A 72089-nucleotide genomic window follows, 5' to 3' on the forward strand; every position below is an offset into this window, starting at 1 on the left:
ATCAATGCTGCATGCTGATCCACATGGAGGACATGGCAGCAGGAGCCTCCTCTCAAACACTAATGCTGTTCAATCAGGGAGAGTGCTCCTGACGCTTCTAGGCCGTCATACATTACCGTAGGGGATTTGTCCTCAACTCTGGTGACCAGGTTTTAATTCCACAACTCATCAGAGATATTGTCTGTGAGTGGGCGTTTTTTTGTGAACATAGAAAACAGCAAAAGAGAAAACAGCAACAGAGAAAACAGCATGTCTAATTTATGCTACTGTCACATGATCCAATTCAAGAAACATAATACAAGTATATACATAATTTAACTCTCTACGCTGTGCGAGATAAGACACATTTTTAAATGGAGCAGCTTGTGTATTGCACGCTTTTAGCTACAACTGTTTCATTTATTTTGCTTACATTAAAGATAATCCATATATTCTATTGATTGCTAAAAGCATTTTGCTCCATTTCATGCTACGTTGCTGAACACGATCACACTGGCAGCAGAGGCACTGCTGGATTATGTGCACATGTCGATGCGAGTATGGTAAAACCATTTTCACATTAATCAACACCTCCGGATTTCTTTTCAGAAACACCTAAAGCCCTTCAGTCATGCATATTATTATGACTTTGATAATTAGAATTACAGGCAGTTTTAAGGTATGATATTTAGAGGAAAGGTAAGAGCAGTGTTTGGAGTGTAGCTTTCAAGTCAGTGTTATAAATTCAGTATCAGCAACAAGATGAGTTTCATTCATTGCTGTCTTCCCACTTTTACTGCAATGTTCCGAATATTTCCGGGCCCTTTTATAGTGTCCAAATACAAAATCTCGGTCAAGAGCTGAGAGTGTTAGAAAAACATCCTCTTATTGTGTCAAGCTTTTTGCCAATTACCATTACGTAGGCTACAACCAACATTTCTATTTGTTATTGTTTCCCAGACGATAGCAAGACCGTAATGAAAAAATGCTTTCACTGCAAGATTGTTGTAAGCAATATCTAAATACATCAGCCCAAATCTTTGAACTTCAAATAAGATGAAGACAAACGTAGAGGAGAGATCAAGCATATAAATCAAAGTAGCAGCACTTCAAACACTGGCTGCAGGGACAAGTGAATCATAAATAACACTTACATATTTTCCTGTTTTCTATTTTATTTTTTGCTAGAATTGCGATCAAGTTCTTTTGGCTTCTCAAAAATCATGTTGTAGCATACTTTACTGATGCTGGGCTCTGAATAAAAATTACTTTCCACATTTAGATTATGTATTTAAGGAGATCATGCTTCATTCAAAGCAATCAATCAGTTTCAATACTTGACTCCCACACATATTTGGTCAAAAGGCTATATTTACCTTGAGCTTAAAGGTTCAGCATCTCTGTTACAGAGGAACAGAAAGGCCTATTTTAAATCTAAATGTGAAAAGAGGAGCATCTGGATTTCTAAATGTTTCAAGCAAATCGGAGAAATGTGATGAGTAAATGTTCAATGGATTTGCATTTATACAGCGCCTTTCTAGTCTTCCAACCACTCAAAGTGCATGACATACCTGCAACATTTACCCTTTCACACACGCTGCCAAACTGCTCATCGGGATGTAAATGCTCATCTTCTGGAGTCATTTGGGGTTCAATATCTAAAGCAAAGCAAAGTCTGGGTTCTGATTGAAAGCGAACTAAACCGAAGCTGATGGGCAACAGTGGTAGATGACATTGAGTCACTACAGGTTTCCTTAAACAGAAAGGCACACTGATACCTAGCAGATGAAAAAAAAGAAAAAAAGGAAAAATACAGAATTTAAGTTGAATAGTTAGAGATGTTACAGGAGAGCATTGAGCCCGAGACTGAGCCTGCAGTCGAAGGACAGAGAGGTCAAACCTCTGTTTCCTGACGGTAATTACTTCCCGGGTTTAACTCTTGGCCAGAATCTCCTTCACAGCCAACTAATGCTCACCACTCGGTGCTGTATGTTCCTGTGATGAGAGATTGCCTGTAAAGAGTTGTGCTTTACTTTTTCACAATCCAAGCCAGTGGGGCACACTTCTTAAAGATGACTGGACAGCTAATTTAATCCTCAGAAGGGTGAGTGAAGCTTAGAATTATGTGCCATATCTCACCAGCCAATTGGAGGATTTAAGCACGTCTGGGTCCGATGTCTTGGCCAATCACGACCGGAGGCAGAAGATCAAAAGCACATGGGAGAAAGCAGCGGCGAAGAAATGGTGATATCCATGGTGTGAGGGAGTGGGTCTATATACTGATCTGCAAAACCCCCAAATGAACCTTCAGAAAATATTATGTTAGTTATGTATTTATTTAACCATGTCATCGTAAAATAAGTGTATTGTATTTCATTGAAACACCCAGCAATAATTGTTATGTAGTTGTGTATACCACAGACGTTTTGAAAGCTGTTCATTTGAATTTTAATCGAATATTGATTTACATTTTATCATATTGAGAATATCTTGTGCTTGTTAAGATTCACTTCATCAGCGTGACACCATCTATCAAATCAATGGATGTATAAGGGCTTGTTCTAACACTAAATAAATGATACACTACAGAGTGCTTCAGTAACCACAAAAAAACATTTTCCCGTTTCTTTCTTTTCTTTTCTCATTTAGCAGAGCATCCTCATTTTCTACAATCTCTGCACCTGCATTACTCTAATTTGCATTGCAGCACACCAAAATATCCAAACGTTGGAAACAAAAATGCCAAGGTTGGTTGAGCATGGTGATGGCCACAAATTGTTTAGTGTAGTAGACAAACAAGATACTTTAAAACCTGAACACATAATAGTCGTAGTCAAGCTACAGCACCCCGAACAAGCCGACACCAACACACACGAACGAGCACAACAATACAAACAATACACACATGCTATGGCAAATTAGTGTGCAGACTCTGGCCTCTCATGAAGCTCTAGTTGTGTGTGTGTGTGTGTGTGCGTGTGTGTGTGTGTGTGTGTGTGTGTGTGTGTGTGTGTGTGTGTGTGTGTGTGTGTGTGTGTGTGTGTGTGTGTGTGTGTGTGTGTAGGATATTGATGTGTAAGGATCTTCTGTTTGCATAGACTGCCCTCTAGTGGCAATACATTTGTGTTACTCAAACAAAGCAAAAATCCACTGAACGTGGATCATTGTACGTCATTATACCTTCCTGAATGCCGTTTACAGACGTCTCATGTATATGTTTCTATGTGTACTGATATGTCATCTGTTCTTCGGACCCCATGCCTTCATATCCTCCCGCCTTGATTATTGCAACTTGTAGTATTTTGGTTTCATATGGTCTTTGTTTATTGTTCTGCAACTAGTTCAAAATGCAGCAGCAAGAGTTTTATTAAATGGGTTTACATACCTCTTATATTTCAGACCTCCTGTCTCCATCCCATGCTGTCAGAGAACTGAGACCTTCTGACCTTCTGACGTCTGTCTGTCCCAGGATCCAGGACTGAGCTGTGGGCACAAGGCCTTCCCTATTGCAAATCTTCCGGCCACCGTTTGATTATCTCCCACTATTGAGCTCTTCATTTTAAAACACACTCATACTCATTAGCTGTGAACTTATCCAGCTCCGGTATGTCTGTCTCTGTCGGTCTGTGTTGTCACTATGTGCCTATACTATTATTATTATTGTTGTTGTTATTATTATTATTATTATTTGCAATAGTAGTATGACACAGGGTCAACAAAACAAACCTTTGCACATCTCTATGAAATCCAAACCTTCTGACAGCACCTACATGGACATAGATCATTAATGTTGTTTCAATGGCTTGCCAAAGAGGGGCAGTATAAGAGATATGTCAGAAACTTGGGCTCGTAGATTGGTGTACAATCATAATTGCTGTAGTGATAAAGGAGCTAATGTGTATTGCCTGTGAGAAGATAACATTAATAGAAACAAATCAAGGTTCAGTTTTACATATTTGAAGATACTCTGTCCTGGAGCACTTTAATACATATACATATATATATATATATATATAATAGTAAGCTCCCTTTCAGCACAAAATAGTTGTAGCCACCAAACGTTGTGTATCGCATTTCAGCGACAGATAAAATACACATCATCATACACCTACGGGACGCACATACGGGACTATAAAACTGACTGCCTGGTCAGTAAATCTGTGATTTACTGATTTACTGACCAGGCCGGTTGAAAGCAGGGTGGAGGATTACACTCAGCCACCGATGTAAAGAAGTGCTCTTGCTGCTTCTTTATGTCTTTTCTCCTTCATTTTTCTCCTCCATGAACAGATTGATTTGATCTACCCGTACATAAATATACAGGTATACAGGTAATATTCCAAAACAAATGCACTTTGAAGGAAGAACTTTCTGTTGTTGCTATATATAGCAACAACAGAAACAAATCAGTTATAATAAAGTTAAAAACACATTATATATAGCAACAACAGAAAGTTCTTCTTTCAAAGTGCATTTGTTTTGGAATATTACCTGTATTGTGCACGGATGACTAAAAGATCTGATTAAAAATATATATCTTTTTTGAATTTGTCAGGAAAATGCTGGAACATTTCCAACAGGAGAAACTAATCTTTTGAAAACCTTCTTATCTATATTTTGCAGTGCGGCCTCGGTGTGGCTGAGGAGAGACAATGACCCGGTCCAGGAGATCGTCTGGGGTTTTTGAGATCAACTCTGTGAGAGCATTTACGGCAAATGACCCATTAGCACTGGCATCAAGATATTCCCACCTGGTCGCACAAGACTCAGCTCCATCAACGTGTCTTTCAGTGACAGACAGACTTGATTGGTTCGCACAGTCTTGTTGAAGGTATAACAGCAACGTGTGAGAATTACAATCCCTGTACTTCTTATAGCAGTGATTATTGAATATGTCTCTTTTTTTGCCCGAAGTTGGCCAGCCACAGCACTGTTTTCTTTGCAAATCTCAGTATAATCCAACTGGCCTTCCCGTCCCCCGAAGCGCTTATATTTGTGTCACCTAAACTAGGACACTACTTGTGTGCCCTGAAACTTTCCCACAAACTGGCTGGAAATGGGGATATATTATTTGCCTCGTCTTCTGAAAGGCAGCAGTTTCAAAGGCTGGAAAGTGTTGTGTTGTGGCAAAGAATATGCTGGAGAAGAATCTGTCATATTCAGCTGAAGACATTAAATTGGCTTGGACTCACCCCGATGATGACTTTATAACCGACAGCCTATAAAAACTCATTCCAATAAACAATCCACCAATAAGTCCACTTCTCAGAAGTTATTGGGCACTGGGAAATGATGAACTGAATACAACTTTGATCCCACAGCTGCAGACTGAAGGTGTGAGTTCACCTGTACTACATCAGAGCCAACCCATACACATTCAAGTTGCCCTTTTCAAACTCAGCTCTCTGGCAGAGCTTAATGAGGTTCCTGTAAGAACTTTAAGCAGAGGAAACAACATCCTGAAGTTTGGCTAGGCGGTGTAAAAGGACTTTGACATAATACATTAAGACTTTCAGTAAATAGCCCAATAGTTCATTTTTAGTGCGCTTTAAAAGTCTGAAAAATAAACTCTCCTCATAGGTACAGTCTGTATTTCTGCTAGCCTTCATTGAGCTACAGTTAAGCTTCAGTAAGGATACTTTACAGTCATTTAAATGCTCATGTTGTTGAATTTGCAATTATAGTGATAATAATTGTATATGCTGCAGCCATTCATCATTGTTATTATTATTATTATTATTATTATTATTATTATATTGTTTCATAAATAGATGTGTATTATTACCAGCAACACATGGCCCCTATCACTTGTTTGCTAAACTGCACATGAGAGCAAAACGTGGCCATGTGTCGTGTGGCCTGCCTGAACTTATCAGTGTTATTTGGACAGATTTGAGGAATGTGCCACCGATACTGAAGCAATGAGCTTTCACTGTCCTGGTTTCACTGACCTACTTTAGACAGCTGGGGGAGTCCGTCTGGTTATGTCATGTCCACATGTTCAAGTTCACATCATTTAGCTGAGTGCTGTCTGCATTTTTTGGAGACAAACAGAAGAAAAAAAGCTTCCAGAGAACCAGGATCAATATGCATGACAAACGTTTGCAGCTGCCAGCAGGTTTACAATTTAAATTTCAATGATAAGGCCACACAGAATCACACATTGTGAAAATGATGCTGCTACACAGTTCTCTGTAGTGTGTAACCTTCAAACGTTTTGCACCTCAGCAAACCCCATGAATGGTGTCAAAGCAGGTGTTTCCATCAGCTGTCAAAACACCTGCAGTGATGTCACCGATTGGTTCAGCCCAATTTATTCAGTGCAGATTAACCCCTTAAATGTAGTTGTTGTGCTTGAGTAATTATTGTGTTGTAATTCTTAATTTAAAAGAATGATGGCCAAAATCACAAAAATAACAGGTTTCTCAGGTTAAATAAAATGCTTGACTTCTTAGATAAAACACAAATTAATACAAATAGTAGTCATGGACAGCTTTATAAATATTTAATGCAGTAATTCCATCCCTTTCAAATGAGATGAGACAACCACCTTTTACCCGACCAAGTCTCTTATTTGTCATTTCCTCTCTCCTCTCTCCTCACATGGTTTTCTTGCCTCTCTCCATGCATCCCTGGTGGGAGGGACTAAGACGCAAGTGAGGGAAACGGGGATGTAATTAAGAGACTTGGGATGTACCCGTGTTTGCCCTATGGGCTAATAATGCTCACAGAAGGGGCTTCCACTTCCATCAGTGGCTGTTCTACCAGATTCCCACTAGAGGGCAGTCTCTACCCAAATCAGTCCTCAGCCCTGTCCTTTCAAATGCAGCACTCACACTGCCCGAGGAAATCATTACACACTCAATAAAGCAATAGTCAGTCATTTTCTCTGCCTAATTGATCCCACTGCTTCCCAATAATGCGTGGTGTGACATCTTTTACTGCAGCAGCGTGCCTCAGAGTGCAAATTGCTATATTGTAATTATCTTGTTGTTTTGTTCTTGCAGGACCAACCATCTGTAGGCAGCAGGCAGTAGACTTGTTGGTCAGCGGCTGAGGTCATGGGCTCAGCGGTGCATTCCTCCCAGAGCTGTCTGAAGGGCTGTAATGACATTGTCCCGGTATTTATCAGGGCTTGTGAAACACTCGTCAGGAGGACAAGAACACTGCATGCTCTTACACAACAACAAACGGTTGGGAACAGATATAGAAAATGACAAAATCGTGAACAAACACAAGGGCAGGCCTGATAAGGTAATGTTTATGTTTACTATGAAAGTGGAACACAGCGTCACACTCTGAGTGTCACACAAACACACACACACACACACACACACACACACACACACACACACACACACACACACACACACACACACACACACTGATACTTATGACACTAATGTGCATTACACCCTACATACTTACTGTGACAATAACTGGAATTGGTACAAAAAACACATTCTAGTAAAGTATAGAGCATTAATCCACAAACATTGCCATCTATAGTGATGAATCTAGTAATCTAAATCTGTATAGGGTTGCAGGGGGCTGGTCACAAGACTCACAGTCACATCAACATCAACTACAACTACAATCCTACAATTTGGCTAACCAGAGCACCCAAAGGAAACCCAGAGACGGGGAGAACATTCAAGGTCACGCAACCCACAACCCTCTAGCTGCAAGGTGGCAGTGCCAACCTGTGCACTACCAACAAGTTATTTATGGGAACTCTTTGACTTTCTTAATTTGCTGTGACTCTTCATACCTATTCAGAGTCAATACTGAAGCAAAAGCATCTTGAACTTTATTTATTTGCATAATTAATCAGCCTATGCTCAATCACAAATCAGAATTCTGATTATAATGCTACTGTTGAATATATAAAACATATTCAATAGAGGCAGTAAAAATGGATAAAAGCACACAGGCTCAACAAAAAACTATTTTCCTTTATTTTCGAAAGCATGTCAAATGCAATGCTGTCCACTCCCATCACACATTTTCACAAATTAGCAAGACAGACATGTAATCGTGTCTTGGTGTGTGTTCCTGCAGCCTCTCTCACTCAGCCACTCATTGTGCTGTCAGCATGGTAGGGTGGAGTCGACGGAGCTGCACATGTTTCAAGTATGCTCTGAAGCTTCACTCCCTCTCCGTCTATCTGCCTTCCCCTAAATGTGTGCATGGCTAAGCTGAAACCGAAAAGAGGAGGGCCCAGTGTATGTAACAGCTCTGCTTTATACCAATCAAAGGGGTTTCCCCTCCCTCTCTGACTCCCTCCCTCCCATTTTGTTCAGCCCCATCGGTCTCTAGGCACACAAACCAAAGAAAGAAAAAAAAGTGCAGGGAAAAAAAGTGATAAGCAGCTTCTGGGTTTTGCTTTCAAGCTCACTCCTGCTGAATCAGCGTGAGTGAGTGAGTGTGTATGTGTGAGTGTGTGTGTGTGTGTGTGTGAGGCGTTCACTCTTTCTCCTGCTACAGTAGCAACACATTGCAGCAGCGTCTGCCCCGAACAAAAGGCTAAACGCAGCAGAGCCACAGGAGGAGCAACTCAGGGATAGAAGCAGGCAGAGTAGCCCAGCGTGACTGCACCTCTCAGCGGGGAACTCAACCTGCCATTTAGCCTTCCTGGTGCCGGAGTGGAGACACTAGACCAGCCCAGGCTGCCTGTCTGTCTCTCTGAGCTGAGGAAAACACCTTGTTGGTGTGTTGCCAGTTACTTTGGCTTCATTTTATACACCTTAGTCTCTGTAATCCTTTACTGAGACTCCTGCACCTGCCCTTCATCACCTTTTCCTCCACCTGTCCTAAGAGATGTCAGACGATGACTGCCGCTCGCCCATCGGCCTGGACTGTTGCAGTTGCTGCTTGGACCTGGCCAATGGCTGTGATGACTCCATGGCCAACAGCCTGCCAGGAAGCCCTACAAGCCCCAGTGTCCATCACTTCCGCCAGCTCCGCAGCCAGCTGATGTACCAGAATCTGAACACGGACAAGCTGAACAACATCATGAGGCAAGACTCCCTAGAATCTGTGGTGAGGGACCCCTGCTTCCTGCTGAACGAGGGCGTCTGCAACAGCAACATTGACCAGACGATGCTGTCCATACTGCTCTTCTTTCACAGGTATGTCTGATGTTTGCTTAGCTGACAGGATCATGCTTATCTGATAAGATCACAACTGAATATAGAGGCTTATGTCATTCGCACATGGACTTTGAACTTGTCCTGAAAGTTGTTCTTTTTCTTTGTAACATTGAATACAAAGTCCACCTTTTCACTTCTGCATCTGCATGTATCAGGTCACAATAGAAGTGCTGCTTAAGAATCATGTTTGCGGAAATGTACCAGATGGCTAAGGGTGGCTAATCAGGGTTCTCTGATAAGCATTTCTTCTAAAAAAGGCTGACATAAGTGTTTACAGTCATGGATTAAGGATAGGATAGGACAAGGGCGTTCAATTTGATTGCGTTCCAAAATGAACTTCTGACATTATTACTTCACAAGAAAGTGTAGAGCAACATTGTGAGATTTAAATGTTGATAGTCAGGTGGAATTTGGCTATCTATGTCAAAAGCTCTTCATGTTTTTCTTACTTTTCCTTACTTCACATCGAACGCAAATTGAAAATGGATTCAAAACATACAACAATGTCCAGATATTTATGCAGCATACTGTCTTTTGACATCTACGCGATCCACATCTTTTCATGCAGCATAGTTAATGTTACACAACAAGACACTGACAATGATACAGATATATTACAGATATATTAATGTCCTTTAGCTGAATAGCCTCACTAAAGCAAAACCCATTACAGTGTTAATACTTATAAGACATATTTTAACTCCGAAGAAGACATGTTAAAGTAGTAGTAAAGGAACTTTAAACAACAAATGAGAGAACAGAGCCGGACAAAAACACAAAGTTATTCTAAATAGTTTGTTGTCATATTCATTCAAATGATCTTTTTATGCAAGAGGTCAATTAAAACTAGCATGACACTTCATCCGTCATGTTTATGAAACAGCGTTTGCAGCTCAGCTCGCTCTGTTTCTGAGGAAGAGAACGTCTCTGCCAGTCGAACAGTTTGTTGAGCAGCTTCTGTTCAATGATCACAGCCTCAAATTACAGTTTCCATCTTCCCTGTCAGCTACAGTTTTGAACTCCTGAACCCGAGCAGGAAGTTATTGTCCAGTGTTTACTTTGAGAAGCTGTGATTATTATGGTCTGTCTAGTTATCGGAGCAGTACAATGCAGAGATCTATAGGGACATAGCAAACTTGTTATCATCGTAAGAGACCTCTTTGAATGTCATATACCCCGAAGTTGTTGTCATTTGTGTCAGTAAAACAGAGATATGTGTTAAAGAATCATAGTGTATATCTCAGACATAATGTTGGATGATAATCTAGCAATAAAAGAGCAGTTTTCTTTTTGGTTTATGAAGGTGTACAGAAGGAATCTTATTACCAGAAGTGACTGACAGACTTTTATTTTCCTCATTATAAAAAGCATATACCGTACAACTAAGTTATTGTTCCATTAGGATTTTATGGGAAACATTTCATTGTTGTTTTGGTTTTAAAACATGTTCTAACAAAAATTGGCTGCTATGTGAAGCCTTCTAAAAATAATCTACATTTACAGCCAATAAGTAACCCATCTCAGGTAAAATCACATATTTGGTCAGAAAGAAAATCTGTGATGGTGTTTATCCTGATAAGATGTGCCTGGAATGAACATGATAATGATATTTGTTATTATGGATTCAGTTACTTGCAGATGTTATCATATCAGCAATGTTCTGTGGCGAGAGTCATTATCAGGGTTTTATCAAAGTTATCCAGGAGCCAAGCTGCCATAGAAAATACAAATAAGTTAAAGTTTAACCCGCCTTAACTTTGCTTTATACTTGACAGACTGTTCATATATCCTACAGTGACCATTGATGCTGCATGATTAGAAGACCGTACAATGGAAGTAAAAACATTGACTGTGAACAGCACTGATGGGGCTGATGGCAGCAATGATTAGACCTGAACTAGGCTCAACTTAATTCTGCAGCTTTTAGCGATACATACTTATCAGTGCAATATTAGGCAGTTAGAAAAAAGCAATTGTTTCTACCCAACACATTGCAGTATACAGCAGGGTTTAACTCTGTCTGATTAAAGTATCACATACAAGCTATATGGAGAACTTCCACGCAAGCACTCACTTTATTTTTCCATCTTACAAAACAGCTCATTAAATTCTCTTTAATTTGACACCGTTTAGGTGATATTGTTGTTGCTTTGGAGCTGCTTTATTCAATGAAGGAACAGAATGTTCTTGATCTATTTACACTAGCAAGGGTGTGTCATGATACTGAATGTGAAGAACAAGGGGCTGAAGAAACTTTGGATTTGGACTGCAGATCCATACTTGAACATGTCCTTAGACCTGAAGTTATACTTTTTTTATGTTCAGGTGAGTTATTAATCACTGCATTTGGTGTATTCAGTTGCTGTCAGGGCGTATTTAAAAGTGTAATAGTGTTCTTTTCTGCTCTGCTATTCAGACTTTCTCATAATGACACAGCAATACTTTTTTGCTTCATGCTTTTCTTCACTAACCACAGAGAGAATTAAACAAATATTCAGTATTTAAAATCTTGATCTCCTTATTGTGTGAACAATGTATCTTCAGTTCAAATGTAGAAGTATACACAGGGCTGGCATTTCCTAGGGCGGGAGAAAAGTCAGGATGTAAGTGCCAATTTTTTTGACATTACTGGCCCAGAGGCAGTGTTCACTCACGCCATGCACCTGTCTGTGCCAGCTCCACTGTTTGCCTGACAAACAGAGTCTTTAGTCTGAACACTTTGTTCATGAACCTGCCCTTCTCAAGAGGGAATCACAGATACGGATCATGTGGCTTTCGTGGATAGGCTTTTCTCGCAGGATTTAAACATTGATGTGTACCCTTTACGTTTTTTCATGCAGAAACACAAATGCACTCATTCATTCACACATGTGCTTGCAGTCTAATCCTGTCAGTTGAAGCAAAACCAAGCTGCCTTGCTAAGCTGAGGTTTGCACAAGTTCATCGATTTTTCTACTACATGCTTCGTTTGGGCCTGGCTCCCGATGAAAACCTGGCTGAGGTTTATTTTGTGACTCACCCTGGGTGGTCAATCTGCCGAGCAGCCATCATTCTCAGTTGCCACTTGTTAACAGAATGAGAGGTTCAGCATAGGCCGAGGAAACATGCCAGGACATCATTTGGGCTTGTTGAATATCAGTAAGAGGCAGTGGCAGCGGCCAGCAAACTTGTTATGCAAATGATTCGAGGGTCACAGACAACATGTGCTGAGAGAGTCCTGTTTGGTGTCCGAGTCCGGTACGAGATCTGTGATAAAACCAGAGAAAATATGTTGATTTACTTTGAGGCTTGGAGAGCTACAATTGCAAAGAGAGAGGCACTCATCCACACCTTCACCCCAGGCAGTCAGTCAGTACTTAGCAGCCACTAAACACCATCGCATGGCAGAGTGCAGAGGGGTGAAGAGCCTGCAGTCAGTCAGTAAATAAGCAGTTAAAATACAAATGGGAAGAAAAAAAAGTTAGCGGCAGCACAAACGATGTCGCAAAGTGTCAAAAACCTCATAAAAGAGTTTTTCTCTTCAGCAGCAACCGATGTGACCACATGACAGGGCTGAGGAAAAATGTTCACCCTTCAGCCTGAAGAGCTCCCTCCAGGTTCATGGACAAGACTAGAAACATGCATTTAGTCGAGTGCAGATCTTTGGGTGTATTCGCAACAGCCACTGTTGTAATGTTTAATCGAATGAATACAAACCACAAACACGTCTAGACCGCACACGTGTCATCTATGTTTTTCACTCGCATGTCTTACACAACAGATTGTAATCTATACACAAACCTGCACCGGCTCTGTGCAGGTTTGCGTGCCAACTGCGTCTCATGGGTGTAACCACCAAGTAAGGTGTTTTATCCGTCAAGTCTTTTTTTTTCAATATTTGTTTCCGTCTACACAAGAACAGTCAGCGCTCGGTCCAGTTTGTCATTGGCTAAGTGCTAGTTATACACACATACATACACACATGTAATTGTGTAATTTAAAGGCCCATCGGCTGGTTAAGATTTATGAGTCAGCAGTCAGTGACGGGGTACAACAGTCCATAAAATATGTAGACAATAAAATGTGTTTTCAAAAAGTGTGACTCTCTGCAATCAAGAGAGGTCCTTGAACATACATTTATAAATTAACAAAAAAAACGGGTCGGTCTAGCAGTATGCAAGATTATCTGTGGACAGACAGACAGAAACAGAGATGGACAAGCACAGCATACAGAGTCTCCTGGAGGAAATAATAACAAGTGTAGGTAAGAAGTTGCATGGCATGCGTGAGGATGACATTATTTCCAGGATTGTCCCTTAGTGTGTGCTCTGTATGTTGAATTGTTGGTGAAAGGATTCTGATCGGGAAGTTTCAACCTCTGACTAGGTTTGATCTTCTGTTGTTACATTCTCCTTTGTTGCCAAGGCCTCTTAAAGTGGTAAAAGTTCCTCACTTTGGCCTGAGATGATCTTTGGCTTCGGTCTAGTTGACTACTGAACATGACCTGGCCCTCCCACAACGGAGTGGAGACAGGATCCAGCTGTGTCAGAAACTCCAGTGAACTTTAAAGCTTCACTCAAGTATAAAACACAAAATAGCTTTGCGAAAGTCTAAGACCTACATTTAGTCATCCACTGCGGTTATGGAAAGTGTATTTTCCATGTGTAAATCATCCAGGAATCCATGTGCATTAAATAATCCTAACATTTCCCAAAAGAAAAATGAAGTCTGTGAAATGACTGGAGAAGCTTTGTTACCCAGGAAAAGAACTTCCATCTCAGTCTGCGTCATTGCGTGATGAGAACATTACAGTCGATCAGTTCTCTCCAATAGAATATGATAACAAGGTTATACATTCTTTATCTTGTCGACTGTCGAGTGACATGTTGAAATAATTTACATGCAGTTCACACTTATTCGAGTATCACCTATCAGTCAAGATACAGGGTAGTTCTGCCTGCACAGTTTTCGATGGAAGACATTTGCATAAAAGGCTTGTTAGAAAAGTGAGACAGACTTTTGGAGAAGGTGCAGCGGTCATAGTGCACCCAGTTTCATATCCCGCCTCTGGATGTGTGTATTGTGTACAAATGCTTTATAGGCTTTCAGCGTTATTGAAAATCCGGTGTAAAGAATGTGTATTTAGGCTTGTTCTGCAGATAGCATTGTGGCTGTATGGAAACACACAAATCAGTCAGAGAAGGAAAGATGTAAGGATAAGGCAAACAAAACACTGCTTCCTCTGTATTCTCTGCTGCTGTAAAATTGGCAGACAAATGCTGTATAATGAAAAGCTTCTCCAGAGTATCGGCCGCACTCATCAAAAACATACAACACAATTACGGCGCCATTGCCTGTGAATTATCATATGTAAGATACTACAAGCTGGAACAGTCAAAGGGATCAGAGTGAATCTGCACCAGTGTGGAAAAACTACGTGTCCCACAGAAGTTCGCAGAGAGTTACACAACTTCATGGGTTGCAGGTGGCAGGAGACGTGAATGTAAACAAAAAAACAGGGATTACTGGTGAGAAGGCAGAGGGAAGGATGTCGGGGTGGAAGAACAGATTCATGGCCAGGCAAGTCTTTAGGAGTCAATCCAGAACAAACAGAGGCCACAAAGGCGAGGTCTAAGCAATGTCAGAACAGGGAGTGGGAGCGCTACAGGAGGAGAGAGAGAGGGAGACAAACAGCCAGCAAAGACAAAACATAGACAGGACTTGCTAAGAATAGTGTGTTGACGTTAGGTGGAACTGTAATATACAGTATATATAGACGGCAGACGTTTGTGGTCAAAGTCACAACGTTGTTCTATAGCTAAAGGAAGTCATTCTTTAGGGAGCAGCAGGAAGCAAAAAGCTATAATAAGTGTTTGTTTAACAGATGTTTTTATGGGTTTCCTCAATAACACAGGCTTTGAACACGTGTGTTGAAAAGAGACAGCACAGGTTGGTATTAGGTGTGTTTGCCCCGCAAAGCAGTTCTGTGCTTGATTTTATCACTGAGGGAACAATTTAAAGAGGGATGTACAATAATGACTTTTTAATGGACCTCTTGAGTTACAGCCTTGTTGTGTTGAGCTTGTGTGAATAGGCGGCTCTTGGTGCCGTGCCAGGAGATGCCTGAAACCACTGTTGGATGGTTTGTGTGCGGGTGTATGTGTACTTGTGTGTATGTGTGGGTTCTCTACAGTGCTCCACGACTGGACTCAACAAAGTCTTCTGTCTGTAAAGTGGCGATCAAGTTCTTGGTGAATGCACACAGTTTATCATGTGTCCGTTAACGTCCAAACCAACTCTCTGACAAAATGACATTCCCATACAACTAAACTGCACTCTCAATTCCGTTTCAAGGGGAATGTATTTGAATGGTTGCAGTTTTAAAACCGCTTCAAACACCAACAAATTTTTAGTAAAAAAACAAACATGCTTTGGCTTAAAAATACTACAAAATCAAAACAAACAAATCAAAAACGCAACTTGATTATCTTAATGAAAAAGTATTTTGTTCACACGGGGCACGTCCAGCCGTTTCCTGATCGGAAACCCTGTGCTGTGGCACCAAATGTATTTGTAATATATCAAAAGCAAATGTAATCCACAACAACACGCATTTCCCCCGATAGTAATTCACAATGCGATTGTGTTGCTTGGGAACGTAATCTTTTGGAGGCAGGTTTGTCCAAACACACAGCCACCACTTCAGCAGACAGATCAGTGTGTCAACTGGGAACTCCACGACACGCCCTGGACCGCCGGTCGATGCAACCTCCTGTGCACAGCCCCGCATATCTTAACCAACACTGCTATGGTTCAACACAATTAACATCATTTGCTCATCAGATTGCAGTCACTATCATTATCTCTTTCTGCATGTGCACTTTACTTTGATTGCTGCAAAAGTTTCTCTCCATGTAAATCACCTTTGATATGATGTTTGTAAGAATCAGAAACCCCCCGCTTTAATAGAGTTATGTTACTTTGTTGTTTTACACAATACAACAGACCCATCAGATCTCTAGCAAGTTGCATAAAGTGTTTTGACAGATAATCTAATACTAGTATAATACTAGTATATTAAATATTTGTTTTGTCAACTAATCCCATGAAAAAACAACAAGAATGAAGTGATCCTATTACAAGTATTATTTGTGTTACTAAAACCTGATATAGCTAATCCTCCGTGCCATAGGGCTCCACTGTAGTTTATTTGGAAATTATCACATACATTTTTCTACTGCTGTAAATCCTTGCCTGAAAATAGTCCCCAAAAATACACCACATACTCTTGTTTGAGAAACATTTTTGCTAAGAACTACATTGCCCACCTGTATAAAGGAAATACTTCAAACATTTATAAATGTTTTATACATTTTTAAGTGATTAAGTACTTTGTAATGTACCTGAATATTCATCAGCTGTTTTTAAATGTTTTCCATATGAACAAATGGGCATTATGCTGACAGCACAGTGAAATATGGACTAATGGATTTGTTGGTTTTGGGCTTTTCATGGAAATGGTTGACAGTGACTATTTAGATCCACTCTATAGTTAGAAAGACCATAGAGACAGTGATAGCAATTATCCTTTAATCCTTTAATCAAACAATACTGTTCCCCATTGACACTCTGCAAGGGTCAGGAATGAGTAACTTATCTGTCCATCTGGAGGACATGAGCAACACACATACACACACACACACACACACACACACACACACACACACACACACACACACACACACACACACACACACACACAAAGGTGACCCACAGATTCATGCTGTTGTTGACACGTCACCACAGCAGAATCCAGCTAAGCTCTTTTGTCCTGGGAGACGGAGTAGAGATGCAGTACTGTACTTACCAGAGGTGGATTAGAAATCCATAAGTAACTCATACCGTTTGCCATCTCAAGTCGGGTCAAATCTTCAACATGTGATATGAAATGAAGTACAGAAAGGATTTACCTCTATACAATATGTCACAATTTAATCATAGCAAAAAGAGTCAAGAAGTAATGTTGACAAAAACACAGGAAACATGTTGGATCAGGTGCTTTGATCAGCAAGAATGAACTCATTGCTTACTGTAGGAATCTAATACACACTTAAAACATCTTAAAAACCTAAAACAAACTTGAAACAACAATAATTAAATGTGAGGGAAAAATAAAAGGGTCATGTTATTGCTTAATGCCTATTTCATGATTGTTATCATGCTGTAGTTCTAAATCATAAATGTCCAACTGCCAAGTGCCAAGGTAATACTGGGTTCTTTGTGTTGTGGTCATGGAGCAAAATGTGTCCAGAATAATGTTGTGGTTTATGTAAAAATGTATTTGTACCGAAGCCCTTGAGGCTCATAAGGCCTGGCCACATAAACATGACTTAAAAAAAAATAACGACGAATTCTTGATGCAAGTCCATGCAAAATAAGTATGAAGACTAAATAACAGCACAGTTGAGTGCAGACATCTTTAGAAAGTGCAAATTGGGCAATATTTCAGAACAATGAAAAGTAGGAAGGATTATTTTCTTTTTAATTCCACAAATACTTCAAAAGAGTGAAGCAGTACCACCCATCCATTAAACCCTTTCTTCTCCTTCCATGCTTCATGCTTGTGCAACGCTCTAAGTCTTTTCCACATCTCTTGCTTCTGTCCTTATGTTTTCCTCCCTCTCTCTGTCTTTCTTCCTCTTCAGTCTTTCTCCATCTCAGTTGTTCTATTGGACTTATATAAGTCTGAGGGATGGGCGGGGAGTTGGAGTGACCATGGCTTGTGCTAGCGGCCTTATCTCTTTGGACCATGGCTACGGCGCCTATCTAGATAATAAGGCAGCCTGTCAACACTTGCATCACACACACTCCAACACAAACACACACAGCCCTGAGTTATAGTGCCAAACAGCAATATGTGATAATTACACAAGGCAATAGACAGTAGTACAGCTTGCATAACACTTATTATTAGGAGTTAGTGCACTGATGTTTGCTCTTTTTATCAGACTGCAGCTCGCACTCGACAACCTGCACCTTCAGAGAGGCAATGGACAATATGTGTATCTCTCGTATAGTTCATGGGGTAGATGCAGGGAAGCTGAAATAATGGAGAGTTGCACGCTCTTTACCACCCAGGCTGAGCGCTACAAGCTACTGGTTGGAGGGCACTAACATTTTCATTCTGTGCTATTTTCAATGGGAAGGTTTGGGTTTCCCACTCTGACATTTTCTTACTCTCAAGTGAGAACGCGGTAACCCACCTGGCTGAGGGCCAAGTTAAAGTTTGTCTGAGGTGAGGAACAGTAGATCTGGAGTGGAAACAAATGTTTCTCATGTCCAGATTTGCAGGGAAGAAGCCATTCATCCACCATCTGCACAATATAAAGTGAGATAGTTTTTGCTAAAACTCAACAATATATTTTCCTTCTTTTCTAGTAAGTACAGGCAGACTTCATTTCAGATTAATTCTGATGCTTATTCCATATGTTTCTCTCTGGATGCCTGTTTTTTAATCCCAAATGCTGTTGTCAGTCTTTCTTTTCCCACAATAGTCTGCTACACAATGCAGCCAGACAGTGCTTTTGTGGAGTGGGACTGAGCCAGGCCTATCATTAGCCTATCTTATTCACCCTGGGCACTATTCACACGCAGGTTGGGTACATTATGTACCCTGGGTGTACACACACACACACACACACACACACACACACACACACACACACACACACACACACACACACACACACACACACACACACACACACACACACACATAGTTACACACATGCACAATAGAAAGGGACTAAACTCCATGGAAATTAGAAAGCCCGTCAGAAATCATCTTTTCTCAGTTTGAAGCAGCCTTATCAAATATCCATGAGTGTGCACACACACACAGCCACACAAACACGGATGTGTTTTCCCCTGCAGGGCACATAGCTACTATTAGACATACTTTAGCTACGGTGTTGCCACAGTCCATTCCTGGGAAGGGCTCATTGTGTCTGGCAAAGAAAACAATTACTTCTCAGAGCGTCTGCAGGTCATGAGGACATGCTTTCCAGAACACAGGAAAGGTTACAGCACTAAGACACTCGCAAGTTACTGAACATCTGCAGTTTGGCAACATGCTGTGCTTCTGTGGGCAGTAAACACTTCTGAGCTCTTTGGGTGGATGTGTAATCTAACAGAGAAGAAGAGACATTAAAGTTCCCCAGACATGACTCTCTCATTCTGCAATGGGCAAAGGGTAATGCGTTTGGTCCTAAGGAGCATTAACACAGGGAGCATATGTCAAACTCACTTAAGCAGCATTATGTTCTTTCGGCCAGTTAAACAATTATGTAACGTGGGTGTCTAAAAGTAAATGTGTAATTGGATTTATAATGGAGTTTCTGACATCTGCTTCCCATCACACGGTCATATCCCTAATTTAATCTCCAGCACCTGCCTGGTGTTTCAACACATGTCACCTCAACTACCCCCTGCCATGCCTGTGAACTCCTGTGCTGTACTGTCATCCATAATTGCATCATTAAATTGGGCTTTTGCACAACATTGAGAGGATAAGAAAAAACAAACAAGCGAGAGACTTCACACAGCTGTCTAGCTGGGAGCAGAACATTTTAGGCAACCTGCTCACGCCCTGGTGCAATGAGTTCATTTCATCAGATGAATCAAGGTATGCAATAACCACCCTTGCCAAATCCAAAAAATGTAATATAACTGCCAGTCTGAGTTACAGTTAACATTATACATGCTTTTAAAAAACAAACAAATGACAGGCACATCCAAATGAACCATAATCAAACTCTGACTTGTGTAATGAATATGGTTTGTTATGGTTGCGTCAACATTTCCAAACTCTCATTGGCTTCAAGCGTTTCTGCAAAACTGGAGAAGGGCTCAGAAAAAAAGAACAACAATTGGAAAATGCAATGCAGCAGAGAGTTCCAAATGTAACAATTTTCTTCCGGGATGGCAATGCAGTTATCATGGTAGATCACCATGAACAAATTACAAATATGGCTCTTAACATCAAATCAGTTCTGCGCCCTATGACCTCAAAAGAAAAAGGGAGAGGTTTGCTGGTTTAAGGACCAGTTTGGTCCCAGTGGCAGGCTGAAAAGGTGGAGCTGTTCTGCAAAGCTCTTCTCTCTCTTTCTCTCTGTGGACGCCTTTCTGGCAGACAAAAGCCTGCGAGACAGAGAAGAGAAAAATAAACGCATGTTCCAAGTTTCAGTGATTTTTTTTTCTCTGGCTGTTCCCCAGCAGAGAGACTAGCAGAATCAAATGAGCTAAAATAACAAGATGCATCCTGTCCATGAGCTCACTTCTGCCTTCTGTGTTGTTGTGTTTAAAAGAAGCACTTGTGCCACAAAGAGCGCCGGGCCGGTCGTATCTGATCCCCTGCCATTTTCCCCTGCCATCCCCTGTGCCATCACTAGGAGCAATTCACAGTGACATTAAATGACCTCTTTCTGCATTCCTTCCAGTATGGTGTCATGGAGAGCAGTCACAGATCATCATTATGTTTGCATGCTGTGGTGTTTACACAGTCTGGGTTTAGGCTAAACAACGACCCTCTGAAAGCGTGTAGATGTTTCTGCAGTAGAGTAATAGATGCTGGGCTTAGGAACCAGCAAGGCAAATGCCAAGAAACTCTGGGTCTCTGGGAGGAATGTTGACGAATGCTGAAACTCTTTTCCCCTCCCTTTCTTTGTGTATTCCTCCCAACTGTTTCTCGCCGACTCTTGTGAATATACTCGCCAACACACACACGCACACGCACACACAGATTCCATCCAGGCCTCCATCCATGTCCCTGACAAGTCTTTCAGGGGCCTGCAATGCACACAAAGGTGTCATATAAGGGGAAGTGCAGCCTGCACCGCGAGAGAGAAAGAAAAAAGGGGAATTTATGTAATACTCAACATTACAACCTTTCAGTACTTGCGAGCCAAAGATGTGGAAGTTATGTGGGGTCAGGAGGTTTTCTCACTTTAGGAGAAGAGCTTGAGCTGTGGAGCAAGACAGTTGACACCCCTATTGAACTAAAACGTTACAGCTCGGTGCTCAGGTCACCCTTAACAAGTCAAGAAAATAGAGTTTCTAGAGGCGCAGATTCAATTTCAAAGAACACAATAAGCAACAAGTGAGTTATATCCACAAAAGAAACCACCTTTTTAATTTGGAGCGCTATTTAAGGAGCAGTTCCCATATGAATCATTTCCACGGTGCTAAAGTGCTAGTTCACATCTGCAGGAATTTGACACAAAATTATAATCATCTGTGAGGAACATGACTACTTCTAAATATTTCCATCTGTCAGCTCCACACACTTGCTCTGCATGACCCCAGTGTTTTAACTGATGCATCATCCCCAGGCTTGTTTAGCATAATTTAAACGCAGCTTTGTCTTAGGCTTCTCTAAAATATGCTGGGTCCCGGTGCGAAGGAGGGAAACAGTGCACATACTGGATAATGCTGTTGCACAACTTTGCCTCTTTTGAATATGGTTGTAAGGATCGCTGGGCTAGAATGTTAAGTTTAAACAACTGTTGTATCTTATTTAGCATATAGCTGCTTCGAGATTGAGGTTGTAACACATCTGATATAAATTGCCTAACTGCAAGCAAAAAAGTCAAGAAAAGCATATCAATCAAAGTAAACCTAATTTAGAGAAAATGTAGGGCTGGTATTTAAAAACCACTTTCCTACATGTATAAATTAAACAAGCAATGGCAGGCAAAGTTATGAAAGTACATCCCACATGATGCATTGGTTTAGAATGCTCATGCAGTCTCGCACATAGGTGCCTGCGCCAAGTAACATAGTGATGAGGACCCTCTTTGGAGCGATCAATAGGCGAATGTTCTGAACATCCAACCATGAATAATGTGTGGGTCTGCTGGCTGAGAGTCCTTTTCTCACCCGAGGTTGCATAAGACACAGACAGTCGCAACAGTGTGGAAGTGTTGGCAAAACCCTGACTTCAATGCTTTTTCCATGATTTTATCATCAGTCCCTTGCGGTTATTTTTTTACAGCTAGCAAGGGGTATGAAAGAATAAAAACTGAAAGACAAGCCGGATACCTCCTCCTTGATATTCAAATACTTAGAAGGACATATCAGATTCAGACAAGGCAGCACTTCTCCCTTTGAGTGCATTAATATCTAGGCCATTGCATTGACAGCAGCCTCGCTAAGCGCCTCTCCCGGGGCCTGTCTTTTGAGGTGAGACTCTCATTTTCCCCCATGTCACCATCTTAACTGACATTTAAATGTCATTCAAGCAGATAAGTTTAGCCAAGGCCTGAACATATTGGTGAAATGTTCACATAGTAACTTTATGTGATGTATTTTACATTGCCCTGCAGTCCAAACAGTCAGTGGCACCTGCTGTCACCAACACAAAGAGACGTGCAGTGGGACAGATTAAAGACTTAGATTCAGCTTATAATGTCGAACCATGATAAGAGGCTAACACGTTTTGCAGATGTCTGCACTGTTGCTCCTGAACACCATCCCACGGGAGCAGCTCTGAGATGTGTCGTCGTATAAACACAGGTGCTTTTTATATCTGGCATGTCTAACAGTGACTCATCTTTAGAGCACAATGCTTAATGATAGTGTCCATGATATTGTTGCTTCCAAGTAAAATGCTGAACCTTCTAATTTGGTGTTTTAACATAACAGTGTTTTTCTGAGGTTTTCACCACATCATGTGCGGCAGCATTTTCCTCACACACGAGATGGAATGGGCCAAAGCGTTTTGCGGATTGAGTAAACCCAAAGCCAACAGTGAGTCCTTTTGGCATTTAGATTTGAGGTCTTTGCCATATTAAGACTCTATCGCTCTTTCTCTTTGCAAACAAACCTGCATGACCCCACCCGCGTATCTCAAGGTAACCATGTTTTTTGACAGTTTACCTAAAGTACTGGGAGTACAGCCAAATGCTCCTATCAGAGGAAACACTGCCCAACAACAGCTGTGAAAGCCCTCTCCTCCCTCCCCTTTTATCCTCCTCCTCCTCCTCTCCATTTCTCTTCCTCATTTTTGCATTTTCCTGTTTTGGTGTTTGGTGGCTCTCTGCTCAGTCACTGATACAAAGCAAAGGGCTGTCCTCAGGCTGCAGACCGCAGACACACAGTATCTGATGAACTAAGGAGAGGCGATACACATGTCTATGTGCTTATACATGGGCTATGTTACACAAAATTCCATCTTTTGCGGTTTAATTTAGCAGACTAAATACGTAAACATGTTACATGGTGTGTCATGTATATTTTGTACTTTGCTTTTAGCACTGAAACAGATAGAATATGTTCTGTTCCTGGATGCATGTTTCATAATTTCTTTCAATAACAAGATGGAAGGGCATGATCGGGCAGCACCACTGTGTGTTCACCCTTTCTGCGGGATTACAGCGCAGACACTTGCAGAGTAAACACAAGGATACATTGTGTGCGTGGCTGATGTGTCCCTGTGACCCCTCCTACCTTGCATCCATATGCAGTATCACGTGCCCATGTCCGTCACATGGCCAGAAAGTTACCAGACAACAGCTATGACGTGACAGGTCTGAGACAGGATAATTACCTGGAGTCAGGGTTAGGTATGCCAGTAAAATAGGATTTACTTCTCAGAGACGGTGTGAAAGGACAGGAATAACAATAACTGTCAGAGGAGGAGGCGTGCAGAGCAGACAGAGAAGAACAGAGAGGGTGTGAGGGAACCGAAAACAAACGAGGCTGACGGCACAGACAGCAGGACAAACGTCTGTGCACAAGGTGGCAGGCAAGATACAAAAGCTACACGGTCAAATTTGGTCATTCAGAAATTTGCCACTCCTATAGACAATATTTAAAAACTTAAGGGGCACATATTGTTACTATTACTATTTTGATTTGTACATACTACATTGTGAAGGCTGCCAGCTACTTTGCAGGCGCCACAGCGAGCTACTTACTTACGGACTATAATTACAGTCTCACCAAGAAAACACGATACAGTCATTAAACTGGTGTGAAGAAGACAATCAGTCACATAGGCTGGAAAGCACAGATAATGACTTGCCATTTCTAAACGGGTGCATGCTTGTGTATGTGTGTGCGGGTCAGGAGTTATCCAGAGGGTGTGGGAACCTGTGAAATACCCGATTTTGTTTCAGTTCTGCAAATCCTGACATGGTTCCTCAAAACAGCTTGAATAGCGTAACTGACATTTGTTTCATTTATAATTCACAGGTTAATTTACTGTAATAACAAAGAGGGCCAGAGGCTTTACATTACTTAAAAATAAAAAAATCTATTACCTTCATTAGAATCTATAGAGATAACAACACATCTTACACCGGAACCAAAACACTGAAAGGTCAAAGATCTGTGCCGTATGACGTCGATCCCCAGAAATTATGCAATTTAAGTTTAATTGGGCAAATACTGATTGTTAGTAGAGTCACTGTATGATTGGATAGATCTTTGATCACAGTTGGAACTCTGTCTTGATATATCATCTGCCCGTCTACGACAAACACCGTGGCGCATGCATACCTGCACTTGTGTGCAATACCTCTGCAACAATAAAGTTGAGCCTGGTATATTTCTCACATTTCACAATCCGCTGCAGCGTGCTGGGGTGTTATTACAATGTTGGCGCCAAAGACAACCCTGGATCGGTCTGCTGCTCTGGGGTGCAGTGCCTGAGTGCTTGACCTCCCCGACCCCTCCCAGTCACTTGCTCTTTATATACGTTTCTCTGGATCTTTTAATTGCTTTCCAGGGAACACATTTTGAATGCTTTGTACTTTATACTCCTTCACTCCGTCACAAAGTAAAGTCAATCCCAAGCTGATAGGAACCTTGTCCCTCAATGCTTAGACTTTGTGAACTGGGTATAGGTCAGACACTGCTTACGTGAGCAAATCTGCCCATCTCCAAAACAATAGAGCTCTTGCGTAATTCTCTATGTCAATAAGTCTGATCTAATTAGACATTTTATTGTAGCCTCAGCGATCATTCCAAAAAGAATCCAGCATCATTTTCTCACACACGTTCGAACGGGCTGTTTTGATTGATAATAGAGAATGACATTTGCAGAATTGAGTTTTCTTCTTTTCATCGATCTCACCTCCTAGCAGTGTTAATCCTTAAATCTCCAAGAACATTTATTTCTTAAATGTATTTAATCCAACATAAAAGAGCTCAGTCCTAAGAAAGGTGTCAAACTGGTGAAGAATCTCTCTGTATCAGTGTCTTAAGCCATCTGCCAAACGCTGGAAATCTACACGCCCAGACAGAGACCAAAACAGAGTGTGTATGCTTTTGTGCGTGTGTGTGTGTGTGTGTGTGTGTGTGTCTGTGTGTGTGTTTGTGCTTTGTCTTTATATGACAAAGATCTCTGATTTGTGTGCATATCAAGTGCATTACCATCTCTGCGTGTCTTGGTGCACGTTGGCCCACTAGTCCTGAATCTCTCAGTGTTGTTATCGTTCATGCTTGAACGCTCACCTTAACTTGCACAGGAGTGTGACTGTGTACCTGTGTGGTACGTGCGTGCGTGCAAAACAGATATGAATGTTCTTTGGTTTTATAAGTGAACTTTGGACCTCTCGGCTACACCCAGGAGGGAGGCCAATTTAGCCTACATTGTTTACCCGAGCCTTTAAACAATGACTCGGATGGCAAATCGTGTTTACTCGCTCTGCTGTGCTGCTTCGAGACCAGGAAAATGACAACTCAAAAACACAATTTGTCTTGTGTACTCTGACCGACTCCAAGTTCAAGGGTCCCTTCAAGTGGAAGTATTTCCTGTTTGTTTCTCGGAGGAGAGCTTGAACCTTAACTTTGCTGTCAGACAATCATTTGCTGCAAAACCCCTCAACTCTAAAGACTATGTTTAATTTGTGCCAATCAAGCTGATGTGGAATTAATGCTGGCTTTAATCATATTCTCAGTGGCAATCCCTCACAGTAACATTTGTTTGTATTTCAAAGCATCAAACAAAATGTTCCCAGTGAGACTTGTCACAATCTCACAACAATTTAGCAATTATTCAAAAACCACTTTGTTTTTGCAAATTGCAAAGTAGTGACACCATAATGTGATTATTCAGCTAGCTCCAGCACACCGTACTTAGTTCAAACATTTGCATTCATTTCAAAGCAGCACATTCAGTGAGCTGTTGCTGAGCTGTGTTCAAGGAGAATCCCAGTAGAAAGAGAGAAGCTCTTTGTTTTGCAACCTGAAAACCACACTGATGGAAGCGGCAGCGCCAAATGTTGAATGAATGCAATGTATTGTGATACTGTGCATGCATACTGCATATGTTTATTTTAGTCACATCATTGTATTGTCTATGTGAGGTATCACCAAATATCCTGAAGTCTAGTTCCCATCTGTTCCCTTTTCCTCGACCGTGCAGCACGTCTACCAATGTGTGGGTGTGACCAAGAAAGAGAAAAAAAACTAAACTCAAGTGGCCAATCACTGAAGCTTATAAGACTTGCGTCTTTGTGTGAGGGAAAGGCTTTCTGGCCTTTTGAAGGCCGGATAGGCAGGGGTTCCTGTAAACTCCCAAACAACCTCTCAGCTCAGCACAGCACTGGATATCACTATGTTCCCGGTTTATTTGGATCACGCGGCAGCTTTTGATGCTGATCCTTCCCCTGACTGAATCACATCCTTAAATAGTGCTCTTGTGCTACACTATACATCCTGCTGAACTGATATCATTCACACACTAATGCAACAGTAAACATTTTGAGGAGGGAATTAAACTAGGAAGAACTTGATTCAAGCTCAGGCTAACTGTTAGCCCTTGTTAGACACCTGTCTTTTAAAATGCATATGTCTATATTTAGGACATTCAATATAACGTAAATACAAAGCCACTGTCAGTCACAGTATAAGTATAACAAGGACACTGGCCATTGACATGATGCACAGGTCAACAGCGCATCAGAGAGGAGACATGTGATTGATTTGTAGTTAATCTAAACCATGCAGGCGTCTTCACAGTTGAATCCGACTTACATGCAGTGACAAATATGCTGTTTCATAGCACTCGGATGGAGCGCTATAGTTTGTTGAATAACTTTACTGTATATCATCAATTACAGATGGGCTTTTTTCCAGCATGCATAAAGTTCATGCTGTGGATCCAGGGCAGATGTGGGAATAAACCATAAAAAGAAGCAGTAAATGCAGCGTGTGAGAAATACACAGCCATGCAGTGTAAATCATTGCTGAAGATAAATTATAGATTTGTACGTACACTAATGAGGCATATCAGAAAAACAAGATTGAATTATTCTTTTGTATATTATTAAAACAAAGATCATCCTGATCTACTTTTATCACTTGGATTTATTCTTCATAAATTAGTTAGCAAGCGTAAACATACATATACATGCAATGTTATGACATGCATCATAGGAAGCATTACAAACACTTTTGAACATAAATAATTGTATCTATTGTAAAACACAATTATTTTCACATCAGTTGTTGCACGATTTAATCATTTACTACTTTAAATTCATGGACAGATTAGGTTTTTAACAAAACATATAAAGCATCCTCAAGGCTGCAATTACTTATATTACTTTTTCATTTTAAAGTTACTTGCAATTAACACTGCATTGAGAAATGGAGCATTGAGAACGATGATGTAATGTGTGTGTTTATTGCCTGAACGTACTTGTTTTACAGTCTTCACACGGGTGGCCGACATCTGGATATACATTTCAGTTTTTCTCCCGAAGGAGATGTGGCTGCCTTAATTGCACTTTCTCATTAACGCTTCTCGAAGCTTTCTTCTATTAAACTCCAAAATATTTTCCTTTTAAGACTGGGGCATGCACATCTGGCTCTGTCCTTGTCTGTCTCTCTGACGGTTGGGGATCCTCGCCACGCAGACAGGCTGAGGAAACATTATGTACAGTACACCAGGTTCTCTCAGCCCTTCCCTCTGTTTGCATGTGGGACTATTGCCACTGTGCTTTTTCAGACTCCACATTTGGTGGAGTGGTTTTCATTTGTTATTCTATTAGGGAATTATACAAGGTGCTGAATATACACAAGTTCCCTGTTTCACCACTTCACAGCTGCTCTTTGAGTTATATCAGGTTCCCCTTTGAAAGAAAGTGAAAAGCGGCCTGTGAATGGTTTCAACACAACTGTGTAGCTGGGCTAAATTTATGTGCATATTTACATATGAACGCAGCGTAGCTTGTTGTCTGACTGCATAAATGCTAGGTCTGTAGCAATCAATCCAAGTTTTCAATAGTGTTGCGCCAAGTTAAAACACAAAGAGGGTGGCGTTAAAGATCTGGAGAGTACATTCACTACCGAGGAGAAGTGGTCCATGTCCTGTTTCTCTTCATGCTTTTAACACAGTGTCCTGTATGTCCGCCTACAGGAAGTGTATAGTCTACAATTTGAACAGGATAAATGAAAGAAATGCTTCATTTTGAGGGCGTTGTATGATCTCCCCAGTATCTGTACTCAACAGCGTGGTTTTGTAAACAAAAGTTGCCGCACATAATAGATCAGTTATTATTATATCATTGCCTTTGAGATTTACAGCTCTTGCTTGAGTCAGAGCACGCTGTGTGGAAATAGACACGCCGATAAATTATGATCTGAGTCATTCCTGTGGTCTTGTTGAAGGAGAATAATATCATTTGTTTGGCTTGTGGAGATCAGTGGAAGGCAGGCTGATGAAACTTCCCAGGCTAAAAATATGAATAACTTCGTAGAAACGTGGCCCTGGTCACTGCGAGACACACGTCTCTTTACTGGGATTTTGCGAGTGGCTTTACAAGGAAGGAACTGATATGTTTGAAGTTTTCTTTGAGAACAACATCAAATAGATAACTTTGTTTGTAGATGACAACATTTCACCAGCATGATTCATCATAAGACTTATGATTATATTATGAAGCTTTGGTGATGTTGGGCACCACAGGGCAGAGAGGGACTGACAAACTGTTTAAGGAAGTGTATGAGAAAATACAATGAATACAAGTAATGTATGTATGATTCATACATCTACTGGTAGAATTCAGTTAACATCTATGCTTTGTTTAATGTCTTGTCACATGAGGGAATATTTAATGCTGATTTATGTCGCCATTTAACTTTGATGCACTTTCCTTCAGCAATGACCGGCAATGACTCGTCTCAAATGTATCCGTGGGAAATTAGTCGTTGCTCCATCGTCATCTCGCAGGTGACAACGGATTAGCTTTAATGCTCAGCGGAGGAGCCTGCTGGAGTCTGTGGGAACGTTTCTGTGTTTGGGTGACACTGACAGCGATACTTAGCAGGGTGCCTATCATCCAGTTAAATCCAGATTGTGCTGACAAGGCCAGACGTGCATGAGCATGCACATAAGCAAGCGTGTGGCGAACCGCACGCATCGACATACACATGGGCAAACAAAAACACAAGCAAGCACACAAACACACACCAGGGGACGGCCCATCGAGGGCCCAGCTCCCTCCAGTGTTGTCCCAGTTGCCGGTGACTTGGGTCACACAGCTGCAAAAAGATGAGGAAGGTGGAGAGACTGAGAGAAGGAGAGATTGAGAGGGAGGAATGGATTAAAATAAGGAGGTGGTAACGTTAGAGTGAGGCATATGTTAGAGAAGAATAAAGGAAAGGAAAGAAAGAGAGAATACGGTATAATGATGTACGTGGGCGAGGGCAGTTGAGAAAAGAGTTTCTTCCTGTTTCTTTCATCTGTTTAACTTGGTGATTTAATTAGTTGTTTCAAGGAAGAAGTTATTAGTACAATGACCTATTTGTCATGATGATCCTGTTGATTCTTGTCATCCCCTCACCTCACTCTGTCGTTTTCCTCTAAAAGATGCTTTTCAAAATCAGTATTGCTTTTTTTAAGTTGGATTTTGTCTGTCATTTGACCTCATGACAAACTAATGCAGGCCATTCACTGTTTTGTGCTGTAAAACAATGAAGTGGTTGGGCTATAAAGATGCTCAGCCATCGTTTAGTAGTTCTATGACCTTAGCATATATGCAGCCATTTAAAGATGGATCCACTCTAAAATGAAATGCTACACCTCAAGTGGCTATCGTTTCAATACATTCTAATTCAAAGGTGCTCAGCCGTCACTTAGCAGATATATTTACGTACAGCACAGATGCTACCAACCTTCTTAGTGACGTCCTTTTTGGACATGTGACATGGTTTGGAAGAAAAAGAAAACCTGCCAACTTAGATCTGATCGTGAAATGTCACCTATCGCTGTGATTCAACAGTATGTCAGCTTCACAACACATACAGTAGATTTCCATTTCTCAGCGCCACGACAGTCTGAGGCCAACTCAGGTTAGAAATAGATACACAAACAACCACACCAAATACGACAGCTGAGGTATACAGGACACTAAAGTAGCATATGCAGATGAATATAGACAGATGGCACTGAACTCTATAACCTTTTGTTCTGGGACATGATCCAGCCAACAGTGTATTTATCAGAGGAGCAATGCAAAGTTGCAGCTCTGCCACTGCTTTGGATCTTTGGATCCAGTCTTTTGAGTATTCACTTTGTATGCAAGTAATCAGCATGTTACATAAGCAAAAGCTATACCCTGTAGTGACGTGTATCTAATTACAACACACCGAAATCCAGCAGCTTTCTTGAAAAAGGTTGGTTAAACTAGGCGACCCGTACCGAGTCGAAGGGCTTTGACATTGCTAATTACATATTCCGCTGCTATTTAACACGACATGGCCAATTGCGTCCACAACCTATGACCTTATGTAGAGCATCCACAGAGACATTAGTGAGAGCACTTAGTGGCTTCCTTAGAGTCCAATACCTTATAGCTTAGCTGACAATCTTGCATAAACACGTTTGTGCTGTACAAATGGTAATCTCATACGCTATGGGGGCTAGACTGTACTGTTATTTCTTTCTGGAGGGATGCTGGGAATGTGGCCTGACAGGGGTTCACCATCCTGCCATTTTCCCGAGCGCACTCCTCTGGGTCTTGGCTCTGTTTCAGTATTTTCACAGTAAATCTAGCCAGGACATACTCCCCATTATAGCACAAGGTAAATCTTTACATTATGGCCTGAAGCTGTCTGGCTTCTGCTGAATCACAGCCTGGGGCCAGATGCTGCCAAGTCCCCAAGCTTGTTAACTGCAATATACTGCACGGAGCACTATTAGCTACTGTACTGCTTGTCCTGCTGTAAACTGCTTTTAGTTTCAGGAAAGGCTACTGTTAATGAACTTATTATCACTTTGTATGAAGTGAAATTAAGTAGAAATTAAGCATTTAAGTGGCCCTTTTTTTCTGGGAAATTGTAATCAAGGAGCAGTTCTTGCCTTGGTGGTAATTGTTTAGCATGTCACCCAAGCAGAATTTTGTAATAGCAAATGAGATGCTCTTATCAAGAGACTAATGAGTTACAGTTCCTCACAGATGCTGAAAAGTACAAAACACACACACGCACACGCACGCACGCACGCACGCACGCACGCACGCACGCACGCACGCACGCACGCACGCACGCACGCACGCACACACACACACACACACACACACACACACACACACACACACACACACACACACCTGCTTGTGGTGTCCTCTGATTTTCAGCTGCCTTTATGGGTGTACAGGAGAATGAATGCTTCTATGTTTCCTACCATGCACATATAGATTAAATCCCTTCTGTAGCTAAATACAGCCTATTACAAATAGGTCTTCAGGTGCTTGTAACTTATGGTAATGTTGAGTACATGACAATGTTTTAACCTTTAGAGCCTTCAACTATCAGACTTGAAACAGGATTTACAGGATGTTTGACATCACTGCTATCACAGACTCATATGAGAGCAAATGTCACGGTCACAGCCTTATTCATGTGCTCCTTTTCTTCAGCGATGCAGGGAACATACATTTCTATGAACTGCTGTTCCGGGCAAGTAATCCTAAATAATGATTGTGAGCAGTGATTGTTAGAAACTGAACTGAGTGAACCTGACATTTCATCATGATAATATTTACCCGGCCAAATGGTCTATACTATTTATTTATACATTGCTATGAATCTAATTTTCTTGCAATCTTATTCTTCTAAAATTGATTCTGTAGTGAACTCACATCTATGAAACTCCCTAAAGTTATTGCTTGACATTTAATTTATTATATGTTTGTCTTCTGAGTTTCTACCTTAATGGCACAAAAGATTACATTAATTCCTATCTTTATAAATGTCAATATGCAAATACTACAACCCAAAGGAAGTGTTTTCAAAAAGACAACATGCAGAATCTGGTTTTACACGGCTTTCGGTCATGTAACACCACAAACACTCTGTGCTGTCTGTGTAGAATATCCAATGTCAAAACATTCCACTTGCCAACATGATGGATTTCATGCAGACTAGAGATGTGACACATTAACGTTGAACTATTGAACTTGAAAGCAGCTTATAATTAATGATGGAAGGAGCGGCTCTCTTTTGCTGTTAGACCTTTAACAGCAGCAATAGCTCCCTAAACATCACTGGGTTAATTACTGCCCTCATGACAAAAAGAGGCTTACTCAAACTGACAAACACACTTGTCAGAGTTTCAAAGCGTTTGAGGGACACACACGTAATCTGAAATGTTACAAAAGATGCCACTGAATTCATCTGCCTCAGTTTGGTTTTTCACAATTTTTCTGAGGAGGAGAAGTCCAAATAAATTCCACATAATTGATGAAACAACCCTTTGACGTTTGCTCTTATTTGGCTGCCTTTAATATTCTGGAAAATCTGGTGCCGGTCGGATAAGGTCATTACATGGGGAGCGAGTTTGTTTCACATGATGCAACAGTGGCTCAACTATATGTTTTATTACACACATTAACTCTGATTAAATTAGGTATGGAGAACAGCATTGCTCCTTCCGGATAAACTCTGAAAAATATATTTTGCTTTGTCTGCCTCCTGTGTTGAGATGAAACAATTCTCTTTTAGGAAAATGTCATTTCCATTGTGACTCTGGGGCATTGTGTTCAACTGGGTTGGAGACACATCATACAAGTGCCAGTCAGAGCATGGCACCCACAGTTATGGCTGGACATCCAGAGGTATGGCCAGTGCTCAATTGTCTCTTTGTGCTTTGAGAACAAAACAGCAACAGAACAGCGAGCAAACAGTCAGACGACTCCTGCCTCTCGAGCAGCCCCTTCATTCGAAAGCCAAGATGGGACACACTCAAACGCGCCCCGCTGTAGTTGCGCCTATTGGGGCTACGCCACCCTGTCCCAGGACGCTGTGCGCCCTCCGCCTGGCCGAACCGGCCCACAGATTCTGCTGCCACTACCAGCACTTCAGCTATCCTGAGAGGGCCATGAGTTACTCGCCCCCTTACTCACCGAGTCTGTTGAAGAGGCCAGATCGGCGGTAAGTGGGGGGACAACGGAGGGGAGTCAGAGAGTGTATCTTGCGAGTGAGATAGAGGGCATGACAGTGATGTGTGTCAGTGACAGACACATTAAAGGAACATTAACAGTTCGGAAGAAGATGGATGGTAACGGCAGTGTGTCACTGTCAAAATGATAAATGATGCAGAGTCGCGGATGCAGTATTTGTCATGAAATGGCCTCGGATTACAATTCCCATGTAAGGCAGCATCTTAACAGTTTTTCATAGTGTCCAGTCTTGCCAAATACAGAACTAAATATAATAGGGAATTAACCTTATGTGTATCACCTGTGCTTAATAAGTTATTATACCTCTTTAACACATTTTCATTACTCAATCTTGTTGTTGTCATCTTTTGCGTTTCCGGTGATTGTGGGCTGCAGTGTTGAATGCAAGCATAACGTGATATCTCTGCCGACCCTCAGATAACAATGTCAGTCTTGTCCTCCTTTTCTGCATGTACTGCATGTTTACTACAAGCTATCACGTACAGTCCCATTACATGCGATCAAAGGGCAGAAATTGACAGCCTGTTAAATTTATGGAAAAACCTCACCAGTGAGACCAAGGCCGTGTGCCTCCTATTCATGGCTAGGGAGACGTATAGGTGATGTGATAATGAGTGCCGCTGGGTGTTTGCAGTGCTCTGTATTCATTGGTTGTAACCGCTCTTGTTGCCCACAATTGCAGCTTCCTCTAAGACGGCCTCTGGCTGCAGCCTATGGCAGGGCTGTGTGTTCCCGGGCCACACTCTCCTACACGCCTTGCATTCCTAATTATGAGAGTGCAGATGGGACACACACAGTAAAAATAAGACCTTTTGTCCAAGAAGAGATCTCAAACTGATAGATTTTGTTTTCTCTGTGGAGTTGACGACCAGTGTTTCTTGTTGGTCTGCATTGTGTTCGTTTCGAATTTGGTGCGACCGAACCCCACAACGCCAGACCTGTCTCGGCTTCTTTCTTCTTCGGTAAAGATGAATCACAGTATTATATAACACGGTTGGCTCTTGCACGTGGGACATCTGATGGAAGCCGAGGCCCATCACCTGGCAGTGGAGTTACTCACTGGATTTGGCGCGCGGCAACCATGGTCATAGAAAAAGGCAGACACAATTTAAACTAGAACTGCTAATGTTGTGTGTGCTTGTGTTGTAGCAGATATTAAGCTTAGGGCATCCTAGTTAACACTGTCGACTTCTTACTGCATGTGGCTCATTAGGTATATTTTACTTGAACCGCGCAGGCACGCTCCTCACTCTCTGTCTATGCATCTCAGCAGAACCACAGGCTACAACCACATTGCCGTGACTCCCCCCTATCGTAAATGGGACTATCACAGCGGGGCAAGGTAATTCACCAGTCCCTCATTGCCAGAACAAGGTCTGATATTAAACCTGGCGGCTGTACTCTCACGGCACAAAATCTGAGACGACAGGCACTATGGCCCCTAATACTCAGTCAATGTTCTTTCTGCTGAGCCTTGTTAGGCCTACCAACAGTCAGACTTTCCACTCTAATTATTGTGTTACATAACATAACTCCTTTTTCTCCAAAAGACGTGGCAGGCGATAGGCTCTTGGTCATTTGTTATCATTTTAAATCCATGTTTTCTTTTTTGAAGCAGTGCAAACTATTTTAGGAAATTTGAAAGAAGTATATATATGGCATTTAATAGGATATGCATGAACCACATGTAATGGCGACTAGTATTAGACGTAAGACCCACTCAGAGAATCATTTATTTTGACTAGCCGGTAATGTTCATGTACATGTGGTTGTTGCTTTGGAAGAAAAATGATTATGCAACAGAGGCTTCCTAATAAATACTTAATTGGCTTATTATCAGTATTTATCAGATAATTGTAACAGCAAAAGGGAACGCAATGTGACAGCGCTGAGAAATTATATTAAAGCTAATAAAACCTGCATGGACGACTCACTGAAAAAAAGTTGTATTGCTCAATAGAGCTGCCAGCACTCTGGAAAATCTCATGAAAAGAAAGATAAAACATAGCAGGTCTGTTTTTCTCTGTGGTCGGCTTCTAACACAAATTGTTTATTACACGTTGCAGGATGCTCAGTACAGTTGCGCCACATCTTGCACGATGCCAGTTCAAAAGTGGATGTGAAGTGCAAGCGGTCATACACCAGAGAACAGTGCTTTGGACTCATTCCCGTATGCCTCCCAATGAACGGAAATGCACACTCTATAAGTTGTGAGACAAACAACTCATGCATTACAATCTGTGTTTCTCTAAAATAAGTTGTTTAGTCCACACATTAAGGTAAACTAGTGCAACAAAAACTAACAAGTACATGGCTATGGAATGCAAACATTAAATACGTGAATGCATTTTCATTTAATCTTTATTTATCCAGAAATGGCCAAAATGGCAGCAACAGGAGGCAACTCGTTTACAAACAAAAATTCAACACCCTCTCAATCAATTGCAGACAAAAAATACAACAGCATGAATGAAAGGATGATTGGCATTTAAGAGTTTGTAAGAGTAATGTGTTTTCTAAGCAGGAAAAACTGGAGCTGTTGATTTGTGGGGGCAGGAAAAGGTGTACGGAAAATTCCGTAGTAAACACTGCGTCCTGAAACAGCCTTTGTTATTGACATTGTCCCTACAAGGGATGGTGCATTATACGTTATTACCACTAGAGGCCGATAGAGTTCAGGTATGGACACAGGGGAAATTTACCGGGGAGAAGGTGGAAAAGTACCTTTGTAGAGTTCCTTTGCATTAGGTCGTAAGGTGCAGGACATTCCGTTGTCGCATGTTGCATTTTGTAACAAACAACAATAAAGTGATGGGAACAACTTGTTGTTGTTGTCATTACCGTGCAGTAATAAAGGACAGTTTGCAGACCTATTTTAACTTGTACAATGTTACATTAGGCAAATCAAGAACTACTAAATACCTACTTTCTTTTGTGCAATTAACAATTACAAGTTCCTTGAATTGATTTAATTGATTCACGTCAACGTCAGATGCTACGAATCCTCATCACATCCTTGCTGTGTCCAGATCGAGTTTGTAGTTAATAGCAACACGAGTCGCTTATCTATGCAGAAATACTGTGATTCCATTTATTCGGATGGTGGTCATGAGGATAATTGTTGCAGTGAGTACGGACCTAGGCCTGTGGGTTAACTGCAAAAGCCAGAAGGCAGAAGGAAAGTTCAGAAACAGGACATATGCAATGCTGCATTCAAATGCTCATCTAAAACTCGTTTATTTTCAGGTATTCCTTTTGTTTACAAATATTAAGCTTTACTGCAATCTAAACTGCAAACTTAAACTTAAACTTTTTTTAATTGCAGAATAAAGATGTCAAATGCATTGTTTTAATAGAACGAAAACACCAAGTTGTTTTGTCTTTGATTTGTTGTTGATGAGATTTTCTTCTGCCTATCATAATCATACTCTAACGACCAGAAATATATATATAAGCAAAGTAAAATAAAAAGCTGTCGTACTATAAGATAAGCATTGAATACGTCAATGGAACCCACCTTAATAACCCCGTGGTAAAAATACTACTAGAGCCAGCCTCGTGAATACTTGTGAAAAAAGTTGAGGTGGGACGTATCAGTTGTCCCAAATCCATTTCCCCTCTATGATGGCGGCCTAAACCCCGACCCCGCAGATTCATTTGACTAATATATGCGCGCGTCAGATGACGTCAGAAGGCAAGCCATTCAAATAGCAGCCGGTGGCAGAAATAGCATCAGACAGTCGCTTGTTTTAAACCGGCGAAGCTCACACCCCGACACAGCACTGCGCTCAGACAACTGCAGCGCGCGAGTGCATCGCAACGACAGACCCAACACACTCCGGATATACACTTAGCTGACCCACCCCGTCGCAAACGTGGCGAGAAGCGTGATCCAAACGAGTCTGGTACTCAACATGAGCACGGAGATGTTCGGCAAAACACCCATGGAGGTGGCCGTCTACCAGTTACACAACTTCTCCATCTCGTTCTTCTCCTCGTTTCTCGGAGGAGACGTTGTATCGGTCAAACTTGACAACAGGTAAATATCCGAAGTCGCTACATGTTGAATGACAGTGTTGCTATTATTTCTGCAAGAATGCGCTTGTTGTGCATCGGAGCACGAGCACTTTGTTTGTGTCTGCAGGCCTCCAGCTATCCGTACTGTATTTCCATAAAGCCGTTCAAAAACATATCGCGCTCGCGTGCAATGTCTGATATCATGTGTTATTACAAAATGCCTCGAAGTGCCGTCTGCTCCGCTCTCTTTCTCTCTGCTGCTGTTTATTTGGACTTTGAGCGGATATGTGTGTGTTCACTGTCTCACGCACTGCTCGTTATACTAGCGGGCTGTTATTGAGGCACTATAGTGACTAGTGCCTCAATAACAGCCTGATAGTACTCTCAAAGCAATGCACCTGCAGCGTACACACGCAGGTTAAACACACACTTTTCCTTTCTGTTTTGAATGCGTTGTGTATCACTGCTAAACAACGACGAATTCAGGAAGCAGCAACGTCTTTGTTTTTCTTAATAGTTAAAGCGTGTTGGGGGTTGATGTAAAGGCTTTGAACTGTTAATTGACGGCCTCTTTTTCTCCTTCTCTTCTGCAGTGCCTCTGGTGCTAGCGTTGTGGCCATCGACAACAAGATTGAACAGGCGATGGTAAGCCAAGATAACCAACACCATACAAAAGACACTAGAATAGGTTGCACTGTGCAGAGCATGCACGTCAACCCACTGACTTCCAAATGCTGTTTTCCCCATTTCATTCTGCACAAAACTAGCACTTTAGGAATGCCCAAAGAAAGTCCCTGTTCACAGGCTACTGTGTGCTTTATTCATGTGACAACAAGAGCAGGGATTACAAAACAAAACGAGAGACTGACAACATTTTTTCACAGAATTATTGAAAACACCCTTGAGTCAAGGTTGTAACATCTACACGTATCTGTATCTCACAAGAGCTCCATGCCAGCAAATAGACAGCATGGTGTAGAATATATGCTCTGACAGCAAACCCCATCATTTATTTTATTTTTTTAGCACATGCATCATCTGATAGCATTTCTCTGCTTTTATATCTAAACTGATCCATTTTCGCTTCTTTTTTTTCATGGCAGGATCTTGTCAAGAACCACTTGATGTATGCGGTGCGTGAGGAGGTGGAGGTCCTCAAAGAGCAGATCAAAGAGCTGGCGGAGAAGAACAACCAGCTGGAAAGGGAGAACTACCTGCTGAAGAACCTGGCCAGCCCCGAGCAGCTGGAGAAGTTCCAGTCTCGCATCCCGACAGACGCACTGGACAATCTGAGCGCCCAGCTGACCCCAGACCAGCACCAGCCCTGCATCCACATCACTGGCTCTGCTGTATAAGTGGCTCTGCCTTGGGGCGGGCAGAGTCACTGTCTCTTTACAGTAATGGACCTCCATTTTGAACGTAAGCGTTACAAAGTCGCCGCCGCCGAGAACCTTTCGTAACCACGAAGGTGAAGCATCGGGGCTGTAAATGACCGATGAGTCACACAAGAACTGCTGACACTGATAAGCACGAAACAGAACTTAAGACGCTCTGACCTGTGCGGTGTCAGGCCCGGCCGCTGATACCATCCAACTCTTTGTCGTAGTCTCTCTGTGTAGACAAAAGCGCTGATGATAGAAAGAGGGCTGACTAGGCACCGACAAGCGCTTGCTTTCAGACGGCAATGGCCGGGGGGCTTTCCCTGCTTTGCCGAACCCTTCCAACAAACGCCCTTTGCTCGAGAGAGCGTGGCGACGAGGTGTCGATCGGGCTGGCCCTGCAGGTGCTAACTTGGAAAGTGTTGGAGGTTGCTCCCCGCTCACCCGGAGGAGACCCATCTGAGGCGGTCCTTCATGTCTCAAACGAGAAGAGTCCCGTCATGTGGATATGTCTGCTCTCGAAATCCAGAGTTTCAAGGACCTCCAGCCACACATTTCAGCCACATAATGACGACTTTGCCTCCAATGTATTGCTCATGTGTTCATATACATCCAAGCATAACAAGAATTGTCATCAGGATAAGCTAAGGCAACAGAGGTGGAGGCTAACACAGTATAGCCGATTAGAGCTGATGGACTGCTGCAGTAGACTGACCAGTGTACTGTAATGATTCATAAAATGTAATCTTGCATTGCCAACAGTTGGGTCTTGCTGCTTTTATGGGGGAAACTAATCCTGCTATGTCTTGGGTTTTTGTTTGTGATTCTGAACAAAAAGCTGTTTGTAAAAAAAAAAAAAAAAAAAAAAAAAAAAGTCTGAAAAGACTTTTTTGTAATCTGGGGGGGGGGGGGGGGGGAATAGGCATATGTGCTCACTTTGTCTGCCTAGCCCCTCAAAGTAAAGGCTAGCTACGTACATAAAGTGGAAATGTCCTGAAGAGGACTTAGTAGAGATGGCGAGCAGATGCAGAAGCCAGCATTTGTCGCTGCAGATGCACTCCTGATTTTAGCAACTATGTCCAGTATCTGGTCTGTTACTTGCCCAGATGCCAACTGGAAAACGATGGCATGACAACATTGCCTGTCCTTAGTATGAGAGAAACACATTTCCACACTGAGCTCTGTTGTTTTCTAGCTACCAAAGACTTTTTGCCCTTTTTGTTTGTAATTTTAATTTTATTTTCCTCATAACTGAAACCGAGCAAACCAGGACCATGTGTACACAACTTCACAGGGAGAAGACTTGTTTTTAGCTAGTGCGAAAGTTTTTTTTAATGTGTTTTTGTAAAGATAATGGTATTGTTGCTGTAAAGTATCCTCAAAAAAGTTGTTCACTATGGTGTTTGGATACAACTGCACATTTGCAATAAACCTTATGTTTACATAATACAATACGTTGACACACTGTCTTTTGTTCATCAACTGTGCATACGTATCATTTGTGTGTGTGAAATCCAAAACATGAAATATTTTAGATTGATATGGGATACCACCCTCAAAGTTAAATACATGATGTAATGTTGAAAATATAGTATCTATTTCATTTGCTTAACTGAATATCCAAAAGCTGGTGAAGTTAATACAAGGTAACATTTTTGCAGGAGCAGTAATGGGGGACTACCACTGATTAGACCAAATATGTGTTTGGAGGTTGCATATTCTATGCAATGGAGCAATTTATTCTTTGAAAATCCAGTCAGGGAAGACGATATGGTAGCTGCAACAACACCTACGAGGATTTCATTTCCTGGTGCTAAAATAAGAGAACCGCTGTGAAGTCCTTTCTCCTTTGACTTCCAGGTAAACAACACATTTTGCATAACTGAACTCTTGGAGGTTCCATCACAACATTGAATGTATGATACTTATGCTGATTTCTGTTCGGCTTTTAATGTCATGTGATTTGTAAAATTAACACAATGTTGCAGTGAACCACAAGGTTCTGGCTTCAGACAAAGGTACTTTTCATCCAGCATCTTGCTCCTCAGACTGAGAAAAGACTTGTCTCATTGTCTTTGACTTTGAAGAAAAGCATACAAACTTTTTTTTATTTTCTTCCCAAAGTCAAAAACAGTGTGACCACTAATGACATTGAAGTAATAATAGCTGGTTGCCAGAGGATTGGAATCTGCCCGAGTGAAAAAAACAGTTTGTCCGAGTAGCATTTCCCTTCAGACAGATTGGCAGCCAGTCAGTTCAGTTGTGTGTAACTAGATATGTTGCGGCTTCCCTGGTGTGTACACCGCGCACGCATTCCATCTATCACTGAGAACAGAGTCTCAGCTCGGGCCCAGAATCACCACCATTATATAAAATAGCACCAGAGGAAACACGGCCTCTTCTCCATTGCACAAGTTTACCCATGAAGCTGGTCCCTCCCAAAACAACTGATTCTATGTGATCAATATGGCTGCTCTAAAATACGCTCTGTCCTGAACTAGTGGCAGGATGTGCAGCGCATGGACTGAGGAGGACATTGGTCTAACGTCGTGAAGAGAAGGAAGACCACATAGACGAGATAGCTGGAGTCAGTCTTTCTACTTATCTCGATACCCAAACACCTTGTGCATATCAAAGAAAAGAGGTCGCAGTGTCGGCCACAGCAGGAAGTCGTGCTAAAGTTGAATCGTACTTGTGTTAATGGCCAAGGCAGCCTCAAACACAGTGGAAACATTTCTCTGGCTGCACGGCTAGCGTGTACATGCCACTGAGGCTTACAAAAAGTTTGAAGCAAATGTGGACTTTGTTTTGATTTACTAGTTTGCTTTAACACTTGTTCTGTCATTCTATTTTGGGAATCATTTAGGAACAGTGAGTTCAGGAAGCATTATCAATCAAACATTGATCACACCACTGTTTAAAAGCTCATTATATTATGTGTCGGACGTGTTCACATTCATTTGTTAACGAGTAAAGGCTCGCACCCATTTCTCGCTTCCGCCGCACTTTCTTAAAAGGCAAAACACAGCCGATCTGAGTCGAAGCATCAGTGATTCACTTGCTACAAATATAAGTGTGGGGAGAACCTTCGGTGTGAAATTAAACTTTAGATTGGAGCTTTCTTGAAACCCGGCTGCCGAGAGAGGAAGAGTTTGTGTTGGATGATCGCTTAGTGTTATGCAATGAAAACAAAACAAAAAAAGAACATCTGTTTTGGATGGAAATTCAAGGGTTGTGCTGGGATAAGCGGGCTCTGCCTCAATGTGGTAGGGATCGCATGCAGGGGAATAATTTGGTCTGAATGCTTTTCATGGAGACATACACAACTTGTGTGTCCCTTGAATGTCAGAATATTCATCATGTCAACATTAAAGCCGAATGAGACGAATGTCAAATTTCAGCTGTGTGGCATGCTGTAATGTAGCGTCGTGCTATTTCCAAAGTAGTTCAAAAGAGCTGCAAATTGTTGATGATAGACGGGTTATATGATATGCAAAATGCTTGCTCTCATGTAAGAAACCTGATTACTAGCTTCAGGGACACAACACTTTACCCAACTTCAAAACATGACTTCATTAATATCTTCCTTCACACTTCTTGTTTGATCTGCTGTCAGGGCAAAGTGACCTCTTTAAAGTGGGTGTTGACATCGACCTCTGCAGGAGAGAAGGTCAAAGAACAAAAAACAACACAAAAGTTCAAGCAGGGGTCGGCTACAACCTGTCAGTGCCAGATTTATTTATTTATATCTGCCTGGTCATGACTGTGAGCCAGTAACGGCTTCACCCATATGAAGTTCAGTAGACACAGCTCTTTCCTCTGTAACTTCCTCATATGTACAAAGTTCAGCCACGCAGACAAAGCCATGAATCATTGGCTCAGCATTTGTAAATCTGATGTAGTCGTGTGTCCTATTACACGTTTATTTATTTCCACATATGATAGAATAGGCCAAGAAGTAATCCTCAAAGTTGTCAACATTAGAAAAGGGCTTACTTTGTCTTGTTTTGGGGGAAATTAACTGTTGAAAATCCAAAATCCATAAGATAAAGCATATCCAATTTGGTTGTTTAAAAAAAAATTGAGGATAAAAGACGTCTAAATTGAAACAGCACAGCAATAATTTGGGTTACTTCTTGGCTATCTCTTGAGAACTTGTGTTTTTTTCTCGATGCTGTCCGCTGTGTTTGTATCCCAACTGATCAAAGCCTCTTTGGAATGCGGCCAGCTCAGGACATCTTATTCATAAAGACAAAAGGTCAGGAGCCACTGGTTACGGATTCATGCGATACCCCGGCCCGGGTTCATGGCACCACTGCACAGCAAGAGCCTGCACATAATGTAAAGCCCTTCTGACCTCCGCAGTGCCATGTGACACATGCCAGTTCAAAGGGGAGATGGTTGCATAACCTGTTTAATACTGAACATACTGTACATTTTTCAAGCGACGCTCCTTCATAGCAGGGGTCACCAGTCACAAGATTGCCCTCATTATTGTTTGACATAATAAGACACTACTGAACAGAGAATTTCTGTTAAATGAACATTAAATAAAACACTATTTTCTACTTCTAAAATCAAAAACAGGGCTTTGTGGCTTTTTGGGGGGGGAACTAAAATGAAAAAAGTCTGAAAACGAATAGACTCTAGTGCAAGATTATATGGGTACTGGATGTATGTACAGACTTTCAACACGTGTAATAGCTATACATAATGTGAAAAACACACAGAGGGGCCACATGCACACATACTGCAGTTCAGTGCTGCACGCTTGTAATTGTAGAGAGGCAATCTCTTGATCTATATTTAGCATCTTTTATATGCAAGACAAGCAATAAGAATGCAAGTGAACATCGTGACATATTAAATATGCTAACGTTTTTATTCTTGATGAGGGTGGTGGCCATACTTTCAGTACACTACTAATGCACACAGACAGTGTTGAGTTTATGGAACAGTTGACTGCGGCATGTTTGTGGTCATACTACTTTCTACCAAAACAGATATTTGGTATTGTTTTGGAGGGATTATGCAACTCTCCCTCCTCCATTGTGGTCTATCAGTGTGACTGTGTGTGGTAAACATCCCTCGTCCTCCGCACAGTTTTAACCCATGTGACGGCTGCAGTGGGCCGCAGGAAGTCTAAGATGTAAACAGGGCAGGACATGAACTCCAGACAACCTTGTGAATAGAGTTGTGTTGTAGAGAGCTGGTAGAGGGTTTGCCTTTGAGTCGTTTGTACACACGATAAAGAAAAAGGTTAATTAATAACATTTGATCACATTGTTGCACATAGCAATCTCTGAAAAAGTGATCATCGATCATGATCCTTGTGGTAGACAGACTTTTAGATTGTAAAAGAGACATTTGCTACATTTTAATGTACAGGCTTAAGAGGGATTTCTTTGTTCGTGTACAAAATGAGCCATTATACCTTCTTGACATCGACACAATGTTCCCAAATCCAGGTTTAGTCTCTTTCTATTATGTGCTGTTGGGTGGAGTTGTCTGGCTGGCCACATAAAGCAAGTCATGGGAGGACATGGCACGCATATCAAAATAGAAAAACAGATAATGATAATAACTCTCTACTGTGACTGTCCTATTTTTGTTGAGGGGGAAAACACCTTCCTCTGTTGTGACATGCATGGCAGGAAAAAACACAAACAAGTGAAAGAAACCAGCACAGTAGCATTTACTGCTCAGAAGTACATTATTTGAACATTTACTTTTTAACGCTGTTGTAGTTCATTTTCCCACACACTTTAGTAAAAAACCTTTCGATACATTTATTCAACAGAACATTTCGAGTTACAAATCTATGTTCTAAAAGTAGCATGCTTCTCTGTTACAAGTGGTAATCACGTTTTTTTTTCTGGCATGTTTTGTCATTTTGGTTTGCGTGAAAAATTTTGTTGAAGCGCAAAAGTAAAAAGCTAACGTTAGACTACAAACAAATTACACCACAGTAGCTTTGACCACAACTTAGCAAAAGGCAGATCAGTGTTCAAAAGAGAAATGGAAATCATTGATTTTAATGTTTACACTTCTGCTCTTTCCACTGGGACAAGCCATAATGTCGTCTGTGAACAAAGCCTCATCATCTTGTAACAGCTTTGAAACAGTTGCAATGCAATCAATGAAACGGCTGAAATGGCAAAACGATAGCAGTCAACCAGACATTTCAACTTGTCACAGCAGGAAAAGCAAAGGTGTTACTAATACTAGAACGATGGATTCAGCCCATAAGTGAGAGAAACATTCACAGTGCCAGGACAGTGTGACTCGCTCACCGAAATGTAATTAAGTTGTTTGAGATATCATTAATTACTCCTGTGCTCTCCTTGCTATGACATGTCTGCCATTAAAAGGGCGTACAGTCTGACAGAGGAGAATGTTTGAAATGGCAAAAATGGCAGCAGTTCACTGACTACACAAGCAAACCATTTGCAAATTCCACGTTAGCTGATGTGGCTGAACATAATTTACAATTATTGATAAGATGTGAATGTTTACTTGATGTCTAGATGTGTGTTTTTTTTAACTCAGTAAATTGTTCCATTTGACTTGAGACAGAGTGGAGTGGTAGAGTGTTATTGTCATTGGTCTTCGTCACAGTCACACATTGTCCCTGCTCCTGCTGGCTATAAAAAACATCTGTGGAATTCAGGTAAACATGGTCCGAGGAAAACACTTTCTCCTTTGTTTGATAAAAACACCGCTGTTACATGTGTGATCAGTGAGCCACGGGATCTGGAGGCGCCTTCGTTCTCATGGTTTAAGTGAGCTTGAACGTGTCCTCTCAGAACAGGTCTTGTGATCAGTTTCCTTGGAAATTCACGAGGCTAATGTAGAAGAAAGAAGCGCAGAAAGAAGAGCACTCGGCCGAAGTTCCCCTTTCCCAGTGCTTTCCAATTTCTCAACATAACTTGTGCAAATACCTGTCCAAAACTTCACAAATTAAAACGTGGGACCTGTAATTTGTTACATGAGCACAACAGGACAGACAGCTTGGAACAAAAACATTTATTTTTCCACTTCCAGTCTTTTCTCTGAGGCTTATCTGACAGGTCGACATCCCAAAAGTAAATGCGAGGCATATGAACACATATATTTAAATCAAATAATTACACTTTGGGTAATTGGCAGTCTGAGGTGTCCTCAAAGTTCACACCTGCCTTGTCCTGCCTTTCACAATGGCAGGCGGCCTCCTTTGAGCTGCTTTGGAAGGCATAACAGCGTGTTCTCTGATGCTTTATTGCCTTCCTGCGGCTTTCCAGGGTTGTGAACTTTATGAGGGTTGCTTTACAGCCGTTTAACCTGTCCCCAGCTCCGTGGAGCTATTGTGGATCAGAGGGGATTGTTTGCTAGTGGGCTGAATCTTTACGTTCCCATATTGGCAGCTCCATGATTATGTTTTTATAAATTACAAGTCAGGCCACTGCTGCTTGTTTTCAGCTCGCTTTGTACTGCTGTTGCATTCCATCGGTTGTTCTATGCAGACGCCTTCAAGTAACGAAGTGACAAACCATAGAAATTAATAGATTTCTTGACTTTTACGACCAGATCGTGTCATGATCCTTTTCTTTATTTTGTAGTTTACATTTCAGAATTTGCATCTGAGAAAAATACATTACAATCGACCTGCGTTGATGACAAAATATGTCATATAAGAATGCGCATTGCATCAATATTACATTTAATACAAAGCAATTGCAGCTGCATATTACAGAATAGACCTGATCTGTGTTGCACTTGCATTAGTATGTTTTTTTTCTAATCTCTTCTATTCTTTGTATTCACATCTTAAACACTCAATTACAGTTGATAATCAATCATGGAACATTTTGACAGCCGTCTACATTGTTGTTGTGCCTTTGAGCTACATTTCTCAACCTGAACAGAGAAATGTACTTTTCACTGCGGAATGCATTTTTTTAGCGTTTAATCCCACGAGGGAGTAACAAAGTCTGAAATTAACTTGTGATAGTGATCTAATTTGAGATGAATGTCTGAGTCTGTTTGAGTCTGCATATTAAATGATATTCATTATAGACAATGTGCATTTTGGTCAAATACATTATTTTATTATGATCATTTGAGATAACTTATCTCTTTGATTTATGACTTTTCATTCAGATATAGTGAAACTCTTTTAGTTTTATTCATAATAAAATAGCTGATTAATGAAACCTGATGCAAATGTGATGTATGACGTTGCAATACAATGAGCTAACTGGAGTTCATGCAGGTGAAGTCAATGTTTTTCACACACACTTTATGACATAACACGTTTTATTGCCAGCCACACAAATTAACACACATCTCGAACCTCAGCCCCAAGTGTAAAAAAACATATAAACACACATGAGACTATTTGCTTCACATGATACTTCAGGGCAGTTACACTGATATTTTACTGGCAAACACAAACCCTTCTCCGTGCTAACAGGACAATTGACAATGACATTGTTAATATCAGTTAATAACGTGACAACCTCTGCATTTTGAATGTTAGAGAATATGACCATATGAAGGATACAGGTTGTTTTATGCTCATGAAGAATAGAAAAGACTGTGTAAATAAATGTGTCTTAGTGTTTCTAAAAGTACATTTTGGTTATAAAATTGCTTCAAAGCTTTATTTGAAAAGTGGATGATGCTACCAGTGTAATTTATCATTCATAAACACGTGCATGTCCACAGCTTCTTTTATCTGTAAATCATTTGTCGTGTTGTGGTGTCGCTGAGCTTTGAGGCTACGAGGTGTCGATTTGCAGAGCGGGCTCATCAGCACACAACATTCCCAGCTGCTCGGGTTCAGGTGACTGACAGCCTGATAGAAAGACGGCCAGACAGATAACACACCGTTACTTGAGAGGTGTGTGAGACGCTCAGAGCAGCATAGTGGGTTTAACAGGTTCCTCGGCGGCAGACATTCATCATCACCCAAAAAGTACATATTGTACAGACTCCAAATATAAAAATTAACTTTGCGATGACCTAAATTGCAAAATGAATGCTTATTTAGGTGTTGCTGTTGTCTCCCCTTTCCCTTCCAAACTGCATTTGAAAGGGTGCTGAACATTCTTGGCATCCGTGGAGCCACAGTTGCAGGCGATAAGGTTAAAAGTATAAACATAACTTGGCCTGAATTCAAGTAGAGCCTCCCCGCTGTTTCGGAGGCAACACGATTACCACGGTATGGGAAAAGGGCGATACACTCATACACACATGCACACAAAGTGCTTTTCTACATTTACTCAACCACAAATGTCCCGCCACGTGCGAACCAATCATACACACATGCAACCAAGAAAACACAGCCAAACACAACTCTGCTGGTGCATATTTTCCGGTGGGCTCACACTGAGGCTTATGCAATGGTTTCTCAGCAGAGATGTCACAGACATGCAGCTCATTTTCCATAGTATCCAGTTGACCAGGACCTCCTCCGATCATTAGTTATGATCATGAGAAAGCCACTCATTTACCCACCAAACACATTCCCATGGACTGATGAGATCAGAAGGTCCGGTGGTGAGTAATTAGTTGGATATTCATGTCAAGTTCAAAAAAGAAAACGCATCATTGATGAAGAAATCTGCAAAAAAAATGGTGAGATGCAGGACAACAACCACGGAAAAACACCAACTGTATGGTTGCTTTCGGCTTTTAAATTACATACATGTGAGCTTATCCCCACAGCACATTCTCCACAATTACATCTAATGAAGATGTTCTCTACTTTGAAAAGGTAGATGACATCAATCTTGCCCACAGTAGTGAAAGCCGTTCAATCTGTTTTACGTAGCTGCTGCGCACAGTGGGTGCAGGCTAAGAGCCAGAGAACACATTTGCACCTACCGGCACTTCAAAGCTACAACCTGTTGTTATTGTGCTTTCAGGTGGTGGGATGAGATTTAAAATAATGGGTTTTGTGTTTCTCTTCAGCTTTGTTCTCCACGGTGTCAAAGGACAGCCTCAGTGTGATTGTGTGCACACTCGAAAGGAGTATTATGGATTATGTTTTTCTTTCTCTCAATAAACTGTTTTAATGTTGAAATATCATTATTATCTGTATAGTTTAATGATGGGATCACCAAGTCATGCCGGGAGCTGAAAATAAAGTTTCAGTTGCGAAAATAGTTTCCTAAAAAGATACAAAAAAGTTTTACAATCTGTAAATAATACATCAGCCTCTTTCCTTAGACCCTAGATTCAGAAGAAAAACACAGGAGGAGAATCACATTTTTGCAAAAACACAAAACTCAAATCACGCTGGAATTGTCCTTCAGAAGGTCATCAATTATGCATTGTTTATTCATGATAATACAAAGGATCCTTTATTCATTTAAAAATTGTACAATGATGCAGATGCAAAATCATTTGCAAAAACTATTTTTACTTCCCACTAAGATTTCAAAGTTCAGTCTGTCAAATGTTGTTATCTCTGTGATAATTATATTAAAACAAAATTAAATGAGGGCAAAAACAGAATTATAAAGACCATTTGACTGTCATCGTTGCATCTGTCTCAATGTAAATGATAAATGGACTTGTGCTTGTGTCCCATGTTTCTAGTCTTCTGACCATACAAAGCTTTTACACCACATGTCAGTCACCGTTCACACATGTGACACACAGGGAGGGGGCTAGCATGCAAGGTGCCACCAGAACAAACTAGCATACACACTCATTAACACACCGCAAGCACAGCAATTTGGAGTCAAGTGTCTTGCCCAAGGACACATCAATATGGACTCGTGGAACCGGGGATCTCTATATTTAGGTAGATTGTTCTCAAGAGAAAGAAAAGAGCCGCTCAGAGCAAACAATACTCAAAGAACACAAACAGACAAACATGCACTTTCAGGCTTGTAATCAACAAATACACTGCAGGCAGAGCTAAGACATTTAAGTAAACTAAAACTACACACACAAATAGATGCGTACACATACCTGTCCCTTCAAACCTCTCTCTCTCTCTCTCTCTCTCTCTATCTAACTGACTCACTAATAACTCACTTCACAGACAATGTTCACTGACGTGGAGTAAGTATTATATGCATTTGTCATGTCACCTCAGAAATAAATCCACAGAGATAACCTTGGGCCTGACAAATATACTGGATCCTTCTAGCCAGGGGCATACAGTGACAGCTGAGTATGAGAATATGATATATGGTTTATGATATGTTGACGAGAGCTCCAGAGCGTGCTGTACTGTACAAACTGTACGAGTTATGCAGAGCCACCTCCATGTGTGAGGTAGGAAGCAGGCCATGTTTCCTTCCTCTTTTCTTTTTTTTTTGTAGGTCTTCTTCAGGTCTTTTATTAACCTGTAACTCTTATCTAACCTCTTTAGGTTGCTGAAGTGGCACGACTTCAGTGGGTTGAATGGCTGAAAAAAAGATCAAAATAATTTCAAATGTAAAGCATGAAAAAAATTGTCAAAATTAAAACTCCAGGCCTCATTTTTAGAGATGGCTCTCCACCTCAATAAAATATGTATAAAATAGTTAATTTGACTTCTATCAGTCCTTTTGAACTAATTATTTCAGTTGGGCTTTTTATTGTTTAATTTACAATGAATAACCTACTTTGTCCATTATAATACAGCCCATTAAAATACAAAATAAAATAGAAAAAAAATAAAACAGACAGTCACATTAATGCCGATATTAATGCCCCAGATATGCAGCTAAAGAAACTTTGACAAGTATATTACTTACAATTTATAAACAGACTTCTTAAGTTTTCAGAAAAGAGATCCACACAGACACAAATAGAGCAGAATTAATTGGATGGCCCTATAACTCTTCATTGAAAATCACTATGACGCAATTCTCAAACATTTCTAAGAATCAAGCCTTGCTAGCACAGACAACCTGAACCGGGGTGATGCCAGGCAGGTCACCGCCCTCGGAGATTAAGTTGTATTTGGCATCATGTAGATTTGTTTTGGACACTGACTCACCTCTGGACACGGGGAGTGACAGGGTTTTTATCAGGTTCATTATGTTATTTTCTCCGACGCAGGACAAGGCCAGGCAGTTTAGTGCCATGGATTGATACCGACATGTTGACCATCCACTAGGTCACGTAGGCTTTTGCCTCCTAGGCCTGTCAGCAGAACTGATGTGCGTTTCTCTGGCAGTATCACACAATGATAAAACGTATCAGGAAGCGTACGGGGAGGTGATCTGCTGACACAGTTGCCGTTTGCTTATGCAACACCTGCGGTCTTGGTGATTCAGGAGAAAAACGACCATTGCATGTGTGTGTGTGTGCAGGTGTCAAAGTACAAGCACTGTTCTCAATGTACAACAAATACTGTATGGGATTGGTGCAACATGTGTCAGAGGCAATTTTGGATTGAAACCATATTCGTTTTCTGTGAAGAAAAGGGTGTGCCCCTCCCGCTTTGGTGACCAGCGACCACATTTTACCGTGAAAAATAAAAATAGTATTCGAGCGAAGATGATAGCAGCACTTTGTAAAGAATATTATATGCATCCCGGGTCCATTGCACGGATTCGGAGGGATATCGTGTCTCCAACACAAAACAACATGTTCATCGTGCAGCCTCGTCATAGGAAATGCAGCATGAAATAGCTAGGGTTGATCTCTTCATCTCTGGTGGTCCGTGTTGTTTATACGCTGGAACCAGAATCAGATTATGTGTTTGAGTACTTTGCTGAGGCTCAGGGCTTAGCTTTAGTCACTCTATATTTGGTATTGGCTGAATGGGTCAAATGGAAAAGTAATATCTTTCCCATGCATGCATAGCAGGCATAAGTGGAATTCAGATTCTTATGTAAGACAGATTTTTCTTTTTTGACTTGTCACGCTTTGGAAGTGCAGTACCCTCCCATATTTTATTACACTACTAAAACCAGAACCCAGTGGAGGTCAGGTTTGTTGATTTAGCTTTTTTCCTTCTTTCAGTTGACTTCCTTCCAGAACAGTCAAATCACTTTTGTGTTCATTTGCCAAAAAAGAATACCTTCCCCAGTTTCTGGGGAAGGATATTCAAATCAGTGTGGCGAAGCCTGCGTTGCATAACGTCGAGGCCAGACAGAGCTCAGAGCAGAGACTGTCTTGCTCAGCAGACTCAACAAGCTTCACACGCAACACTCCCCAAGTAGAGGGTTAGTGTATACATACCATCGTGTGTGTGTGTGTAAGCGTGTATGCTTAAGTCTCGCTTACTTCGCTTTTTTTGCTTTCATTCCCTGAGCTATAATTGTTTTAGGTCAATCTGAATGGCTCGCACCTTACTCACTTTATTGTTAGCCATTAATCTATAGTATGTCCATGTGCTTCTTGTGATGTATTCCTTCTGCAGGAACATATTTTAAATGCCAGTCATAATATGAATACAAACACTAAATGATCATGGGGACAATATGGGAAATACAAAATATCTTTTACAATTGCCATTATTTTTAATTTGGCTAGTATTTTTTAAACTTAGAAAATATTGACAGCTGAGTTTAATCAGCTTCCATAGTCACATAATAAAGTGCTACAAAGTTGAACTAAAGTGCTACATGAAATGAAAAAAAGTGCAAAATTATGTGTATTACTTGCAATGTAATCCTCATCGTCAATGTATGTCCATTGACAGGCTCAGATTCTTATTTTGACAACATTGCAGAAAGAACGAAAATAAAAGCTAGCGAGATAACAAGCCATGAAGAGCCACCAAAAACAAATCGGATTAAAATGTGTTGTTGAATGTTTTGTACAGTATGTGGGAGGCTATGCAAGTGCTCATGATTTAGCATCAATAACTTGACCGCCTAGCGATTCTCTTATTCGTTTAAAATCCCCTTAAGACATACCTGTTAAACAGGTATGTCTTAAGGTGGTTTTAAGGGTACAATTGCAGAGCTGCATTTTATCTATGTTATTCACAAATACATATTTATATGTATTTTACCATCTATTGTGCATTTCTTTATATGTTTTGTGGTTTACAAACTGACCTTGTGTTAAATATGTTTTGCTCCTGTTAAGCTCTTTGTGGCTTGTCTGTGAACAGCGCTATATAATCTCAATTTACTTACTTACCTAGTATCCCAGGGTTGAAATCTCCCCTGGGTCCTAATGTCCCTCTTCTAGACTAATATAGCAACAAGCTAAAAACAAGTCTTTAGTCGGGCAATGTTCGAGCACTAGGCATAGTCATCAATAATGCAGAATACATGTCTGAGTGATTCTTTCAGCTAAATGCATATGATACAAATCGTAAGTGTAGCCAAATGTAGCTGAAGTAATCAATCACACTCTGCTGGTCTTGTGATAGAGCCATTAGATTAGATTGTTGTTGTTTTTTTTTTAATTTTACTGAAAACCCCTGAATGTTCAGTACAGTGCATGCTGGGAAAGGATCCAACTGTCTGTGACTTAAAGGAATAAACAGATAAAGACAATAAACAAATGAATTTAGAGGACATTTTGTAACAATGAAATATGAGATGTAACACTACTGTATATGGTTGACAATACCTGATTCTTGGGAAGCCCAGCTAAAGAGCTAAGAGTAGCAATCAGACCTTTTGCAGGCAATTGAACTTTCCAGACACAAACATGCTATAAACAAGACTTATTGCCATATTTTAGTTGCTGTATGTTGTTGTCATTCATTTGTATAACTCTATACACAATGGATCAATGCTTAAACCTTACCCCAAAAAGGTAAGGAAATATATATTCACATGAATTCAGTGATCAGAGACGTTAAGTTCATTGGACAAGTTAAAGTGTAGGATCTTTCTGTATGATTTACTGGAGGTGTCAGTGGAAGTGAAAACACTGGACAGCCTCCAACAGGACACACAATACATCATATGGCAATACTTCAGTTATTTCTAGTCTCTGAGGGTCTGGGCTGAGGGTTTCATACACAAATAGAATAAAGGAAAGTCCAGATAGTAACAGAGTAAATGATTGGCTGCGCGGTAAAAACAACATATGGAAAAATACAATGGCTGTTAAAATTCACTAAGGATCCTTTTCTGTTCTGCTCCAGTTAAACAAGGTCAAGGATATGTCTTCATCCTGGTGGCCCAATATGTCTGGGGAAATGTTTTTGCATGGATTGTTCATAGCAGTTACAAACAGGAGCAAGCATAAATGTGTATTTGAATGTAATTGATGAATTGATTTTAGAGATACATGTGCTTTGTGAAAATCCAATAGCCAACATGTGCCCTGAACCCATTGCAGTGTTTCTGTTACAGTGTTAGGAAACTATAGGTGTTGTGGTACAAATATAACATTTCATAGTGTATAAATCAAGCCCATGACTGAGACCTCAGTCCCAGATTATTATGGTGAGATTGCTCGATGGCAATTCCTACTATCTGAGCTTTCTATTAACAAAAGGTTTTCACAGTTACTGAGATGAAAATAAACTAAGGAAAGATTTGAAATCCTCCTGGCTTTTCCTGGTGCTGCCTCAGCTGCAGTGTGGGACTCACAAAGCACGATTCAGGTCTGCGTTTTCAAGGAGTTTCCTGAGGGAAAACTATTTTGGCCGACTGACAAGACAAACATGCTCTCGCTCTCTCTCTCTCTTTTACTCTTGCGACCACAGGGACTTGAATAAGTTGGAAAGGAAGGATCACCGGCCTACTTCAGAATATTTTTCTTTCAGCTGTCAAAGCACTGATCGCACACTAAAGAGTTGGTTAACTCCCTCATGATGTGAAGGCAGAGCCGGGCTAGCTGATGACACAGCCTCTGCCTCTGAGTGTGATACCATATCTCCTCACAAGATACTGGGATTATGGGTGGTGTAGTGCAATTCAAACAAACAAAGAATTCTAATTTCCTTTCACATATGTCGGCAGCATCGGCGCTTCCAAATAGGCCAACTAGGCAATAGGGCGGCACTTTAGGCAAGAGCTGGTATATGGCACTAACTTCAGTCTTGCTTGCTCCGGCAAGAACAATGAATTGTTGAGGAATGTGTCAATCACCAAGTTTGATTGGCTTCGAGAATACAAAAATATTGTTGGGAAGACTGGAAGCAGGGGGAACTAGCTAGCCTGAAGTTAAGAGAATACATCTTAGTCAGTGTGAAAACAGTGATTTTGGGCTTGGCCTATTTCTTGGCTGGAAGCAGTGACTTTCTGGAGTTTGGATATTGGTAAATTGATATACATGTGAGCTTCACATCGCAGCTGTAAATGTGTTAGTTCTGGAAACCCTATATCCAAACAGGATCCCATATAAACTTGACCCTTCCTATTAAAGTTGTGGCATGTAACATGCTGAGGTGTTGGATGAACTGACCTACATTCATTCACGTTAACCTCACCCTAATCTCTGGCTCACTTGGTTTGTTTTCAGGTCATGTGGATCACAGACAAGAGAACATTCTTGGTGACCATCATCAGGTTAAATATGTTCGAATGGCGCCAATGCAGGGTGGACTGGGTAAGTGTATTTCTTCTATTTAGCACAAATACAACAGACAGATTAAGGTCATGGTTTCATAACTTGCTCTTTTTTTGGTCTTCCTCCAGTGTCCCTGCATTAGTTCTTGGCCCAATTTCTCTTGCCAGACTTTGTCAGTAGTTGGTGCTTGCCTAGTATTTTCTCCCATACTTTAATAATCCATTTACCAGAGTAGAGGTCAGTTTCTCTTTTGACCTCCCACACTTAATGTGTGAAAAAAGAAGCATGTCTGGACTCAGTCATCTGGAATCAACATATCATGCATATCTGTATCATCAAACTCACATTCACCTTTTCTGTCAATACAATACATACATATTGGTTATGGATACTCATACTGTATATTGCTGCTACACATTATATACAAATTATGCTGTGTGTTGAATTTTAGTCCTTCACATCACACTTTCAGACAATCATTTCTCAATATACTTAATTTCCGTAAAGCAAACATTTTGACTATTTCATAGGATGTGGATTTGAGTTCCACTGCTGTTGGGCACCAGTAAACACCTGCTGGCACATGGGAGTTCATTCCCACTATTCTGTGCTTCTGTACATAATCTGATCCAAAACTTGAAAGCGGATCAGTGCAAAATGTACCTCTTTCTAAGACCCTGTGTAAGTTGCTCAAATGTGCTTATCACTGCAAATATGTTCATTTGTAAATAACTGACACTTTCCCAGGGTGCTAAAGAGTCCTGTGCAGCACTTAATGTCCACCCTGACATTCAGGAGCATGTACACATTTAAAAGCATGTCCTGAAGACTTCTTCTGTTAATGTGGCGAATGTGGCTCAGTGCATGCCCGTCTTTCAATCAGAGGATTGGTGGTTCGAGCCCCGGCTCCGCTAGTCCACATCGATGTGTCCTTGAGCAAGACACTTATCCCCTAATTGCTCCCTGTTGCTGTCTCTACGGTGTATAGAGCAAAAGTCGCTTTGGATAAAAGCGTCAGCTAAATGAAATGTAATTGACTCTGTTTATGTGCATAGCGAATGTCACTATGAAAGCAGTATAGAATGCATGGGGAGTTTTATATCTCCATTTAAATGATTTTACTGGTTGTGAAAAGAAAAACAACAGACATTGTCAGATTACGCCATGCCTTTTGGATTTAACTCAAACAACCTCAAAGTTTCAAAGTCCTAAACACACCAAAATGCATCCCATTTATATACCTATAAAGCTAGTCAATGAAAACAGCTGCTGAACTGGCAGAAAGCATTTTTAATAGATCCTAAATACAACATGTGCACAATAAAGGGTTTGGGTGTAAGTCTGAGCAGTGGTGAAAGTGTTATTTCTCATCAACTTTACAGCTCTTTTGCTATCCACCATATAACTAATTGCCAAATCAAAATTGAGATGCAGAATCCAACTCTGCTGTGGTGAAAAACAATCTAACTCCTCTCCATGACCTACCTCAGCATCTACTGATTTGATGCAACGTTGTCTTGCTACCGACCAAATGTGTTCATAGTGCGCACAGACAGAGAAAGTCATCCTTGTTCAAAATGGCCTTTACCCATCACCGCCTTCATAATACAACAGTGGAGGCTCTTATTCATAGTGGCTACGACTGCATCATTGTGAGGCACTGAGTGCTGTCTGATAAGGTCCCATTGCGTCACTCAGGATGAGTCACTGGCTGACTATGTGTGAAATTCAGCTTTGTCTTAGATAAATAAATTAACAAAAAAAGCAACACATTGAACAAGTGATGCGTTTGCTTTAGACGTTGATGTACTTGAGGATGGTTGGTAGTGGGAATGAGAAGAATGGACCGGAGTGCAGGCAGTGGTTATCCAGAAAGATTTGATGTATTCAGACTGGCCATAAAAAGGAGAAACAGACCATTACATTAGGTTTAGCACTTCGAACCTGTGCAGACAATCAATAATTAAAACTCTTCCTGAATACAAAAGACTGGCCTTAGTTCATAAATGAACAAGATGTTTGCATTCTTGTGATTTCATGTGTTTTTATGTATAAATGCTAATGTTTCTTCGTACATTTAGTATGTCAGGCTAAACACTCATTTGCCGTCTTCTTTTATTTTACGGCTCTGGTCTGGACGTTTTAAGGCCTACTGTCTGTGGCCAATCAGGGAGGACTGCTGGAATAAGTGCCACTTCAACCCAGGTAGCATCAATCTCTTCTCATTTGGAGCCAATTGGAAGTCAAAAGCAGTTTGACAACATATGTTGATCAAATGCATCCTCTCAAGAGGCATAACCAAACATGAATATGTTTAGATACATTCAGAAAGAAGTAAACATTTCCTTCCTTAGAACTGACTAACATTACTGCAGGGAAAATTAAACACATAAACCCTTAAAGGGTCAGGCTGGTCAAGGAATTAAAGTCGCTTTTTAGAAAACCAGCGTGAGCAGAAGATTTTCTCAAAGTTCACGTCTCACATCAATGTTGAACGAATGTGCACCTTTCTCTCAGCGTACATACCAACACTGACTGAAGGTAATTATATACTCAGGGTGGGGAAAATAGGTTCAATGATGGAAACATTATTGACAAATAGGATGTTGTTGTAGGAATGCAGTTGACTTGAAAACAAAACTGTGCTCAACAGCCTATTGTGGGAACAGTTGATGCCAAATTCAGCTCCTTCTGTACCTCTTGTTCCCCGTGTTCAAGTAGTCGTATGAACACCAAACTAGTTATATTCCAAAAAAATTATATTTAAAAAACAAAAACACTTTTATGACATATTTTGATCATAACTATGAATATCTTGCATAATCTAAACAAGATTTCCCAAAAATGTCTTTTCGAGCGGTCGCCGACTTGTTCAAACTGTAAGGTTCAGGTCCTTACCAACATCTCACGTAATAAGACACCTTTTTGGAAAGATTAGGACCTAAAGAATTGGAATCATAATACAACAAAGCATAGGGGTGTTGCCAACGATTTTCAGTCAAAAAACTTTCGTCAGTCGTTCGGTTCAAATATAGAAAAATTACATTTTTTATGGCAAAACATTGTCTCACTTAGCATGCTGGGACTTGAGGCAGAGAGAAAAAAGAAGAAAAAAAACTCCGGCCGTTTTGTGACTTTACAGGTACTAATAGGGGGTTTATAAGGATGTATTGCTTTGTTAGACTTAGAGAGGGTTACAGTATTGTAGCAATTTCAATGAAGTTAATAAACGTTGTGGTTGCGGAGATAATTAAGTTTAAGTTTTTGAAAAAATCCTTTTTTTTTCTCGAAAAAGAGGAGAAACGGGGGGCTGAGCTTAAAAGTTTTATGCACTGTAGTGCCACATAATATACCTTTTTACATTGATATTCATTGGCAGTAAATGTGGAACTGGGGGAACATAATCTTATGGCGGTGATGCTGAGATAAATTCAGCCATACGTCATTGTAAATGTTTCAACTGATCCAGTAAAATGCCCTGTTAAAGTTGCACTCTATATTCAAGAACATTTTCTTCAATTGCCTGTCATGATCTTTGAACATTCAATGTAAACAAGTTAATTTGAGTGCACAGACATTTCATAAATACAGAAGAAGTACACTTTAATATTGACAAATTATTATTGACAAAGTATAGGTAACTAGCTAACATTTTAAATTGAATAGGTAACTTACTGGTAGGTATTTTCCCATCTTAACAGTTTTGATAGATGTACTTTTTTGAAATGTGGCTCAATGCACAGTATTACCTTGTTTGATTGTGTAATAGCTTCTATTTCTACCCCTGAGGCTGTAAGGATTAGTCAAATGAACAAGTAAATTGGTTCCCATACTAGTGGGGTGTTTATTAGAGGCTGGTGGTGTTGGGGTTTAATGTGTTCATCCTTTTGTCTGCAGCCGCTGAAGGAACAACTTGCATCACTACCAGCTGTCAAAAGTGTAACCTGCATGGCATAAAGATGACTGCCAGATCCGGATAAGTCTGGATAAGCATAAAGATTACATTGCTATTGTAATCATAAATGTATTCTATCTTGCTTTAATCCTTTCAAAATAAAATATCCAACTAAAAAAACTCTCAGCAAACTCTCCGAATGTAATTAGTCTGCTTAAATGGATATATTTATTGGCTAAAACATCTACATCTAGGGATTTATATGACCTCAGGTAACACTTTAGCTTGACGTTCTCATTACGGTAGGGTTGCAAACTTCAAATCCTAAACTAATATGACTAAAACCCAAATAAAAATAATAGAACATGTAGAGATCTTGCTGTGCTCTCTCTTCTCCTCCCTTTAGGGGTTTCAGGAGTCGGAGTGAGGAGAATGAATCAACAACTATGCAGTAAAGAAAGACAGAAGACACCTTGTCTCTGTGGCTCTGCTGATCTTTTCATGCGCACGCAGCAGCAGGACAGCATGTTATTTTTGGTTTATATTTTTCAAAACTAAATCTTTTGAAAACAACATATAATGTGCTGCGTAACATTGTTCCCCACAGTAAAGAGTTTCGTCGACCCATGTCTATTCATAACATCTGGTGGCCTGGCGCTGAGGGAAATCCCATAATTCTCTGTGGAGGGGAGTGCCCAATGCTTCCTACAGAAGGTTTGGTGTGTTGATCTAGTGGTGAAACATGTTCTATTAAGAAAGGCAATGATCTGTAATTTATAAAATACTATGGGTTCTTTTTAAACCTCACTTGTGTTTTGCATGTTGGTGGCCCAAAACAAGATTGACGGGTTAATTGTTTGAAATGTAAGGCCTTTAAAACCCTAAAAACATGTACTGTGACGCCCATACAGTAAATTACAAACTGCACAGTCTTTCATCTTTTTATGAAGTACACCACTGTGATGCAATGCTGCACGATCCAGCTTCGCTCAGCAGCTATTTTTCAAGTTTTAATGTCTCACTTTTTGCAGAGTGAAGCGTCAATTACCGACAAAACAGTTTTGTTTATACAAATATGGCAAATCTGCATCGTAATGATTGTTTTCTGTTACAGCTTACAGTAATAAGTCTTCCAAAAAGGTTTGTGTCAAACAAAAGTAAAGCTCACTAATGCACCTTTTGCATGTTTTTGTTCCATTTCAGTACACCTATCTTCCAGGTGGTGAAATAGCAGCAGTGTAACCACCATAAGAAGTCACGTTGTCTGTAAATTGTTATTTGGGGGCTTTACGGTTACTCCACAAAAGATTCCATGAAAGCCTCTCCTAGCAAAAAGGGTGCTACATTCATGTACTATGCAGCGTTTCCCATGCACAACGCAGCTTGGTAGATTCCCCTGCAGTGGCACACAGAGGGAAATTGCCCTCTGTAACTTCTTCAAGGCTTCACTGTATTTAGACAGCTGCACACATCAGCCTCGTCTTACTCCTGGGTTAAAGCGGATGAACTAAATCCACTTCATTTGCATAACTAATTGCATAATGCACCAGGGTTTATTTATTATAGGTTCATTGCATTAATGGAGATAATCCCTCTGCTTGTATTAATGAGCCTAAGTCAAATTAATCACCAGCACAGGCCTTACCGACACACTTTGAACAATAGCCACCAGGCACTGAGTGTGTATCAACTTTGTCCAGCTTTTCTACTGAAAGAAGCCGTGCCAGGACTCCTGGTGACACACATCTGTGCTGAGTTGGATTTCCACAGCTGACCAGGGAGTGACCCACTTCCCTCTCTTTTTATGTCTCCCTCTGTTCAAGGCCTGGGAAAAAATGTTTGATTGAATCATGTCACTGTTAAATACAAGAGCTCAACACCTTCACTTGCTCCCTTCCCACTATGCGCTTCAGACCATGAGGCTCAATAGCTTCTATTATGGGATACTGCTGGTTTGCTGTCGAGAGCAGTGGAAGAATTTCTTAGTCAGATTTTTTGTGTTGATTATGGGTTTCCCTCTACCACGGTTACCATGGAGAAAAATAGCAAGCTGAGACACAAACACAGTTAGCGACAGAGAGATGAGAGAAATCAAAGGAAATAAGGTGTCATGCCTGTTAGAGTCATTAGTCTTTAAATAGCCCGCCCGATGAGTGAGTTTCGTAGTCACACACTGAAACTAGGTGTGGATGAAAGAAAGGAACACCGATACATGTGTTCATCCTAGGAGAACATCTCTTTTCCATGGGTGTGTTTCATCAACAACTGGGCTTTATTTGGCTTCCCCCCCCCTCTCCCTGTAAGTGCAGACAGATGCACAGAGTGGAGTTAAGCGCTCTCCTGGGACAATCTGCTCTACAGATAGGAGCATGGCTGCCTATTACCAAACAGGAAGAGGAATGAGCTCATTTCTGAGTTTAAATCAAGTGCTTGTGTCATATCTATTGTTGGATTAGTGAGTGCTTTTAGGCACATACAGGGCACTCAAAATGTCACAAACATGGTTATACTGTGCACTGTAGACATGGTTATACAGTGTGCTGTAGACATGTAGTCCAACATGAAACTAATTGTCAAGCAAAGACACATTTCATGAACGACGTTAAAGCATGAAATTGTATCGACTTGAAGATTCTTCCAATATTATCTGTAAATTAATAATAAAACAAGAATGCATTTACCAAAGTCAAAGGTTTATTGGTGCACATGTTGTGTGTGATGTAACTCACACACATACAATGAATTCTAACACAACAACAATCACATAACAATGCTCATACAGGCACGCACACAGAGACATGCAAAGACAAGGAGAAAACTACGCACCTAAAAAAGACAAATATGCATGTATATGTGTTTGCACACACACAAACACACACACACACACACACACACACACACACACACACACACACACACACACACACACACACACGTGCGCACACAGAGTTGTTTTGTGTGTTTACAGAGTTACTGTCAGCACCTTGGCGATGTATGGGATTGACCCACATGCTTCAGCTATTTGTACCATTGAGCTTCTAATATCTCAGCTGACAAAATACAGTGGCTCCAAAGTTACCCAGACACCAACACATTCACAATAATGCCCACACTTTAGAGTAAGTGGTCAAACTGCATGTGCAAATTAATCTGGAGTTGTCCCCTCCAAGACCAAAGGCGAAGGTAGGTATTAAGGATAATTAAGGACATATCTCTCCTTTTATCAGTTGACCTTGATGCTGTCCGTGTGTGTGTGTGTGCTCCTGATAAGGATAAGTCAGCGCAGCAGTATACTGTTTTTTCTCTCGTCGTGTATCACGTTCTATAACTTTTTGGCAGAATGTGAACAGTCAACCTACATTAAATGGTGCAGAAAGGCATTTTCGCAACCAAACACAATACACGTGCTGCAGTAAGATGAGCATGCATATGTTGCACTGCTGTTTGGCATGCCATAAGTTATGCAACAGACACACTTGTCAAAGTGCATGGCCTTGAGCAGGTCTTTGCCTGTGTGTGGCGTGTCTGACTGCAAACAGATGGGAATGTACACACACACACGGGTAATGTCTAGTACTAAACACACAACAGGATTACTGTGGCTGGCCTGAGAAAAATACAGGGTTTCGTGAAAGAGGTTGCTTTTCAGGCCCTTTAGTTTTGGAAGAATGGATGGGTAATCATGTAATGACAGCCACACAAGCAGAGCAGCCGCTAGCCTTAATGCCTGCTGTCGATGAAGCAGATCACGCCAACAGAAAACTTTCTCTTTCTGTTTTATTTTTTTCCATTCAGATGTAAGGATTGACATATTCAATGCAATGTTATATGGTGTATGGCAGTAACCCACCATGCCAAGACATATTCAAGTAAAAAGACAGTTCCAAGATTTGGCAAACATGCATGAAGCAGATATATCTATACAACTAAATAAATACAGGAGGAAAATCACAGAAAATGTGTTTTTCTGCGGTCTGCCAGACAAAATGAAACATTTATTTCCAGACGTGGTTTACAACACACAAGGTGACTTCTTTTTGTCACTGCAGAGACAGCTTATGTAAGTGAGCACATTGTGGCCAACCTGAGCAGACTGCAGCTTACAAACACGCCAATGATTTTCCACGGTGTGACAGATAACATGGACACAATGTAGTACACCGTGAGGCTTGTAATAGGTGTGACTACGCAGTATATGACCCTAATCTCTACATGATGTAACTACTCCTCAGTAAACACAGTCAGAACAGACTGCTGGAGGAACATAAACACATCGTAACAGAGCCAAAGCAGCATGTGTTGAAGTCTTGTGGATGCAGAGTTGCAGCAGTAGTAACACAGCGTGACAAGTCAACCTATGTGTTTAAGAGCCTGTTTCCTGGTCACGTCTAATTTTGTTTTAAATATTCTCAGTGCCGGTTGCTGCCCATGCCTGTGGCAGCTTGTCAGTGCCATCTGGAACTGTTTACGGTATTCATTGGTGGATAACATTGACACGTTGTGTTATGCTTGTTGGGTTTTCATAATTGCCTGTTCCTGTGAAATTGTTCCGGGTATTTTTTCATGAATTACTCTGAATAATTACAACACTGAGGGAGTTTTTTAATTGTTTAAACCTATTGGATTATTTGTCAGAAATGTTGTCATTTGCAACTTGGCAGATAGATAATTAAGTCGTCGACCGTAAATCGTCAATGGTCATACTTCAAAGAAACCAAAGAATTTCCGTACAACCACAAGATGTAATTACAGCTAGTCACTATGGCAACATGGTAAAAAAGTGTGATGTGGACACTAGTGCAAAGTTCATCATCTCCACTGTCTATCAGCAGCCTGTAGGCAGGGACGAACAGGCGAGTCACTCTCTGTATGACTCACGGGGCCTGCGCTGTACTCTCCATTTATGCCTAGTTACCAATACCAACAACAACAGCGCCATGCTGTTCCATGACAACTGTGTTTGTCAAGGGTGGCGTGAGTTTGCATTGCAATTGTAAGAGGGCACCATTGTTTCTGAAAAAGAATAGGAGACACCCAACCTCCAAGAAATCAGCTCTGTTACCGTGGAATGCAACTGGAGCACCTTCTTATCATATCTGTTCTGCATCCTGAGACTAAATTCTCAGGACTCTCCTTCTTATTCTTATACACTTATCTCACTCCCAGAGCTCCACTCCTCTTCAACACAATATCCCGCCCTCTTTTCCCCAAGTAGGGTGTCTCTTTGAGACATCCTACTGAAGGGTACCTTCATCAGCTTTCTGAGGTGTTGTTGTCGTTTCCCTCCATGTGAGAAGGTAAAATCCTCTGTGTGGCTTTTCCTACACACCATGCTACCTTGAGGGAAAAAGGATAATTAAGGAGAATTAGGGATTTCCCAGGGGCTCTACACTTAGATACCTGAGAGGCCTGCCAATGTTCATTACATGATAGTGTGTCTGGTTATGATAGTGTGTCTGGTTCTACAGAGACAGATTAGCCCATGAGGACTTAAGTAAAAGGTTCCTAGAAATACTTTGAAAATGTGTTATTTGTTGGTGTCATTTTCACTTTGAATAGTTTATTTTAGCCTTCATAACATAGTTACCTGTATTTGGTAAACTTCTTATGCTGCCATCCAGGTCAGGTCTCTTTTGTTAAAGAGGTTTCCAACCTTTACTAATAAAACAAATTGGGGCCCTTCTTATTCTACAACACCTCTTCAGAGGCCGATAGTAGCCACGACAATACACAAGTCACTACCCATCGACTTCCATGTTAAAATGTCCAACTTTGCAGCAGAACTAACATGTTTACAGCCGAGTACAAACACACTTTGGTCTCAATAGCTAATAATGCTGTTCATGCAAACTGTATGGAGGTGGCATTGCTCACCTGTTTATACAACTCACCTGTTTACGCCATGGAGACTCTATTATATTCAGTCTACAAAAAAAAAACTCACTGGCAAGTGAAACGAGGAAACCAATAACAAAGAGAAACTAGAGTTAATTTCGAAATGTTTTGATAAAACATGTTGTATTGTCAGTATCGCTTTCATTTCCAATACTTTGGCTCTATTAGGGCTTCACAAACAAGGTAAACTGAAAGTAAAAGAGATATAGCAGAGATAACAAGAGAAAGACAAACTCTGACTCACATGTAGCTTCAAGCTCTGGAGGTGATATTCTGGAATGATTTATGAGGCCGGTTTTCAACCTTAACACCCAATTTAATTCCCAATAATGTAACTTTGCAAAGCTAGACTGAACACAAATAGATACAAATCCAGAGTAGAAAACCTGGAAATTCCTGGACATTTGGGAGATCTCTTAAAATTGCAAAGAATCAGTAACAATGTAAGCGAGAAACAAGGATACAATTGTTCTGTATTGAAAATCACAGGACCATTCTGCTGACCGAGACAACTTTCTGTTTAACAAGCTTCCTCCTTCCTGCAGACTGCTTTAACAGACTAAACATCTCCAAACCCTTTCACGTTAGAAAAGACATGGAGAGTAGATGACGATGATGTCAATCCTGGGAGCTCAGCAGCTTTTTATCTGCTTCCTGTTTACCTTCTTCTGTGTCTGTCAGCGGGGGCGTTGGGAAACACCTACTGCTCAGCTCACTGGGAGCGGCAGGGCACAGCGGCGAATGTCAACAGCAGGACCCATTGAAACCAGACCCTCCACCAGGCCTTATAAGGACAGAGCCCTGGCGGCTCCCTCCTGTGAGCGAAAGCCGAGGGGAGAGACCCAGCAGAGGGCTGGAGGAGGAAAAAATAGAAACAGAATGGCTAATGATTAAATGGTTCAAGAATGACAGGACAAAGGTAACATTAACATAAAGGGGGGAAAAAACAACAACATGGGGACATGGGGAACCCCCCCCACCCCCACCCAGGTCTGAGTCACCGTCAGGAAGACAGCCAGACCCAGACAGCCTTTCCACTTCAGCCCCCCGCCCCTCCACTTAAAGCTGCGAGGTCTGTCTGGTCTATAAAACATCAAGTGGAAACTGACCCTATTTTCTTGAGGAGACACAAACAACTGAGCAAGAAGCCGTTTAGAATATCAATTGCATCTGTTCATTTTGAGAGGAGTTGTTTCACTTTCTGTGTGAACTGTTACTATTATTTCACCCCATTGCATAATTTTGTATTTTTAGTTTGGTTTGTTGTTCTTGGCAATGTTTTTACGTAGTTTCTTTGGTGATAGTTAATACTCATAAACAATGTGTGAGAAGCGGAAGTGAAGGGAAACAGCACTTTAGGAACATGGTGTGACTTTCAGATAACCGCAATCAACAGAGTTTTTTTTTCTTACTTTGTATGACATGGAGTGGGGTTACTAAGGCAACCAAGTCCCTCCTTTAACCACTGACTGCGTCGGTGAAAAGTGCTGAAACAGTACACAGTAGCACAGTGATATCATCAGCCCTTTCCTTCTTTCACCCATTGGCCATATTGGGTAAGGAAAAAAAGGATCTGAAATTAAATGATTGGCTGTGAAAGATGTCGTACCACACTGCCGTCACATAGGCTCACACATCAGTTTCTAAAGTGGGCACATTACGTTGCCTACTGCTTCCATATTTGGTGTTAACATAAACACTACTTGGTTGTCAATGATGCTCTTGATGCAGAGGTGGTGGTACAAGAGTTTCATTCATCTACTCGCCCTTATTCTCTCTCACAACCCAAATGACCCAGTTTGTGTTCACTGGCAGTGCAGGGGGTTCAAGGAGAGTCAGCCAGTCGAAACAACGCCGAGTGGATGTGAGTTCATAAACTGTTGCTTCAACTTTGCTGCTCTGCTCCTCAGAGGAGTTCACCTCCATGTTTGAGTTTGGACTCTAAACAAAACAGTGTTCCCAGCGTACTTTTGTTTAATTTTAAACTATGTCACACAAGGCTCGTTCAGCAAAAATACATTGATATCGATAAATCAAAACAAAAACTTATTTTATATATTATAATATTTTAATTAAGCTTGACCACAGCCAAAGCCATATGGGCACACTTTTCTATTCCTCATTACAATGATTCTCATCTACAGCCCCATTGCTGTTTGTTTTCCTTTAGGGAGGGAAATAAGCACCCATTATTAGTGTACCAAGGGGGTCGGGGGCCCCATCCTTGATTTTTTCCAGTGATGACCGCACCTCTACAATATGGCCCATTCCTGGCCTCAACCTCAACTTTTCTCCACTATCTGAGTCAGCCAGTTCTCAGATTCATGCGCTTCTATTTTAAGGATCTAATTTCCATCACTGTGCCGGTAGGCAGACATCTATATTTGTGCTTTTTTAATATGGAAAAGAAAAATGACTGAAGCGAAGCACGATACTTTTGGTGCTCTAGTTGGACAAAAGCAGTCAGCCTAAAGGGGTCTGATGCTATACACCAGGATTAACTGCTACTAAGATGTTAGAAGTTACACCAGGTCGGCCGCTTGGACTGAAGTGGCCCACTGTAGCTGCCGGGGTGTTTAAGAGACATGACCGAAAAATGTGTGTCAAACCTGACACCTTGTATATCCCTGTGTCTGAAAAAGGATTAATCAAAGCCACCAATGGATTCATTTAACAAGATGTGAAGCCAGTCCAGGGTTTCTGAGGTCCTGCTTGACATGATAACGTGGCAGGTGAAATAACCTCTGACAGATGGTTAATAGCAGCCAAAACAAGAGCTGGACCAGTCCCAGTCCCAATCCCATTAACAAAGTCATGAATGGCTGCTTTAATATATAAATAGTGCTGTGTTTTTTCCCAGCACAGGTGGGGACGTTTCAAATCATGAACACACACTAACTCACATCCTTTTGCTCCGGGTGACTCCCTCATTTTAGAGGAAGGGGCCACTCACGATCGGACACACCCGCACCCTGAAAACAATAACATGTATTTTTCTGCTCGAGGAAAATTTCAAAGTTATACATCTCTTCAGCGCAGAGAGCAAACACAGAATGCTAAAATTAGCTCATGTGGAGGCCATATGGTTTAGATTAATTTACCTCTCACCAACTGTGTGTTTAAGTTTGCCTCATACATCTGTGTCTTGATTTTGTTCACACATGAGCCAGAGTTCACTTCAAAGCATTTTTTTCTTCATCAGTTGAACGAAAGCAAGACCAATTAAATTAGTTGTCCAGCGATATGTGCAGTTAATCAGCTGATCAAGTGCTAAATGAAATGTATTGAAGCCTTACTTATACACTATTGAGGGACAGTGCCCTTCCTCTTTGCTTTGAATTAGCTGTCACATTTGATTTCATGCCTCAGAGAGCACTACATGCACTAAATGGATTTCCTGGGATTAATGCCAGTCACTGGTGTCTAACAACCAGAGAGCGATGTGCACAGTAAGTAACTTACATGAAGATATCTAAAACCCTACATAATGTATGTGCAGACATACTGTACATGCTTTTACAGATACATAATAAACACACATATAACAAGCTATTCATTTGAAAATACATTTTTCACCAAAAAATAATTAATTGACGATTAATGTTTGGAGTACCACTTTGAAACCTGCTATTATCAGGGACACACATGTGTACCATTAGTGCTAACTTTCAGGTCTGTAGCATGCACAGTAGCCTCTAAAAAAAGAGAATTGATTTATGAAACACTACCTTTGACAATTGCACTCAAACACAAAACAGCAAAGTTATGAATATTTTTATTGAACCAGATTTTTAAATGTCATTTTTTATCCGGTCTGATGTTTATCCATATCCAGTCTTTTGCATGTTTGAGTATGTTGACAAGTTTAATGCGGACTGGAGACGCTACCATGACACTGTCCATGTCGCCCTTCTAGCTAAACTAAATCCTTGACACAAACATCTGTTGTTGTCTTCTGAACCTTTATTCCAATATTAGTGGCTATATAAAATAATATAAAAAAGCCTAAAAAATGTTACGCATTTAAAAAAAAAAGGATTGGCCAAAGACACATTTTAGCAGTTTGTGTTTTCTGTCTCAGGGTAAAAGGGTATTTGACTGGTGTAAACTGGTTCTACAAGTTTTCAAGAGAAGAATGAACAATTAGCAGGATCCCAATGAAAGTGAGCCTTAAAGATTGCTAAAAGAGAAGAGAAAAAAAAACTGTGAATATCAAAGCAATCCACCACTTCCATCCTTTATCACTTGGATCAAAAGAGCTTTGATCCACTGGCGGGACCTCTATTCTTTCAGCATAGTCTGACCATAATTAGTTCCACAGAAAGCCTATAACATCTCAGATTAGCAATCATTGGTAAAGAATGTGTGTTCAGCTTCCACTTTAAAACATAGCAAATGCAGCTAGAGGCTATAGAGCTGCAACTCCTCCCTGTGGCTGACTCAGCAGAACTTGAAGCACAAAACAGGGAGTGAGCAAGATGTGGGAGTGGGGGAAGAGGAAATCTGTAGTGCATTAGTGACCATTTTATTTGGGGGAAAGGTAAAAGCTAATTTTAGAACAAGACTCCGCTGGAGGAACAACAACAACAACAACAACAACTACTGCTTGTTTTACAAAACAAAAACAGGTATACAGATTACATCACACCTTTTATAATAGTTTGAATGCTATTGTTGGCAAATAGTTTTGTCTTTATATTGTTGGTGGAGGGAGGAAAAGAAGAAAAAGAGGTGGGACAGAGAATATCCAACACTGACATTATAGGCCACCCTGTCGGCTGAAAAGAACATCTCTTTGGAAATAAAAGAACATTTCCAAAAGCTGAGTGTCACTCCTGCAAAGAAAATTACTGTCAAAAGGAAATTCAGAAACGCATGATTGAGAATTTGTTGACTTATTAGTGTCTGGGACGCACATCGGTTTATTACTTAGAAATTAGGTCAAAATAATATTTTTGGCAGGGTGGCATCCCCAGTCTGTGGGTCTGAGAGCGTAATGGAGTTGTCTTTTTTCTTTTTGTAGAGCGAGCTCAGTGACGTGGTTAAGAGGAAGAGAGGAAGGCAGGGAGGGGGAGGGGGGGTGAGGGGTGTGAGACAGACAGAAACAAACAGAGAGAGAGAGCGAGAGAGAGCGAGAGAGAGGGAGAGAGAGAAAGAGAGAAAGAGAGAGAGAGAGAGAGAGAGGGAGAGAGAGAGAGAGAGAGAGGCTGGTCTGCCCTTCTCTGCTCCAGCTAGCCTTCTATCTTTGGCTGTGCTCACGCCCCAGCTGCTGCTGGTTCAAAGTACGGTCACTGGCAGGGAACTAGCCATAGGGCTGCGAAAAACACCCACACAGCCACTTCACATACAGAGGGAAGCAAAAAGAAACAGAATGTCTTTGGAACAAATGAAAGCCTTACACTCAAGCCAAGTGTCACTAGAACACCTAACTTTTTTTCTAACAAAAAATGGAGGAAGTCTATTTATGCATGTATGTATGTATGTATGTATGTATGTATGTATGTATGTATGTATGTATGTATGTATGTATGTATGTATGCATGTACCGTAAAAATCGGGTTATAAGCCGCTACTTTTTTCGCTTTTTTTCCTCAACTTCGTCCAGTGCGGCTTAAATATCGGTGCGGCTTATTTAAGGATTTTTCTGATTCTAAATTTAGCAGCAGTTGCAGTTGCAGACCCCGGTGCATCTCACCCAGCCACCCTGCTTGACTCTCCGCCAGCACCCACCGACGATATCACCACACTCACCCGAGGAGGTGATGGCAAACAGATCTGACAGAGGTCTCTCCTACCACCTCCACAGCGCTCAAACTAACGAGCGACGAGCTAACAAGCGACGAGCTAGCGAGCTAACGAGCTAACGAGCTAACAAGCTAACAAGCTAGCGAACACTGTTTGAGTAAACAACACTTTATTCAACACAACATGAATAAAGGAGATTCAGTTAACAGCAGTTTGTTCTCATGTCTCATGTGTATTTAAAAACACGTCAGCTAGCTCCCCGACAACCACTGAAGGTAGCGGGACCAGCCCCGGCTCGACACCCAACTCGGGCAGCGGGGACGCGGGCAGTAGCAGCAGCAACAGCGGCTCATAAACTGCCGCGGCTTGTTTTAGATTAAATACGACTTTTTCTTTAAATTTAGTAGATACGGCTTATAAAAGGGTGCACCTTATAACCCGTATTTTACGGTAAGTACAGTATATAAGTATGCATGTCGATGTATGTATATAGCACAGTATGTATGTACATATGTATGTATGCATGTATGCAGTATGCATACATATATGTATATAAGCGTTTATGTATGTATATTTAATATAACCGCCGTAAGCCGTGCTAGGTAGAGCTTGCTCTATGTTGCTTGATGCAATATTAAGTGTTACACTATCAAACAGCATGCTGGGTACAGCTCGCTATCTGTCGATGTTTTTGTGAGCATTTGCACACAAATGGTGGCTTTACTCTAGCATTGCTATGGGACTCAACTGTGTCATGGCAGGTGTATTGCTCAGGACCCCAGGGAGCGAAGTGTTGAGTGTGAAGCTGTTTGTAGAGCCGTTTCTCCAGAAAGCTGCTAGCAGCAACACCGGAGGCTAAGCAATTGGTCCTTGTGAACAGGCACGTTTTGAAGAGGCACCACACTGGTATGTTCAATGGGAGGTTTGCCAAATATCCAATTCTGCAGTAATACATTTTTAGTTTGCAGATGCTTTCCTACATCATAAGTGTTGAATATGCAACAAATGCAATGTATTCAATGCAACAAAAGTTGAGCTGTGGGATGTCCACTAGTAAATTAGATGAAAGCACGCACGGACACGCACGCACACACACACACACACACACACACACACACACACACACACACACACACACACACACACACACACACACACACACACA

The 72089-nt window shown here is 41.0% G+C and overlaps 1 protein-coding gene across 2 annotated transcripts; it reads left to right on the forward strand.

Annotated features, from left to right (window-relative positions):
* The first annotated feature begins 8600 nt into the window (after positions 1 to 8600).
* On the forward strand, positions 8601 to 39823 carry tsc22d3 (TSC22 domain family, member 3). 2 transcript variants are annotated; one of them, XM_079229024.1, is made up of 3 exons: positions 8601 to 9110; positions 38191 to 38242; positions 38701 to 39823. In XM_079229024.1, the coding sequence occupies exons 1-3, from the start codon at positions 8800 to 8802 to the stop codon at positions 38950 to 38952; spliced, it is 615 nt and encodes a 204-aa protein (XP_079085150.1). In that variant the 5' UTR covers positions 8601 to 8799; the 3' UTR covers positions 38953 to 39823. The 2 variants fall into 2 exon arrangements, with proteins under 2 accessions (XP_079085150.1, XP_079085151.1); XM_079229025.1 differs by lacking the exon at positions 8601 to 9110 and adding an exon at positions 37352 to 37619.
* Positions 39824 to 72089: the final 32266 nt, after the last annotated feature.

This window comes from Taurulus bubalis (assembly GCF_910589615.1).
Source record: "Taurulus bubalis genome assembly, chromosome: 13".
Lineage (NCBI taxonomy): Eukaryota > Metazoa > Chordata > Actinopteri > Perciformes > Cottidae > Taurulus > Taurulus bubalis.

Bases quoted from the DNA above. Each gene is read 5' to 3' on its own strand.
- tsc22d3 (XM_079229024.1), top strand. From the start codon at position 8,800: ATGTCAGACGATGACTGCCGCTCGCCCATCGGCCTGGACTGTTGCAGT. The intron at 9,111-38,190 runs GTATGTCTGATG...TCTCTTCTGCAG, and splicing joins ATACTGCTCTTCTTTCACAG to TGCCTCTGGTGCTAGCGTTG. The intron at 38,243-38,700 runs GTAAGCCAAGAT...TTTTCATGGCAG, and splicing joins ACAAGATTGAACAGGCGATG to GATCTTGTCAAGAACCACTT.